Consider the following 72,089-nt stretch of genomic DNA (forward strand, 5'->3'; position numbering starts at 1 on the left):
GATATGATGTGTGGCTAGGCCTAGCTCCTCTTGGATAAGGGTGGTGATAAGGCGGTCGTGGAGCATACGCCATTGGCATACTAGGAGGCGTAGGAGCTACATGGGCATGAGTAGCAATAGGTACATAAGGCCGATAGGCACTACCATGCACTGTTGTAGGTACTGTTCCACTTGGTAGTGGTGTCGTACTAACTACAGTGGTAACAGGTGCACTTTCTGTCATGCTCATCATTGGGGTAGGCATTGCGGATTCCCTAATGGAAAGTTGAGCCAAGGTTGGAAAGCTAAAGTTACTACTCGTGGGCTCAACCTGCATTGAGACTCCAGGCGAAACAACATATGAAGGGTCTATGGGACTCACGGAGGGAGTCTCCAATTGTGATAGGGTTGGTTGTTTGGCCTTGCCCGTATCCAAAAATCTCATAGGGCCAGTGGAAACTAAGTTCACTCCCCTATTTTGCCTCTCAATTTGGATAATTCTATGAATCACCTCACATATCATGTGTTGTTGCTCCTCTAGATTAGTGGCGCTAGATGTAGATCGTAGGACTTCTAACCAACCTACATGATATGTGTAACCCGTGTATAGGTCCGTTAGAGTCTCTGTGTGTAGATCATATTCCCAATTTTCATTGAGAAATATCCCATCCAGACTTGGTGTGCCAAACGGTTCTCTTGAAGTGGACGCAATGTCACTTCTTATGGATTGGCTCCTAGGGACCTCTACTTTAGGAGGAGCATCGGAATGTGGTAGCTCAGTAGGGCCCTCATTAAACGAAGTGGGTAGAATATCCACATGGACACTCTTTGGGAGGGTAGGGTCTACATAAGATGTGAATGGCAAATCTACTACCCCTCCTTCCTCATTTACTTCGCTTGTCGCATGTTCAGAGCGTGTAGCTCTACTAAAGGTCTCTATTAGACGACTAAACATGCTAGATCCGGGTTGTGGGGCCCACACTGGCATGTTTTGGCTTGTCTCCTCAGGGTTCTTGGTAGGGTGTCCTTCCATGGCTTCTGAGTCAGAGGATGAGTCACTATCCACTATTCGTGGATCTTGGGTTGCACTCCCTTGGGTTCCAGCCGAAGGCCAAGATGCCAACGTGGAGGGATGGTGTGAGCCTGCGTAGACTGAAACGCTTTCTAGTGGTTCAGGCTCTAGCACCCGACCAGAGCGTAGATGCATGTGACATGGGTACCCTACGTGCGTTGGTAACTACCCTTGAAACTCACACAAGTGGTTTCTTAGGTGTTTCGCACCCCGTTTTTACTTGTTTTTGTGTTGTTTTTAACCCGTTTTTGACCCCCTTACCTTCGGTCGAACTTGGACTAGGGCGTGTGATAGCTCGAAACGAGCGTATCGTTTAAAGGGTCCTAGTGTGCTTTACAGCACCGTGTTTGCCTATCCAGAGCTCTTGTAGTCCTCAAAACAGTCCGTTTCCTTTGGGGGAAAGGGGCAAAAGCCTATTTGCTTGTGGAGGAAAGGGTGAGGGCTTTATCCCACATGCTCACTTTACTCCTTGGGGAGTGGGCTACATATAGGGCACGACTTCCCATAAGCTCTCACTTGAGAGAAAGCTATGGAGGCTCACTCTCCTATATATATATATCAAAAGACCGAGACCGAGGCCGGGGCCGGGGCCGGGGTCGTGGGTCGTGGGTCGATTGGGGTTCTTTCTTTTCAAAATTTTTTTCTCCAATTAGAAAAGCTTTCCTCTCCACACGTTTGGTTCTTTCTTTGAAAATAAAATTTAATTTTTTCTTTTTTCTTTTTTTATAATTTTCTTATTTCTTATTTTCTGTTTTTTTTGTGGGATAAGTTTTCTAGGGTTTCCTTACGGTTCAACCTTGGCCGCGGCGCAGTTCGCACACACAGCACAGATCTGGGGATTCAGAAATCCCTCTCACACGCAGAAACCAGATAACAGAACGTACGCCCACACGCGGAGCGAAAATATAACAAAAGAAACAGGAATACAGAAGACAAATTGCAGAAACAGAGATTGAAAACCACAGAAACACCTCAACAGCAACACAGACGCCTTTCCTACAGTGTAGATTAAACTTCACGCAGTAGCCGAGCTGCAAACTGGAGCTTGGTGCAGGGCAACTCCCCGGCAGCGGCGCCAAAAATGTGCGCTTTTGCCGCACAGGTCGTAGCTGGGGACTTGCCGGACACCGTATGCGAGCCACGAATGGCTGCAAGCATACAACCAGGAAGGCAAGCTCAAAACAGAATGCAAAAGGTGTGTCACTCACCGCTTAACTGCCGCCTTGAAGGATTCCCGCGTCGCAGCCGTGAAGGAGGAGCCGCCGTCGCCGCTCTACCGCCTCTCCGCCGCCGCCGTGCCGCTACACAGTGCTCGATCGCTCTCTCACTCACTCTCTCTCTCTCTCTCTCACAAACGCAGGAGAAGGAAACCAAAGAGATAAGGCAAGAGCACTCTTGTATTCACAACACATGAGAATGAGGATTTTAGGGTTACATTTGACTCATATAGGTGACTTGGCCGTTCACACTTGGGCGCCCATACATGGCCGGCCGACCCTAACCCTTATCCTACTGATATCCAAGGTGCGCCTCTCATCGGCGATCACCCAATCCCTTCATCCTTAACATATGGTGCCGACAAGCCCGGCCCATGACTCAGAATATTTAAATTAATGACGTAAAATATAGTATGTCGCAATGTCCGCCATGGGTTAACATGGAGTACAACCACAAACTAATGAAGAGAGTTTTTAGCCATGTTAGAGTACAACCACGTATATAGATATGCGACTCCATAATTGCGAGTCAACCTGCCAGGTTCACTCTAGTGTTGTTTGTGGAAGAGAAGAGAAGAGATTCACATGTATGTTAAAATTTTCAATCGTTAGGCCCACAACATTTGATAACATCTTTTTTAAAGCCTATCAAAGAATACATGATCCACCATTTATAGCAACATGTAATTCATGAAGTTGATTTGTGGTACTTCTTGATCAAAGAAAATAAGAGGAGTGAAGAATTACGACCCATAAGTTTTATACTTTGACATGAACATTGGACCAATTGAAGAGGCAATGATGACTAATGTCATCATCTTCAGTGCTTACCTAGCTACATGCATATTACATTTTAATACATGGTAGATACATATTTCAAGAATCCACATCTATATTTTAGGTGCACCTTAAGAAAGCTACAATCTCAGAGAATCACTACTACAACATAAGCTGGGTGACAGGGCACTTAGGCCTTAATAGGTTCCAAGCATTAAACTTGTAGTAGGTAGAGGAAGATGTTAACCCCGATTGAGGATTAACAAAGCGCTCTCCCACCGCTTAGAGAGTTAGTAATAGGTGTCATGAAAAGGCACTATAAACATTGAAATCTTTACGATAAAATCTAGCCACGTCCATGCTACCTACTAGTTAGCTACATAAATTTTGGATAGCCAAGTGTGAATACCACTTGTATTAAGTCATTTTCTCATAATGCAAATACACACAATCCCCCTTTGTATATATAAGTTACTTTCTCATAATAGAAAGACACATATTTATGAGAGAGGGGAGAGTTGAGACCATTGAGAGGATTATCTTGTTATTCTTAGTACATATGCATCCCTATGCTATGTGAGAGAGAGTGTAAATAGTGAGAGAGGTGTGTCCTTACAAGGTAGTGTAGTAGCTTCTTAGGGTGACAACAAGAGGTGAGAGGCTGGGGTGAGTGGACTGGTGGAGCTCGGAGACTATGGAGATCCCGATCTTGGGGCAAGGTAAGTATCCCCATGATGGTTATAGCCTATTTTCCTCCGCTAAGTGAATGACTAAGAGTTATTTAGAGGGAAAAAATGGTTCATAACACATCACCGCAAAAAAATCAACACTCCTCTCGCTTAACCATGTTGATTTCCCCCCTCCACTGTCAGAGATGAAGACCACCTCCCAAGCCCCAAGCCCTCAACCTCAAAAACTCCTTAGCAAAGTGGATACACAAGAGTACTCTGGCTAACCAAGGAATATTCTATGATGCCCAAGCAAAAAGACCTAGCAACCAATTGTATATAATAGGAAGCCTTTCCATGAGTAGAAGTATGGCTTAAGCAATAGAGTTCTATGATGCCCAAGTAAAAAGACCTAGCAACCAATTGTATATAACAGGAAGCCTTTCCATGAGTAGAAGTATGGCTTAAGCAATAGAGTTCTATCACCCCCTTGAATCTTAAAAGCTCAAGGCTTCTATGATAAAGGGAAACCTTCTATTTAAGTCCCAAAAACCTCACCCTTTCCACCATAATCTCTTAAGCCAAAGTTAAGCAGTGGCCCCAAACCTCTGTTCAATCCCAATGGATCCCCGTGAAAGCTTAAGGATTCTACAAAGGGAGCCCTTACATTTAGGCCAAAATCAAAGACACCTAAGCCAAGTACTTCATGTATAGACTTTCTTTAGGGTAGACTATGTTGTCATATACTATTTTTAAGTCTAAGAGTGAACACTAGCCACTTGTATATAAGACATTTTTTGACATTAAGCAATACAGAATCATTTCCCTAGCAATTGAAATCATGTGAGTTCTCTTCTCTCTCCTCTCTACTCTCTTGCATGATTGTTCCATTATTGTTTGATGATGGATGCATGCTTGGTTGGGAATAACAATAGGCTCTTACTTGAGTTTCACCTCTTTATCTACCACCTTCTAGGAGTTAGATCCAACAAAGTATAGTATCCTTCATCAAGGAGGATCAAGCACTTCCTCCACACCTCAATGGCTATGGAGCTCTCCGGTAGTATGAATGAAAAGTTAGCACACCCACATGGGAAGAAATGTTTGTAGCTCTTTGCCAAAGTTCCCAATGACACACATGATTTGGCAAGGTTGGTAAACCACTAAACAAAATGCCACACCCTCATGACCACTTCATCCAATGAGGATAAGGAAATAGATTCACATTTAAATTCATGGAGCTTTTCACTATTCTCTACACTAGTCAACAAAATTGAGGAACAAGGAAGAGCCTCACACCACCCGTGTGAGCATATATAAAAATGCTAGACCATGATGACCATCATGGTCTAGCACCATGATGACACTTCACCAGATGAGGAAAAAGGAATAGACCACCCGTGTGAGCATATATAAAAATGCTAGACCATGATGACCATCATGATGACACTTCACCCAGATGAGGAAAAAGGAATAGACCCACCAAATGGTGTTGATCTTGAGAGGTATGATACACTTAACCAAAAGAAGACTACAAGAATTTTGTGAGCTTATGGAGACATACCAAATATTAGGTTTGAGGTACTAGAGGCATGAATGGTCGCAAGATCCATACACAATTTTGTCTCTGATTAGCATTGCCAACATCTAAAGAGAAAACTAGGGCTGGGTATCATAGGCTTAATAGAACAATACAACTTCCCACCACAAAAGAGCATTACAACTTGTAACCTAGATTGAGGAAACAACACTTAAAAGAATACAAAAATTGGTTGGTGAATTGTCATGCTCCATGATACATGAGAATATATGCTCATTCCAAGGATATGGAGTTGGAAGGAATTCAACATCTATGCTCATTCCAAGGATATGTCCAGTTGGAAGGAATTCAATGTGAGCTAAGAGAGAAGAACCCAAATGTCGTCTCTTCAACTTCCCATACTTTTTGAAGCTACAAGAAACAAAAGAACACACAATGCTAGAGTGGATGTCAAAGTTCATCAACAACTATAAGCTTGTCCCATATCTAGTAGTATAAGAAATTATTATGTTCAAGTTTATTTTAACCTTGCCAAGACCTTGGACACATTGGCAAGGACACTAGCACCTATAGGTCCTATCTTATTTATATAAGCTTAATTTTTCCAAGATTTGAAGACATGTTCAAAACACACTTTTGGATATCCATTATTTATTTCAAATGAGAACCTCATAATCTCCTCATCCTCTTTACATCATTGCATGATCTTTTGATTCTAAGTTAGGAAGGGGGTATGGTTAACATGACCTAATTATAAGGTGTTACAACCTTATTTTTTGTACAATCATATATTTTTCCACACTAATAAGTACTTAATTTTTAAAACATAATGGGTAGCCACCATGATTGAAAGCATACATCTATAGCCCATAACCACCTCAAAGTAGTAGTTTTGGACCAGACACATAGTCTTGGGTGGATACGTTAACAAATATGGTCATATATTATACACATTAAAAAAGGTGGTCATATATTATCCACCCAGACACATAGTCTTGGGTGGATACGTTAACAAATATGGTCATATATTATACACATTAAAAAAGGTGGTCATATGTTTAATGTATTAAATACATTAAATACATTGAAAAAAGGTGGTCATGTATTCAATGTATTAAATACATTGAAAAAAGGTGGTCATGTATTTAATGTATTAAATACATTAAAAAGGTGGTCATGTATTAAACATACTTTTGCTAATAAGAAAGGGACTTTCCCATTATCCAAGCTAGAGTGTATTCTTCTTGCTCTGTTGTGTGTGTGATTCTCTCATTACTCTCTTATTATGTTCTCTTTACACTCTTATTATATGTGCTAAGTGTGGTTGACTGAGAATGGTATTTGTTACATGCTTATTTGATAGCTTGCTTCTTCTACTCCTTTTTTTTCATCATGAGAGTGTGTGAGACTATAATGGTGTTGTGCAAATGGTAGGGTCTACATAACCTACCATCCAAACATTGCACCTTGCCCAATGGATTGAGGACCACAATGGCATGACAACGGAGTGTTAGATGCACAAGAATGAGTAGATTCCACCATCAAGTGGTTCAGGTTCAATGTTGCCCCTTACCCACTGGATTGAGGCAACATTTCTTCTTACCCAATGGATTGAGGACCACAATGGTGTGATGATAAAGACGAGATGCAAGCATGAGTAGGTTTTCTACCATCAAAAGGTTCTCAAAAGGTTGAGTAATCCAAATTGATGTAAGTCCCCTAATAACCCTTTCTCTAAAAAGGCTTAATAAATGGTATTGGTTAGGTCTATTTTGTAATGCCCCTTAAGAGAAAATGATTTCTTAGTTTTCCACAAGGGAGGGTCCATATGTAGCCAAATGGTTTCCATGAGGGAGGGTCCATATGTAGCTAAATGGTTAAGAGATAACTTAGATAAGCTTAACATCACACCAAATAGGAGACCATGCTAAGGGTAGATAAGGATTTTCTTGAGACACATTGTCAAATAGGTGCCCACATAGCCTTCTATGGTTTTGGAAGCTATACTAAATTCTAGAATCTTATGTTTAGTCTAATATTACCATATTCTTGTGATGTGTTTGGTTGGGTCTAGTTGGACCCAATAGAGAGTGTTTGGACTTTAGCTAACCTATCATGAACAGCCTTGGGTACTGTATATAGACATGTTTGGTAGCTCTCTATCATATTTAGATCATCAATTTAAGATATACTTTGGTTCATAGTGCATACATCCTAGTTCATCAATTTGAGAAGATCTACTTTGATTCATAGTTCATACATCCTTGTTCATCAAATTGAGATCTACTTCGGTTCATAGTGCATACTTCCTGCATCTTAGTATATTGCTAGATTTCCTCTCCATACCACTATGGAACCGAGTAAGGAAGAGAAACTTGGGTGGGAGAATCTTTTTTTTTGCCAATCCAACATGGCTATATATGCAGGTATTGGTAGCTATATGAGTTTAGCTAACATGGAGAGTCCATTCTTGGGCAGTGCAACCACTGATGAAACCTTAATCTACACAATGAGGCACCCCACCACAACCACCAACAATACCTTGATATAATGGTGAGCTATACACAACAAAGTATCCACAATCATGTGATTGAACCACAGGCCCTCCTAACTTATGTAATTAAACAACCAAGGTTTTCAATATGATGAGGCTCCCATGAATAGTGTAGTGTGCCTTTTATAGTAAGTGATGTCAATAAACTAGGAGGCAAACTAGGATGAAATAGTAGGACTAAAATAATAGCACTGTTATAAATATCAAATAATCTTCCATCATCATTTGACTGTGAAAAGGTTCAAAGATTCAAAGGTTTAATCAAGATTCTCACCCTAAGTAAAATTCAAAATAAAGTTACCTTTTTCCTCAATTAAAGGAGAGAATTTGGGAGTGATTGTGGGTTAATCTCTATGCTTAATTCACCATGCTTAACCATAACTTCTTTCCACCATGCTTAACCATAACTTCTTTCCACCCTAATTCTAACATGCTATTAGAGCAAATACCAAATCTCTTAGGCCATTAGCATCACTAATCCCGATTCCTCCCCTTTATCTTTGTAGCTAAAATATCCTCTCCCCAATCCATAAGCATCACTAATCCTCCCATTTCCCTTTCTAGCTAAAATATCCTCTTCTACTAATCTCCTTAATGCTCTCTATTTAGAGCTTCTCTTTGAAAACCAAGCATAGGGCCTTCAAGACAACTCATAAGGCTTCCTCCACATCAAAGGGTGCCACCAAATTCAAAGAAAAACATAGCCAAAAAACCTTATCTTCCAACACAAAAATGTAATAGTAGCAATCACAAAATTCGATGGCCCTCTATAGATGGAGTTATTCTAAGTTACTCTTGGCTATACAAGGAGTCTGTAGCCTAAATCTTGAAGTAAATTAGTAAACTAATTGACAAAATCATTGTCATTAGTAAGTGTTTAGCTAATCACTTTGAGTTTTTTGGAGGTTCGATGCTTCAAATCACATGTCTATGAGTTACTCTAACTCATATCATAATATCGTGACACTTTGCTGCTCCGTCAACTCTCCTTAGTCTGGCGTAAACCATCCTTATGTAAGGAAAAGTGAACGATTCCTCTAGGTGTTTTTCCTTCATAATTCTCACAAGAAGGTCACATTAAGTGGCTCCTCAAGGCTCAACAAGATGTCCTAACTCCTAGATTATGAAGGCAATTCCTCTATGCTTGTTCATGACTATTGGTTTAGACTACTCATCCCAAGTTTCCCATTCTAAAGTATAATTTGGTATATTTTGAAAAGTCCTATGAACTCGGGTTTACCCTACCACCCACTTTCCAATATTTAATCATTTCTACTTAGACTAGATCCATAGACTTAGCCTAGCCCCATGCACTCCCATTGATCTAGCCTTCTACCCAACCATTAGACCTATGGAGCCACTTTGAACTCATGCACCCATAATTGAAATTGCCATTTTACTCACACACACCACTTAAAGAAGTTTACACATGCACTCCTTTGAAAATATTGCTTTCACAAAAACATAACATTATACAATTCTTTTCATATCATGCATAATTCCATATATCCCCAATCACATAACACCACATAACACATTAGTGTTACATCCACATATACCTCCCCGCACCATTGAGATCTAGACAGGATGGTACATATCATTGATTTTTATCACTCCTAGACCATTATGCTATGACCAGAGGAGCCCACGTATGTCACATCCACCTCAATACATGTGCCACTGTCCTAAGAGCCGCTTTTACCAAGCGTCACCTATCCCAGAAGCACACACACTCTAGGTACTAATCAAGATCCACGTATATGACCAATATCATATCTACCTGTTTCATTCTGGAGCTTCTTTCTTATTGATCACACCAATCGTGCTGCCAAGAGCACATCCACATTTGATGTTGAGGGGTCAAGGTCTTAGATGAATGCCTTTATGTGATGCACCACATCCACATAGTAATACATAAACCTAGGTGGTATCTTCATAGGCTTCCACAAACAAACAAACACACATACGACACATGAATACAGTGTCAAAACAATAATTTTAAGACATGGATTGAAGTAGCATGCATCATATTTAAATTTGAAGAAGTGTAAACAATTCTAATGCAAGCTTGACGAGACACCAAAGCTCTCTAGTCAAAACTCTGAGCAAGCCAAATTGCCCCAGCCACATATATCCTAGTAGCAAGGTCTTCTCAAGATTTTTTTCTTTAAGATTATTCTAGATTTCCTTTAGGATAGAGTCTTCCACATATAATGAAGGTTTTCTAAGGTCAACTTATTTTCTTTTATCTAGATTTCATCATCTTAATGTCGAGATCTCTAAGAGTTCTTATGCTCATTCTTTAGTGTAGTTCTATGCACATAAAGTTAGGAATCTTCTTTTACTTAGAAATTTCCAAAATATCTTAACCAATTCAAATTTAATTTTTTCTTTTGATTGGATCTCATCCCATCTTATCTATAACTTGACAATCCTATTATATGCTTAAGGATTCTCTCTTTAAACACATGTATTTTCTTTTATTTTACTAGAAATCTAAGGTAAAAAAGGAAGATAATGTAAGGTATTGTAAGTAGGAGAAAAATATGGATCTCTACATTATTACTATAGACTTTATAGAATTTCTAAGAAAATATATCCCAAAAAAAAGTTTAAAAAAAGGATTAAAAATGACTCGAAATCTAAGTGAAAGTGGAAGTAGGATAAAAATATGGATCTCACTCACTACTATGTAAAATAAAAAGGAGGACAAGAAAGCTATCTTATTATATTTAGTTTAATTACTTCTTGAGTGGATCCTTGGATAGGAATCGGAGAATGAAGACAGCCTCCCTTACCAACTTCTTAGAGCCTCCCTACATTGTTGCTCATATATTAAACTAAAAAAAAGAATCTTTAACAAGATAACATTATCTAATTTATTCACATTACATTGACTTTTTAGAGTCATTAATAATATGCATGACCTTGTTAGTGTTTTGAGAAGAAATTTGCAAGAAAAAAAGAGTGTCATTATTAGGAAAGCTTCCTGTATTGAAGTGGTCATTGATATGTTCCTCGATGATGTAATTGATGCATTATTTGAAGTTAAAGTGGAAGTTGATCCTTGAATCCAAGAGCCTTTATGATTGATGAAGTAGCAAAGTTCATAACTAAAAAGGAGGATTGTTTTGAGGTTAAAGTGGCATTTGAGTCCCCAAATCCAAGAGCTTTTATCATTTGATAAAGTAGCAAAGCTGATAACTAAGAAGGAGGATTTTTTTGGGAATAAAGGAGGAGGCCTTTATGGTCAACCATAAGTTGAAAACCCAATTGCTTAATTCTAAAAGAGAAAAAAGGATCAATTAAACATGATAAGGGAGAGATGCAAAGCTTAATAATGTGCACTAAATGTAATGAGGCATCCCTCTAGCCCCAAAAGGCACATCCAAAGTAAGCCCTCAAGCCTAGCCTTCTTGAGAAAAGAACTCCTTATCGTCTTCACTTGTACATGTCCACAAAGAAGATTGCACTAATTTGAATGTATTAATAAAAAACAAATTCATGAATAAATTTTTAAATTTCTTGAATTATAATTAAATTTAAATTTTTACCCAAATTCTTTTGTGAAAAAATAATTTTGTATAAAAAACATTATGGCAAAAAAATTCACATAAACTAAATTTTTACAAGCATAAAAAAAGATCTTGTATTAGTTTTTAATATTCAAATCAATATTTTTTGTTTAAAATTATGATTTTTTTATTTTAAAATATAAGTTCATTCTTTGTGTATATTTTATATAAATATTTAATAATATTATATATATATATATAAATTTTATAATTATTTAAAAATTTATACTAAAAATATTAAAAGCAAAATATTGGAGTGAAGAGAGTGTGTACATATGCTTGGGAAGGAAACATTCTAAGGAGGAAAAAAGTACCATAGTCCATTATTAGCCTACGCCCACACATCACTACCATATAAATGGCTACAAATCCTCCCTATAGTGATGTGAATATGTACAAGAATCATGTGGCAAATCAATCCCAAAATGGCAATAAGCCAAAGCTTTGCCACAAAAAGCTTCAAACTTCTCTCTTGTGAGAGTCTTTGTGAATATATTTGCCACATTCTCGTGTGTATGATGAGAGAAAAAGTGCCCCAAGAGAAGCAAAACACTCAAAGTAGATCGATGAGAATGAATGAAGTACAAGTGAAGTGACTTGATAAGGTCACTTACACATTCACTCATAAGAGTGTGTATACACACTTGGAGGGGGGAGGGGGGGGACTCCTAAGGGGAGAAGTATCACAATCCATTATTAGCCTATTCCCACACACATCACTAGCATATAAATGGCTACAAATCCTCCCTATAGTGATGACGTGAACATATAAAAGGATCATGTGGCTAATCAATCCCCAAATGGCAATAAGCCCAAAACTTTATAAAAAGCTTCAAACTTCTCTTGTGTGAGAGAGCCATCATGAACATATCTACCACACTGTCATGTGTGTAAAGACATAAGCTAGGCTAATCTCTCCTATAATGAGCCTCAATGTGCTTTATGTAAGCATTATTTATTGGGTTCCTCGCAAACAGCCAATGCACCCTTCCTCTTAGTGAATATAGAGGTAGGGAACTACCAATATTTGCTAAAAGACACCTGAGACATACACAAAGCTCCACACTTCTATAAAAGCTACCCTTTACTCAGCTTCATAGATTAAAGTAGCCATCGTCATGGGCTGTTGCTTCTTGTTGAGCCATGATGTACATGAATCACCAAGATGAAAAACTGTAAGATTCCTCCCTCTAGCTTTTGAGATGTAAAGGTGTAAGAACCTCCTCTTCTATTCTTGTAATTATTCCCCTCTCTGAAATAAAAGAAAGATCTTGTTTTACCCTATTTTGGCCTAGAGAGAGAAAATCCAAAATTAAGATATCTTTGGATATAAAAATCCTCCTAGTGTCTAAAATGGATTCCCTTGAAACAGAAATTCAAAATCAATTTTCCAAGGTGCATTTGGAATTAATTGAAAATGTGTATAAAGGACCTTAGCTTAAGGGTCTACATTTCCAGAAATTTTTGGATTATGGTCCAATTAAGGTCCAATGAGCCAATTGGATTTAGCCAAGTGTTGAGATGAGATAAATCCAAAAGAATAAAAGAAAATACCCAAAAATGAGTAAATGCTCACATAAGATGAAGAGTTGATTGAGTACAAAGTTTATTAGTTAAAAACTATGAGATATTACTAATAATTTAGATATTTTAGAATAATGATACTTTTTTGACACCTTGGTAAGGAGAGGGGGACTCTTGAGGTAGGCGCCTATTTCACACATGTGGAAGGGTTTTTAATTCAAAAAAATTGTGATATTTTTATCTCTCCTCTCTCCTGGATCAAACCAAATCTTCAAAAAGAGGGCCAAACTGGTCCAAATCTTGTCGAAATTGAGTCAAATTGAACTTGGAGAATTCTAGAACCCAATTGGACTTGGTTAGTGCCCTCCCTCACCTATAAATAGATCCTTAGTCTTTTGTAAAAAAATCTGTGAACTATACGGTGCCAGTATTACATTAAAATAATGATATTTTTTATTATCCCTTAAAAATTCTCTACTTTTGGAGAGCTTGGAGCTTCTCTCTCTCTTCAAAAACTCTTGGAGCTTTCTTCTCGACTTACTAAACCAATTGATTGGTTGGGGTCTTCACTTTTAGATATAGAAGCAAGCCAAACCTAGAAGTAAGAAGGAATTTCATGGTTTTTGTTAATATTCTAAAATGATTTCACTTCTCAACCCCTCTCAAGCTTGAGAAGTTTCTAATTCGTTATTTTTAATGCAAATCAAGCTTTCTCTAAGAACTTTATTGATTAATCACAAAAAAGTTAATCTTTATGCTTATTTTGAATTCTTTTTATGTATATCTCTCTCACTCAAAAGAATAGTCATTCCTATGGCTAATTCTTTAGAAAAAGAATGCTTCTCATTGACAAATTCTTAATTCAAAACCATACTCTAAGCTTGTTAAGCTAGAGGTTAAGAAAATAGTATTTTTATGCTTTTATGTTAATAAAATTATGGTAAATTTATGATTTAATTCCATAATTTGGATTTAAGTTTAAGGATAGTTCTTCTATCATAATTGTATTACAAATTATTATTCTTTTCTAGAAAAATTAAAAATTATCTGTAATAGCAGCGAGCTATGCAAAACTTTTAGAAATTAATACATATCTTATTTTTATGCATAATGCTAAAAGAGGACTTCCTACCATATTCTGGGATTGGACATCCTATGTAAAAAGAATGATTTTCATCATATTCATGAGGAATAATTTTTTTATAATTATGCTTAAGTAATTGATTAAGAGAAAAGAGTAATTTTTGGTAAATTCATTTTTATGCAAAAAGAGGAATTCCCATGATATTTGAGAATCAAGTAATTAAATGGAAAAAGAAGAATTTTTGGTAGATTTATTTTATGCAAAAGAGGAATTTCCATGATAATTAAGATCCAGGAAATTAAATGGTAAAAGAGAAATTTTTGGCATAATTCAAATTATGGGTATTTATCAAAAGTGGAATTTTGAGCATTATTAAATTTAATTGAAAAATATGGATAGAATTGATTTTTGTAAATGCCATGAATCTTTTACTCAAAAAAAGAATATTGAATATATTTCACTTGAGAAATTTGAGAAAGAATATGAAAATATCCATCGAGAAAAAGTACCTTTAACTAGGCCAAGCAATTGACAGAAACATAGAAAAGTCCCATCGGTATCAAAAGTAGAAAACCGTACTAAAAGTGATGTGATAGATGTGAATGTGATGTGAGGAGATGTAAATGGATGTGGATGTGAATGTGATGTGAGGATATGTGAGTGGATGTGATGAGATGTGGATAAGATGTGATCTATGATTTTAGAATTCTAGTTGAGAATTGATGAGTTGATTTGCATTCTGATTGAAAGATGATGATTCCTCAATTCTGGTTGAAGGAAGATAAGTTGAACAAAGCCACAATGAGGATAAATGGAACGAATCCCAGTGATAATGTTAGTAACTGAAATGACGATTATGACTTCAACAAATCACTATGAGATTAGTGGATTGTGCTGACAGATTGTTGCTGCTAACCTTTGACCCAGTGGATCTAATTAAGGGATGACAAAATGAGAACTTGTATAACTGAATATCTCGCGGAGGAATGTTCAGATGAAATTTTCAGGTATGATGGACCATTATTGTGTTAAGGATATGAATGATATGTTCTGAATGAATTATTCTCTGATAATGAGTTCTGTGTGTTCTTCTTATTGAAGGGATCTTTATCCCAAGATTTTGCGTGGGTTGACCAGACTATAAGGAATCTTAGAATTCAGTTGGATCTAAAGTCAGAATTGAATTATAAATAAAGTGATCTTTTCACCTGAGCGTCTTGGTTAATTTGGGAAAAAGGGACTTAACAAGAATTTTCGTATTGATAGGATCATGGATCGAGGTCGTCGTGGTAGGAATGTTCATCCCCAACTCGATGAAGAAGAGCTCGACACGGCTGTTTGTAAATCTCTTCATAGATTGCACCCTGGATCTTTCAAGGGTGAAGGGGAAAACTTGGGCGAGGCTGTGGAGAAGTGGATCAAAGCAATGGAAGAATACTTCGATGTCACCGGGTACAACGAGAAAAGTAAAATGGCTCTTGCAAGGCTGCTGAGGATAGTAGAAACAGCCAGAGTGGCATGGAGAAACCACTGTAAGACAAACGGTCTGGATCGGAACACTAAGACCTGGAATGATCTCAAGATTTACCTAAGACCTGGAATGATCTCAAGAGATTCTGTCCTCTCGGCTTTTTGGAAACCAAGATGAATGAATTCTTCGAGTTAACCCAGTAGGGGAGCAGAGCTATTGAAATGTATCACCAAGCGTTTGCTCTCCTCCTCAAGTACTCGCCACCGCTGGATGAAGAACAGCTGATTGCCAGGTTCATTCGGGGACTGAACGAACCTTTGAATGCCCTAGTGAGGAATGCCAAGCTAGTTTCCATGCCTGAAGCAGTGCGGATGGCGAAAGATTTCGCCAAGGCCTTTGATGTCAAGGTCCCACCAAAGCTAACACCATCATCTTTTAAAAGATTTCTAGCTCCGGAAGGTGATTCCAACTTCTCACACCGACTAAGAGACAACAAGGTCAATCTCAGAATATGGGAAGTTCAAGAAGAACAGAAGAATTGTCCTTTTCTCGGAACTCAATCCCGTGGAATTCAACTTCAGAAGTTCCACCCTTGAACAAAGAAGTGAAATGCTATAACTGTCAAGGATTTGGACATCACAGTATGGATTGCCCAACTCCTTTTGGATCAAGGTTTGCAGGGCAGTGAAGTCAGGGAGGACCAAGATTCCAGACTCCAGCTTCTTCCTTCCAGAATGATCAGGTTTCTTTCCGTCTCTGAATCAGGGAAATCCCAGAGGTAGACCCTCTAGCCAACCCTCAATTTTAATCCAAAATAATGCAAGACCTCCGTCTCACGATAGGGGAAGACAAAGAGAGATGTTCCCAAATCAGCCGTCCACTTTCAAGGCAGTAACACTGGAAGCGGTTGAAGAAGAAGAAGATGAAAGAGATTATACTCCACTTACGAGATGTGGACATCTCGCATTTTTTAAGTGGAGTAGGATGTAAGATTCCTCCCTCTAGCTTTTGAGGTATAAAGGTGTAAGAACCTCCTCTTTTGTTCTTGTAATTATTTCCCCCCTCTGAAATAAAAGAAAGATCTTGTTTTACCCTGTTTTGGCCTAGAGAGAGAAAATATATAGAGAGAGATAATCCAAAATTAAGATATCTTTGGATATAAAAAGCCTCCAAGTATCTAAAATGGATTCTCCTGAAACAAAAATTCAAAATGAATTTTCCAAGGTGCATTTGGAATTAATTGAAAATGTGTATAAAGGACCTTAGCCTAAGGGTCTACATTTTCAGAAATTTTTGGATTAGGGTTCAATTAAGGTTCCAATGGGCCAATTGGATTAATCCAAGTGTTGGGATGAGATAAATCCAAAAGAATAAAAGAAAATACCCAAAAATGAGTAAATGCTCACATAAGATGAAGAGTTGACTGAGTACAAGGTTTATTAGTTAAAAACTATGAGATATTACTAAAAAAATGAGATATTTTGAAATAATGATGCATTTTTGACACCTTGGTAAGGAGAGGGGGGGGGACTCTTGAGGTAGGCTCCTAGAAGGGTTTTTAATTCAAAAAAATTATAATATTTTTATCTCTCCTCTCTCCTGGATCTGGATCAAACTAAATCAAAAAGGGAGCCAAACTAGTCCAAATCTTGTCCAAATTGAGTCAAACTAAACTTGGAAAATTTTAGAACCCAGTTGGACTCGGTTAGTGGCCTCCCTCACCTATAAATAGATCCTTAGGCTTTTGTAAAAATAAATAGAACCTGGAAAATTTTAGAACCCAGTTGGACTCGGTTAGTGGCCTCCCTCACCTATAAATAGATCCTTAGGCTTTTGTAAAAATAATCTGTGAACTGAACCGTGCCAGTATTACATTAAAATAATGATATTTTCTATTATCCCTTAAAAATCCTCTACTTTTGGAGAGCTTGGAGCTTCTCTCTCTCTTCAACAACTCTTGGAGCTTTCTTCTCAACTTACTAAACCAATTTATTGCTTGGGGGCTTCACTTCTAGATAAAGAAGCAAGCCAAACCTAGAGGTAAGAAGGAATTTCATGGTTTTTGTTAATATTCTAAAATGATTTCACTTCTCAACCCCTCTCAAGCTTGAGAAGTTTTTAATTAGTTGTTTTTAATGCAAATCAAGCTTTCTCTACGAACTTTAATGATTAATCACAAAAAAGTTAATCTTTATGCTTATTTTGAATGCTTTTTATGTATATCTCTCTCTCCCAAAAGAATAGTCATTCCTATGGCTAATTCTTTAGAAAAAGAATGCTTCTCATTGATAAATTCTTAATTCAAAACCATACTCTAAGCTTGTTAAGCTAGAGGTTAAGAAGATAGTATTTTTATGCTTTTATGTTAATAAAATTATGGTAAATTTATGATTTAATTCCATAATTTGGATTTAAGTTTAAGGATAGTTCTTCTATCATAATTGTATTACAAATTATTATTCTTTTCTAGAAAAATTAAAAATTATCTGTAATAGCAGCGAGCTATGCAAAACTTTTAGAAATTAATACATATCTTATTTTTATGCATAATGCTAAAAGAGGACTTCCTACCATATTCTGGGATTGGACATCCTATGCAAAAAGAATGATTTTCATCATATTCATGAGGAATAATTTTTTTATAATTATGCTTAAGTAATTGATTAAGAGAAAAGAGTAATTTTTGGTAAATTTATTTTTATGCAAAAAGAGGAATTTCCATGATATTTGAGAATCAAGTAATTAAATGAAAAAAGAGGAGTTTTTGGTAGATTTATTTTATGCAAAAAGAGGAATTCCCATGATAAATGAGATCCAAGAAATTAAATGGTAAAAAAGAAATTTTTGGCATAATTCAAATTATGAGTATTTATCAAAAGTGAAATTTTGAGCATTATTAAATTTAATTGGAAAATATGGGTAGAATTGATTTTTGTAAATCCCATGAATCTTTTACTAAAAAAAAGAATATTGAATATATTTCACTTAAGAAATTTGAGAAAGAATATGAAAATATCCATTGAGAAAAAGTACCTTTAGCTAGGCCAAGCAATTGACAGAAACTTAGAAAGTCTCATCGGTATAGAAAACCGTACTAAAAGTGATGTGATAGATGTGAATGTGATGTGAGGAGATGTAAATGGATGTGGATGTGAATGTGATGTGAGAATATGTGAGTGGATGTGATGAGATGTGGATAAATTATGATGCGATGTAAATAGATGTGGATGTGAATATATTGCGATGAGATGTGAATGGATGTGAATGTGATGTGATGATATCTGAATGGATGTGATGTGAATCGGGGTAGATGTGAGTGGACGAGATCCAATGTGAATGGAGGTGATGTGGATCGGGGTAGATGTGAATGGGCAAGATGTGATGTGAATGGATGTGATGTAGATCGAGGTAGATTTGAATGGATGAGATGTGATGTGAATGGATGTGATGTGACGTGATGTGGATCGGGGTAGATGTGAATGGACGAGATGTGATGTGATGTGATGTGGATCGGGGTAGATGTGAATGGATGTGATGTGATGTGATGTGGATCGGGGTAGATGTGAATGGATGAGATGTGATGTGATGTGATGTGGATCGGGGTAGATGTGAATGGATGAGATATGATGTGAATGGATGTGATGTGATGTGATGTGGATTGGGGTAGATGTGAATGGATGAGATATGATGTGAATGGATGTGATGTGGTTGGGGTAGATGTGAATGGATAAGATGTGATGTGATGTGATGTGGATATGGGTAGATGTGAATGGATGAGATGTGATGAAGATGGATGTGACGTGATGTGATGAGGATCTGAATACATGTAATTGGATGTGACGTGATGTGATGAGGATCTGAATACATGTAATTGGATGTGATGAGATGTGATGTGGAGGATGAATGTGATGTGATGGATAGATGTAATGAGATGTGATGTGGATGAATGTGATGTGATGTGGATAGATGTGATGAGATGTAATATGGGATGATTGGATGAGACTGGATGAAGGATGATGGGAATAGGTATGACTAGATATGGAATAAGCAAAGTGAATTGATGTGAAACAATGTGGAAAGATGAGAGTTTGTTAGAAACTATATTTATGACCTATTTTTAAATGATTGTTTTATGTTAAGAATGTTGAAAAAGTTTTTTGACCATCTTGTGAATGAGGTCGTGAAGCCCTAAGTGATATAGTTGTAACAGCTAACGGGAGAGTCAACAGAGGACGTTTCGCGTAGCAAGGTCGACCGAGGTCTTGACCAGCCTCGGTTCGATTTAAATAGTGAGCTTCTGGTATGGTGGATGAGGGACAAAGGAAGCAGCCTATGAGTGAAATGCTAGGTGACCTGTGAAGAAGCCTAGAGGGTGCTGACCATACGATGCTCGGGCTCTGGGTCGCCGCCATCGAAGATACCCATGCGTGTGTCGAGGAAGAAAATGGAACAAGGTGTTAGAGTTATTTTCTGAACTCGGGCATGGATCTCGTTGATTGTCCTTGCTGGTCTCCCCAATGGATGAGTCTATGGCTCTTTTATATGGATCTGTTGGTTGATCTTACTGATCTTAAATGGAGAGTCCATCTGGATTTTCTTATGTGACTATATTACCGGGTACTATGAGCTAGGAACTATTGAAAAGGGCCCTGACTTGAGTGAACAGGTGGTGAGCGTTCTGGTTGCCAATGATGCCATAGGTATACCGATTAAGGAATGACTGGAAATTAGAATAATTCAGAGGATTATGATCACTGATACTGTGGTTTCATTAAAAGATTGTTTTAAAGACAACTAAATTGTGAAACAGGCAATTTCATATTGGGTGTGTAAGTGGCGTGACTATCTTGAAGTTTGCTTGAAGCGCCAGCTAGGGGGCATGGGAACTCTTTTCCCTGGTACCTGGGGCAAAACATAACCAAATTTTTAAATGGATCCTATCACTACAGTGGTTGGGTGGTTGGCTAACCCCCCACACGGGACTGGACGGGGCTAGGCTGGACTGATGGATCCCTAAAATGAGACTCAATTCTGTTAAGTTATGATAGTTGAAGTAAATCCCGGATAACCCTTGTTCTATGGAAAAGAATCAATGGCTGTGCCTCTTGATGAGGAAAAAAGCGTTGGACTCTATGATCCAAGTGCAAGTCTTTCCCTTGATCTGACCATGAGACTTACGGGTTCAGTCGGATCAGTTTGGTTAGTGACGACCTTGACTACGTTAGAATAAAATAATCCTGGAGGAATCGCCTATGTCTGCTGAGGAAGGAAAGTTTTCCCGGTTTCAGTTTTGGAAGAACCGAGGGATTAGTCTCTTGTCCGGATATCTGTGGGGGAGGCCCCAAGTGAGAGGCTCTTCCTATGCAAAAAGAATGATTTTCATCATATTCATGAGAAATATTTTTTTAATAATTATGCTTAATTAATTGATTAAGAGAAAAGAGTAAATTTAGGTAAATTTATTTTTATGCAAAAAGAAGAATTCTCATGATATTTGAGAATTAAGTAATTAAATGGAAAAAGAAGAATTTTTGGTAGATTTATTTTATGCAAAAAGGGAATTCCCATGATAATTGAGATCCAAGAAATTAAATGGTAAAAAAGAAATTTTTGACATAATTCAAATTATGAGTATTTATCAAAATTTAAATTTTAAGCATTATTAAATTTAATTGAAAAATATGGATAGAATTGATTTTTGTAAATCCCATGAATCTTTTACTCAAAAAAAGAATATTGAATATATTTCACTTGAGAAATTTGAGAAATAATATGAAAACATCCATTGAGAAAAAGTACCTTTAACTAGGCCAAGCAATTGACAGAAACTTAGAAAAGTCCCATCGGTATCGAAAGTAGAAAATTGTACTAAAAGTGATGTGATAGATGTGAGGAGATGTAAATGGATGTGGATGTGAATGTGATGTGAGGATATGTGAGTGGATGTGATGAGATGTGGATAAGATGTGATGCGATGTAAATAGATGTGGATGTGAATATAATGTGATGAGATGTGGATAGATGTGATGCGATGTAAATAGATGTGGATGTGAATATAATGCGATGAGATGTGAATGGATGTGAATGTGATGTGATGATATTTGAATGGATGTGATGTGATGTGAATCGGGGAAGATGTGAATGGACAAGATGTGATGTGAATGGAGGTGATGTGATGTGATGTGGATCGGGGTAGATGTGAATGGACGAGATGTGATGTGAATGGATGTGATGTGATGTGATGTGGATCGGGGTAGATGTGAATGGACGAGATGTGATGTGAATGGATGTGATGTGATGTGATGTGGATCGAGATAGATGTGAATGGACGAGATGTGATGTGAATGGAAGTGATGAGATGTGATGTGGATCGGGGTAGATGTGAATGGATGTGATGTGCTGTGGATCGGGGTAGATGTGAATGGATGAGATGTGATGTGGATTGGGATACATGTGAATGGATGAGATGTGATATGAATGGATGTGATGTGGATCAGGGTAGATGTGAATGGATGGGATGTGATGTGATGTGATGTGGATCAGGGTAGATGTGAATGGATGAGATGTGATGTGATGTGGATCAGGGTAGATGTGAATGGATGAGATGTGATGTGATGCGATGTGATGTGGATATGGGTAGATGTGAATGGACGAGATGTGATGAAGATGGAAGTGACCTGATGTGATATGGATCTGAATAGATGTAATTGGATGTGATGAGATGTGAAGTGGATCGGGGTAGATGTGAATGGATGAGATGTGATGAAGATGGATGTGACCTGATGTGATATGGATATGAACAGATGTAATTGGATGTGATGAGATGTGATGTGGATGAATGGGATGTGATGTGGATAGATGTAATGAGATGTGATGTGGATGAATGGGATGTGATGTGGATAGATGTAATGAGATGTGATGTGGATGAATGTGATGTGATGTGGATAGATGTGATGAGATGTAATATCGTATGATTGGATGTAATTGGATGTGATGTGATGTGGATAGATGTAATGAGATGTGATGTGGATGAATGGGATGTGATGTGGATAGATGTAATGAGATGTGATGTGGATGAATGTGATGTGATGTGGATAGATGTGATGAGATGTAATATGGTATGATTGGATGAGAATGGATGAAGGATGATGGGAATAGATGTGACTAGATGTGGAATAAGCAAAGTGAATTGATGTGGAACAATGTGGAAAGATGAGAGTTCGTTAGAAACTATATTTATGACCTGTTTTTAAATGACTGTTTTATGTCAAGAATGCTGGAAAAGAATTTTGACCATCTTGTGAATGAGGTCGTGAAGACCTAAGTGATAAAGTTGCAACAGCTGACGGAGGACGTCTCGTGTAGCAAGGTCAGCCGAGGTCTTGACTAGCCTCGATTTAAATGGTGAGCTTCCGGTACGGTGGATGAGGGACCAAGGAAGTGGCCTATGAGTGAAACGCTAGGTGACCTGCGAAGGAGCCTAGAGGGTGCTGACCATACGGTGCTCGGGCTCTAGGTCGCTGTCGAAGATACCCACGCGTACGTCGAGGAAGAAAATTTAACAAGGTGTTAGAGTTATTTTCTGAACTCGAGCATGGATCTAGTTGATTGTCCTTGCAGGTCCTCAATGGATGAGTCCATGGCTCTTTTATATGGATATGTTGGTTGATCTTTCTGATCTTAAATGGAGAGTCCATCTGGATCTCACTGTCGGGTACTATGAGCTAGGAACTATTGAAAAGGACCCTGAGTGAACAGGTGGTGAGCGTTCTGGTTTGCCAATGATGCCATAGGTACACCGATGAAGGAATGATTGGAAATTAGAATTCAACCACATATTTTGGAGGATTATGTGATCAGTGATACTATTGTTTCATTAAAAGATTGTTTTAAAGATAGCTAAATCTCTAAAACAGAAAATTTCATATTGGGTGTGTAAGTGGTGTGACTATCTTGAGGCTTACTTGAAGCGCCGGCTAGGGGGCCTGGGAACTCTTTTCCCTGGTACCCAGGGCAAAACATAACCAAATTCCTAAATGGATCCTATCACTACAGTGGTTGGGTGGTTGGCTAACCCTTGGGACTAGATGGGGTTAGGCTGGACTGATGGATCTCTAAAATGAGACTCAATTCTGTTAAGTTACGATAGTTGAAGTAAATCCGAGATAACCCTTTTTCTATGGAAAAGAATCAACGACTGTGCCTCTTGATGAGGAAAAAAACGTTGGACTATATGTTTCAAGTGCAAGTCTTTTCCTCGATCTGACCATGAGACTTACGGGTTTAGTCAAATCAGTTTGGTTAGGGATGACCTTGACTATGTTAGAATAAAATAATCCTAGAGGAATCCCCTATGTCTGCTGGGCAAGGGAAGTTTTTCCGGGTTCAGTTTTGGAAGAACCGAGGGATTAGTCTCTTGTCTGGATATTTATGGGCGAGGCCCCGAGTGAGAGGCCCTGCCTTGTGCAAGATGTGCTACTTCCGCTGCTAGCACCCCCGAAATTTGTTGCGCGGAGGGGGAGCAAATTGGCTAAAGTGGATCAACCGAGAAGCAAGAAATGTCAAAAATTTATAAAGAACCGCAATTGTATGGAATCCTTGACTTGCTTAAGGCCTAGATATGATGGTATTTACCTTATAACTCTAAAGACCGTGACTACTCGTATATACCGTGAGTATAACTGCAGCTCTTTACTCGCAATATATACGAGTAAATCTAAGACCTTAAAGTTATAAGCAAAAATGCTATCCAGAGGATGAATTCGAATGCTGGTTGATATGATTTTAGAATTTTAGTTGAGAATTGATAAGTTGATTTGGATTCTGATTGAAAGATGATGATTCTTGAATTCTGGTTGAAGGAAGATAAGTTGAACAAAGCCACGATGAGGATGAATGGGACGAATCCCAGTGATAATGTTAGTAACTAGAATGATAACTAGTAACTTGAATTCTGGTTGAAGGAAGATAAGTTGAACAAAGCCACAATGAGGATGAATGGGACGAATCCCAGTGATAATGTTAGTAACTAGAATGACAATTATGACTTCAACAAATCATTATGAGATTAGTGGATTTTGCTGACAAATTGCTGCTGCTAACCTTTGACCCAGTGGATCTAATTAAGGGATGACAAACTGAGAACCTGCATAACTGAAATTCTCGTGAAGGAATGTTCAGATGAAATTTTCGATATGATGGACACTTATTGTGTTAAGTATATGAATGATATGTTCTGAATGAATTGTTCTCTGATAATGAGTTCTGTGTGTTCTTCTTATAGAAGGGATCTTTATCCCAGGATTCTGTTGGGTTGACCAGACTGTAAGGAAACCCAGAATTCAGTTGGATCGAAAGTCGAAATTGAACTATAAATAAAGTGATCTTTTCACCTGAGCGTCTTAGTTAATTTGGGAAAAAGGGACTTAACAAGAATTTTCGTATTGATAGGATCATGGATCGAGGTCGTCGTGGTAGGAATGTTAATCCCCAACTCGATGAAGAAGAGCTCGACCCGGATGTTCGTAAATCTCTTCATAGATCGTAGCCTGGATCTTTCAAGGGTGAAGGGAAAAACTTGGGTGAGGTTGTGGAGAAGTGGATCGAAGCAATAGAAGAATACTTCGATGTCACCGGGTACAACGAGAAAAGTAAAATGGCTCTTGCAAGGCTGAAGATAGTAGAAACAGCTAGAGTGGCATGGAGAAACCACTGTAAGACAAACAGTCTGGATCGGAACACCCAGACTTGGAATGATCTCAAGATTTACCTAAGGAAGAGATTCTGTCCCGGCTTTTTGGAAACCAAGATGAATGAATTCTTTGAGTTAACCCAAGGGAGCAGAGCTATTAAAATGTATCACGAAGCGTTCGCTCTCCTTCTCAAGTACTCGCCACTGCTACATGAAGAACAACTGATGGCCAGGTCCATTCGGGGACTGAACGAACCTTTGAATGTCCTAGTGAAGAATTCCAAGCCAATCTCTATGATTCAGTTTCCATGACACCTTGGTAAGGAGAGGGGGGACCCTTAAGGTACGCGCCTGTTTCACACATGTGGAAGGGTATTTAATTCAAAATAATTTTGATATTTTTATCTCACCTCTCTCTTGGATCAAACCAAATAAAAAAGGGAGCCAAACTGGTCCAAATCTTGTCCAAGTTGAGTCAAACTGAACCTAGAAAATGCAAGAACCCAGTTGGACTTGGTTAGTGGCCTCCCTCACCTATAAATAGATCCTTAGTCTTTTGTTAAAAAAATCTGTGAACTATACCGTGCCAGTATTACATTAAAATAATGATATTTTCTATTATCCCTTAAAAATCCTCTACTTTTGGAGAGCTTGGAGCTTCTCTCTCTCTTCAACAACTCTTGGAGCTTTCTTCTCAACTTACTAAACCAATTTATTGCTTGGGGGCTTCACTTCTAGATAAAGAAGCAAGCCAAACCTAAATATAAGAAGGAATTTCATGGTTTTTGTTAATATTCTAAAATGATTTCACTTCTCAACCCCTCTCAAGCTTGAGAAGTTTCTAATTAGTTATTTTTAATGCAAATCAAGCTTTCTCTAAAAACTTTAATGATTAATCACAAAAAAGTTAATCTTTATACTTATTTTGAATGCTTTTTATGTATATCTCTCTCTCCCAAAAGAATAGTCATTCCTATGGCTTATTCTTTAGAAAAGAATGCTTCTCATTGATAAATTCTTAATTCAAAACCAAACTCTAAGCTTGTTAAGCTACAGGTTAAGAAAATAGTATTTTTATACTTTTATGTCAATAAAATTATGATAAATTTATGATTTAATTCCATAATTTGGATTTAAGTTTAAGGATAGTTCTTCTATCATAATTGTATTACAAAGTCTTATTCTTTTCTAGAAAAATAAAAAATTATCTGTAATAACAGCGAAGCTATGGCAAAACTTTTAGAAATTAACACATATCTTATATTTATGCATAATGCTAAAAGAGGACTTCCTACCATATTCTAGGATTAGACATCCTATGCAAAAAGAATGATTTTCATCATATTCATGAGAAATAATTTTTTTATAATTATGCTTAATTAATTGATTAAGAGGAAAGAGTAATTTTTGATAAATTTATTTTTATGCAAAAAGAGGAATTCCCATGATATTTGAGAATCAAGTAATTAAATGGAAAAAGAAGAATTTTGGATAGATTTATTTTATGCAAAAAGAGGAATTCCCATGATAATTGAGATCCAAGAAATTAAATGGTAAAAGAGAAATTTTTGGCATAATTCAAATTATGAGTATTTATCAAAAGTGAAATTTTGAGCATTATTAAATTTAATTGAAAAATATGGGTAGAACTGATTTTTGTAAATCCCATGAATCTTTTACTAAAAAAAATATTGAATATATTTCACTTGAGAAATTTGAGAAAGAGTATGAAAATATCCATGGAGAAAAAGTACCTTTAACTAGGCCAAGCAATCAGCAGAAACTTAGAAAAGTCCCATCGGTATCGAAAGTAGAAAACCGTACTAAAAGTGATGTGATAGATGTGAATGTTATGTGAGGAGATGTAAATGGATGTGGATGTGGATGTGGATGTAAATGTGATGTGAGGATATGTGAGTGGATGTGATGAGATATGGATAAGATGTGATGCGATGTAAATAGATGTGGATGTGAATATAATGCGATGAGATGTGAATGGATGTGGATGGATGTGAATGTGATGTGATGATATCTGATGTGATGTGATGTGATGTGCTGTAATGTGATGTGGATCAGGGTAGATGTGAATGGATGTGATGTGATGTGAATGGATGTGATGTGATGTAATGTGGATCAGGGTAGATGTGAATGGACGAGATGTGATGTGATGTGATGTGGATCGGGGTAGATGTGAATAGACGAGATGTGATGTGAATGGATGTGAAGTGATGTGATGTGGATCGGGGTAGATGTGAATGGACAAGATGTGATGTGAATGGATGTGATGAGATGTGATGTGGATCGGGGTAGATGTGAATGGAGAGATGTGATGTGAATGGATGTGATGTGGATCAGGGTAGATGTGAATGGATGAGATGTGATGTGATGTGGATTAGGGTAGATGTGAATGGATGAGATGTGATATGGATATGGGTAGATGTGAATGAATGAGATGTGATGAAGATGGATGTGACCTGATGTGATATGGATCTGAATAGATGTAATTAGATGTGCTGAGATGTGATGTGGATGAATGTGATGTGATGTGGATAGATATAATGAGATGTGATGTGGATGAATGTGGTGTGATGTGGATAGATGTGATGTGGATGAATGTGATGTGATGTGGATAGATGTGATGAGATGTAATATGGAATGATTGGATGAGAATGGATGAAGGATGATGGGAATAGATGTGATTGGATGTGGAATAAGCAAAGTGAATTGATGTGGAACAATGTGGAAAGATGAGAGTTCGTTAGAAACTGTATTTATGACCTATTTTTAAATGACTCTTTTATGTCAAGAATGCTGGAAAAGAAATTTGACCATCTTGTGAATGAGGTCGTGAAGACCTAAGTGATAAAGTTGCAACAGCTGATGGAGAGTCAATGGTGGAGGACATCTCGCGTAGCACCGGCCGAGGTCTTGACCAGCCTTGATTTGATTTAAATGGTGAGCTTCCGCCGGTACGGTGGATGAGGGATCAAGGAAGTGGCCTATGAGTGAAACACTAGGTGACCTGCGACGAAGGAGCCTAGAGGGTGCTGACCATACGGTGCTCGGGCTCTGGGTCGCCCCGCCGAAGATACCCATGCGTGCATCGAGGAAGAAAATGGAACAAGGTGCTAGAGTTATTACCTGAACTCGGGCATGGATCTAGTTGATTGTCCTTACTGTCCATGGCTCTTTTATATGGATCTGTTGGTTGATCTTGCTAATCTTAAACAGAGAGTCCATCTGGATTTTCTTATGTGATTATATTACCGGGTACTATGAGCTAGGAACTATTGAAAAGGGCCCTGAGTGAACAGGTGGTGAGCGTTCTGGTTGCCAATGATGCCATAGGTACACCGATGAAGGAATGATTGGAAATTAGAATTCAACCAGATATTTTGGAGGATTACGATTAGTGATACTATGGTTTCATTAATTTAAAGACATCTAAATCTGTGAAACAAGCAATTTCATATTGGGTGTGTAAGTGGTGTGACTATCTTGAAGTTTGCTTGAAGCGCCGCCTTTGGGGGACCTTGGAACTCTTTTCCCTAGTACCCGGGGCAAAACATAGCCAAATTCCTAAATGAATCCTATCACTACAGTGGTTGGGTGGTTGGATAACCCACGGGACTGGATGGCTGGACTGATGGATCCCTAAAATGAGACTCAATTCTGTTAAGTTACGATAGTTGAAGTAAATCCCGGATAACCCTTGTTCTATGGAAAAGAATCAATGGTTGTGCCTCTTAATGAGGAAAAAAGCATTGGATTCTATGATCCAAGTGCAAGTCTTTGCCTTGATTTGACCATGAGACTTACAGGTTTAGTCGGATCAGCTTGGTTAGTGATGACCTTGACTACGTTAGAATAAAATAATCCTGGAGGAATCTCCTATGTCTACTGGGCAAGGGAAGTGTTTTCGGGTTCAGTTTTGGAAGAACCGAGAGATTAGTCTCTTGTCCAGATATCTATGGAGACGAGGCCTCGAGTGAGAGGCTCTACCCTGTGCAAGATGTGCTACTTCCACTGCTAGCACCCCCGGAATTCGTTGCACGGAGGGGGCAAGGATCTTTGAGCTCGTATTAAAGCAAATCGGCTAAAGTGGATCAACCGAGAAGCAAGCAATGTCAAAAATTTTTGAAGTATCGAAATTGTATGGAATCCTTGACTTGCTTGAGGCCTAGATATGATGGTATTTACCTTATAACTCCAAGCACCGTGACTACCCGTATATACCATGAGTATAACTGCAGCTCTTTACTGACAATATATCCGAGTAAATCTAAGACCTTAAAGTTATAAGCAAAAATGCTATCCAGAGGATGGTTGATATAATTTTAGAATTCTGGTTGAGAATTGATGAGTTGATTTGGATTCTGATTGAAAGATGATGATTCCTGAATTTTGGTTGAAGGAAGATAAGTTGTACAAAGCCACAATGAGGATGAATGGGACGAATCCCAGTGATAATGTTAGTAACTGGAATGATAATTATGACTTTAGCAAATCACTATGAGATTAGTGGATTGTGCTGACAAATTGCTGCTGCTAACCTTTGACCCAGTGGATCTAATTAAGGGATGACAAATTGAGAACCTGCATAACTGAAATTCTCATGGAGGAATGTTTAGATGAAATTTTCGGTATGATGGACAATTATTGTGTTAAGGATATGAATGATATGTTCTGAATATTCTCTGATAATGAGTTCTGTGTGTTCTTCTTATAGAAGGGATCTTTATCCAGGATTCTGCGTGGGTTGACCAGACTGTAAGGAATCCCAGAATTCAGTTGGATCTAAAGTCGAAATTGAATTATAAATAAAGTGATCTTTTCACTTGAGCGTCTTAGTTAATTTGGGAAAAAGGGACTTGACAAGAATTTTCGTATTGATAGGATCATGGATCGAGGTCATCATGGTAGGAATGTTAATCCCCAACTCAATGAAGAAGAGCTCGACCCGGATGTTCATAAATCTGTTCATAGATCGCAGCATGGATCTTTCAAGGGTGAAGGGAAAAACTTGGGCGAGGCTGTGGAGAAGTGGATCGAAGCAATGGAAGAATACTTCGATGTCACCGGGTACAACGAGAAAAGTAAAATGGCTCTTGCAAGGCTGAAGATAGTAGAAACAGCCAGAGTGGCATGGAGAAACCACCGTAAGAAGACAAACGGTCTGGATCGGAACACCCAGACTTAGAATGATCTCAAGATTTACCTAAGGAAGAGATTCTATCCTGGATTTTTGGAAACCAAGATGAATGAATTCTTCGAGTTAACCCAAGGGAGCAGAGCTATTGAAATGTATCACCAAGCGTTCGCTCTCCTCCTCAAGTACTCGCGCCACTGCTGGATGAAGAACAACTGATGGCGAGGTTCATTCAGGGACTGAACGAACCTTTGAATGTCCTAGTGAAGAATGCCAAGCCAGTTTCCATGGCGAAGCACAGACTCAATTTTGTTAAGTTACGATAGTTGAACTAATTCCCGGATAACCCTTGTTCTATGGCAACGACTGTGCCTCTTGATGAGGAAAAAAGCGTTGGACTCTATGATCCAAGTGCAAGTCTTTTCCTTGATTTGACCATGAGACTTACGGGTTTAGTCGGATCAGCTTGGTTAGTGTGATGACCTTAACTACATTAGAATAAAATAATCCTCGAGGAATCGCCTATGTCTCTTGGGCAAGGGAAGTTTTTTTGGGTTCAGTTTTGGAAGAACAAAGAGATAAGTCTCTTGTCTGGATATCTGTGGGGGTGGGCGAGGCCCCAAGTGAGAGGCTCTGCACTATGCAAGATGTGCTACTTCTGCTGCTAGCACCCCCGGAATTCGTTGCGCAGAGGTGGCAATGATCTTTGAGCTGGTATTAGAGCAAATCGACTAAATTGGATCAACCGAGAAGCAAGAAATGTCAAAACATTTATGAAGTACCGCAATTGTATGGAATCCTTGACTTGCTTGAGGCCTAGATACGATGGTATTTACCTTATAACTCCAAAGACCGTGACTACTCGTATATACCATGAGTATAACTGCAGCTCTTTACTCGTAATATATACGAGTAAATCTAAGACCTTGAAGTTATAAGCAAAAATACTATCCAAAGGATGAATTCGAATGCTGGTTGATATGATTTTAGAATTCTGGTTGAGAATTGATGAGTTGATTTGGATTCTGATTGAAAGATGATGATTCTTGAATTCTGGTTGAAGGAAGACAAGTTGAACAAAGCCACAATGAGGATGAATGGGACGAATCCCAGTGATAATGTTAGTAACTGGAATGACAATTATGACTTCAGCAAATCACTATGAGATTAGTGGATTGTGCTGACAAATTGCTGCTGCTAACCTTTGACCCAGTGGATCTAATTAAGGGATGACAAGTTGAGAGCCTGCATAACTGAAATTCTCATGGAGGAATGTTCAGATGAAATTTTCGATATGATGGACACTTATTGTGTTAAGTATATGAATGATATGTTCTGAATGAATCGTTCTCTGATAATGAGTTCTGTGTGTTCTTCTTATAGAAGGGATCTTTATCCCAGGATTCTGCATGGGTTGACCAGACTGTAAGGAAACCTAGAATTCAATTGGATCTAAAGTCGTAATTGAACTATAAATAAAGTGATGTTTTCACTTGAGCTTCTTGGTTAATTTGGAAAAAAGGGACTTAACAAGAATTTTCGTATTGATAGGATCATGGATCGAGGTCGTCGCGGTGGGAATGTTAATCCCAACTCGATGAAGAAGAGCTCGACTCGGATGTTCGTAAATCTCTTCATAGATCGCAGCCTGGATCTTTCAAGGGTGAAGGGGAAAACTTGGGCGAGGCTGTGGAGAAGTGGATCAAAGCAATGGAAGAATACTTCGATGTCACCTGGTACAATGAGAAAAGTAAAATGGCTCTTGCAAGGCTGAAGATAGTAGAAACATCCAGAGTGGTATGGAGAAACCAATGTAGGACAAACGGTCTGGATCGGAACACACAGACTTGGAATGATCTCAAGATTTACCTAAGGAAGAGATTCTGTCCTGGCTTTTTGAAAACCAAGATGAATGATTTCTTTGAGTTAACCCAAGGGAGCAGAGCTATTGAAATGTATCACGAAGCGTTCGCTCTCCTCCTCAAGTACTCGCCACTGCTGGATGAAGAACAACTGATGGCCAGGTTCATTCGGGGACTGAACGAACCTTTGAATGTCCTAGTGAAGAATGCCAAGCCAGTTTCCTAGTGAAGAATGCCAAGCCACTTTAATGATTAATCACAAACAGTTAATCTTTATGCTTATTTTGAATGCTTTTTATGTATATCTCTCTCTCCTAAAAGAATAGTCATTCCTATGGCTAATTCTTTAGAAAAAGAATGCTTCTCATTGATAAATTCTTAATTCAAAACCAAACTCTAAGCTTGTTAAGCTAGAGGTTAAGAAAATAGTATTTTTATGCTTTCATGTTAATAAAATTATGGTAAATTTGTGATTTAATTCCATAATTTGAGTTTTAGCTTAAGGATAGTTCTTCTATCATAATTGTATTACAAAGTCTTATTCTTTTCTAGAAAAATTAAAAATTATCTGTAATAGCAGAGCGAAGCTATGGCAAAACTTTTAGAAATTAACACATATCTTATTTTTATGCATAATGCTAAAAGAAAACTTCTTACCATATTCTAGGATTGGACATCCTATGCAAAAAGAATGATTTTCATTATATTCATGAGAAATAAATTTTTTTATAATCATGCTTAATTAATTGATTAAGAGAAAAGAGTAAATTTTGGTAAATTTATTTTTATGCAAAAAGAGGAATTCCCATGATATTTGAGAATCAAGTAATTAAATGGAAAAAGAAGAATTTTTGGTAGATTTATTTTATGCAAAAAGAGGATTTTCCATGATAATTGAGATCCAAGAAATTAAATGGTAAAAGAGAAAATTTTGGCATAATTCAAATTATGAGTATTTATCAAAAGTGAAATTTCGAGCAATATTAAATTTAATTAAAAAATATGGGTAGAATTGATTTTTGTAAATCCCATGAATCTTTTACTATAAAAAAAGTATATTGAATATATTTCACTTGAGAAATTTGAGAAAGAATATGAAAATATCCATTCAGAAAAAGTACCTTTAACTAGGCTAAGCAATTGACAGAAACTTAGAAAAGTCCCATCGGTATATCGAAAGTAGAAAACCGTACTAAAAGTGATGTGATAGATGTGAATGTGATGTGAGGAGATGTAAATGGATGTGGATGTGAATGTGATGTGAGGATATGTGAGTGGATATGATGAGATATGGATAAGATGTGATGCGATGTAAATAGATGTGGATGTGAATATAATGCGATGAGATGTGAATGGATGTGAATGTGATGTGATGATATCTGAACGGATGTGATGTGATGTGATGTAAATCAAGGTAGATGTGAATGGACAAGATGTGATGTGAATGGAGGTGATGTGGATCGGGGTAGATGTGAATGGACAAGATGTGATGTGAATGGATGTGATGTGATGTGATGTGGATCGGGGTAGATGTGAATGGACGAGATGTGATGTGGATCGGGGTAGATGTGAATGGATGTAATGAGATGTGATGTGAATGGATGTGATGAGATGTGATGTGGATCGGGGTAGATGTGAATGGATGTGATGTGATGTCGATCGGGGTAGATGTGAATGGATGAGATGTGATGTGGATCGGGGTAGATGTGAATGGATGAGATGTGATGTGGATCATGGTAGATGTGAATGGATGAGATGTGATGTGATGTGATGTGGATATGGGTAGATGTGAATGGATGAGATGTGATGAAGATGGATGTGACCTGATGTGATATGGATCTGAATAGATGTAATTGGATGTGATGAGATGTGATGTGCATGTAATTGGATGTGGATAAATGTGATGTGATGTGGATAGATGTAATTGGATGTGATGAGATGTGATGTGGATGTGGATAGATGTAATTGGATGTGATGAGATGTGATGTGGATGTGGATAGATGTAATTGGATGTGGATGAATGTGATGTGATGTGGATAGATGTGATGAGATGTAATATGGTATGATTGGATGAGAATGGATGAAGGGATGATGGGAATAGATCTGACTGGATGTGGAATAAGCAAAGTTAATTGATGTGGATCAATGTGGAAAGATGAGAGTTCGTTAGAAACTATATTTATGACTTGTTTTTAAAGGATTATTTTATGTCAAGAATGCTAGAAAAGTTTAACCATCTTGTGAATGAGGTCGTGAAGACCTAAGCGATAAAGTTGCAACAACTGACGGAGAGTCAACGGAGGACATCTCGCATAGCAAGGTCGGCCGAGGTCTTGACCACTCGGTTCGATTTAAATGGTGAGCTTCCAATACGGTGGATGAGGGACCAAGGAAGCAGCCTATGAGTGAAACGCTAGGTGACCTTGGAAGGAGCCTAGAGGGTGTGCTGACCATACGGTGCTCGGGCTCTGGGTCGTTGTCGCCGAAGATACCCACGCGTGCATCGAGAAAGAAAATGGAACAAGGTGTTAGAGTTATTTTCTGAACTCGGGCATGGATCTGGTTGATTGTCCTTGCTGGTCCTCAACGGATAAGTCCATGGCTCTTTTATATGGATTTGTTGGTTGATCTTGCTGATCTTAAACAGAGAGTCCATCTGGATTTTCTTATGTGATTATATTGCCGGGTACTATGAGCTAGGAACTATTGAAAAGGGCCCGTTCTGGTTGGCCAATGATGCCATTAGTACAGGTTCGATGAAGGAATGATTGGAAATTAGAATTCAACCAGATATTTTGGAGGATTATAATCACTAATACTATGGTTTCATTAAAAGATTGTTTCAAAGACAGCTAAATCTGTGAAACAGGCAATTTCATATTGGGTGTGTAAGTGGTGTGACTATCTCTTGAAGTTTGCTTGAAGCTCCAGCTAGGGAGCCTGAGAACTCTTTTTCCTAGTTCCCGAGGCAAAACATAACCAAATTCCTAAATGGATCCTATCACTATAGTGGTTGGGTGGTTGGCTAACCCACGGGACTAGATGGGGTTAGGTTGCTGAACTAATGGATCCCTAAAATGAGACTCAATTTTGTTAAGTTACAATAGTTAAAGTAAATCCCAGATAACCCTTGTTCTATGGAAAAGAATCAATGGTTGTGCCTCTTGATGGACCATTATTGTGTTGAGGATATGAATGAATTGTTCTCTGATAATGAGTTCTGTGTGTTCTTCTTATAGAAGGGATCTTTATTTTAGGATTTTGCGTGGGTTGACCAGACTATAAGGAACCCAGAATTCAATTGGATCTAAAGTCGGAATTGAATAAAAGAAAATACCCAAAAATGAGGAAATGCTCACATAAGATGAAGAGTTGACTGAGTACAAGGTTTCTTAGTTAAAAACTATGAGATATTACTAAAAAAATGAGATATTTTGGAATAATGATGCATTTTTGAATGGATGAGATGTGATGTGCATATGGGTAGATGTGAATGAATGAGATGTGAAGATGGATGTGACGTGATGTTACGAGGATCTGAAAAGATGTAATTGGATGTGATGAGATGTGATGTGGATGAATGTGATGTGATGTGATGTGGATAGATGTAATGAGATGTGATAAGGATGAATGGATGAGATGAGATGTGATGTGATGTGGATATGGGTAGATGTGAATGAATGAGATGTGATGAAGATGGATGTGACGTGATGTGATGAGGATCTGAAAAGATGTAATTGGATGTGATGAGATGTGATGTGGATGAATGTGATGTGATGTGGATAGATGTAATGAGATATGATAAGGATGAATGTGATGTGATGTGATGTGGTTAGATGTGATGAGATGTAATATGGTATGATTGGACGAGAATGGATGAAGGATGATGGGAATAGATGTGACTGGATGTGGAATAAGCAAAGTGAATTGATGTGAAACAATGTGGAAAGATGAGAGTTCGTTAAAAACTATATTTATGACCTATTTTTAAATGACTGTTTTATTTCCAGAATGGTAGAAAAGAATTTTGACCATCTTGTGAATGAGGTCGTGAAGACCTAAGTGATAAAGTTGCAACAGCTGACGGAGAGTCAACAGAGGGCGTCTCGCATAGCAAGGTCGGCTGAGGTCTTGACCAGCCTCAGTTCGATTTAAATGGTGAGCTTCTGGTACAGTGGATGAGGGACCAAGGATATGGCCTATGAGTTAAACGCTAGGTGACCTGCGAAGGAGCCTAGAGGGTGCTGACCATACAGTGCTCGGGCTCTGGGTCACCGTTGAAGATACCCGCGCGTGCGTCGAGGATGAAAATTTAACAAGGTGTTAGAGTTATTTTCTGAACTCGAGCATGGATCTTGTTGATTGTCCTTTGCTAGTCCTCAAACGGATGAGTCCATGGCTCTTTTATATGGATATGTTGGTTGATCTTGTTGATCTTAAACGGAGAGTCCATCTGCATTTTCTTATGTGATTATATTGCCGGGTACTATGAGCTAGGAACTATTGAAAAGGGCCCTGAGTGAACAGGTGGTGAGCGTTCTGGTTGGCCAATGATGCCATTAGTACACCGATGAAGGAATGATTGGAAATTAGAATTCAAACACATATTTTGGAGGATTATGATTAGTGATACTATGGCTTTATTAAAATATTATTTTAAAGACAGCTAAATCTCTAAAATAGGCAATTTCATATTGGTGTAAGTGGTGTCACTATCTTGAAGTTTGCTTGAAGTGCCGGCTAGGGGGCGTGGGAACTCTTTTCCCTGGTACCCGGGACAAAACATAACCAAATTCCTAAATGGATCCTAGCACACTATAGTGGTTGGGTGCTTGGCTAACCCAGAGGACTGGATGCGGTTAGGCTAGACTGATGGATCCCTAAAATGAGACTCAATTCTCTTAAGTTACGATAGTTAAAGTAAATCCCAGATAACCCTTGTTCTATGGAAAAGAATCAACGACTGTGCCTCTTGATGAGGAAAAAAGCGTTGGACTCTATGATCCAAGTGCAAGTCTTTTCCTTGATTTGACCATGAGACTTATGGGTTTAGTCGGATCAGTTTGGTTTGTGATGACCTTGACTACGTTAGAATAAAACAATCATCGAGGAATCGCCTATGTCTGCTGGGCAAGGGAAGTTTTTTCGGGTTTAGTTTTGGAAGAACCAAGGGATTAGTCTCTTGTTCGGATATCTGTGGGCAAGGCCCTTAGTGAGAGGCTCTGCCCTATGCAAGATGTGCTACTTCTGCTGCTGCTAGCACCCCCGGAATTTCTGACAAATTACTGCTAACCTTTGACTCAGTGGATCTAATTAAGGGATGACAAATTGAGAACCTGCATAACTGAAATTCTCGTGGAGGAATGTTCAGATGAAATTTTCGGTATGATGGACCATTATTGTGTTAAGGATATGAATGATATGTTCTGAATGAATTATTCTTTGATAATGAGTTCTGTGTGTTCTTCTTATAGAAGGGATCTTTATCCCAGGATTCTGCGTGGGTTGACCAGACTATAAGGAAACCCAGAATTCAATTGGATCTAAAGTCGGAATTGAATTATAAATAAAGTGATCTTTTCACCTGAGCATCTTGGTTAATTTGGGAAAAAGGGACTTAACAAGAATTTTCGTATTGATAGGATCATGGATCGAGGTCGTCGTGTGGTAGGAATGTTAATCCCCAACTCGATGAAGAAGTGCTCGACCTGGATGTTCGTAAATCTCTTCAATGAGAAAAGTGAAATGGCTCTTGCAAGGCTGAAGATAGTAGAAACAACCAGAGTGGCATGGAGAAACCACTGTAAGACAAACAGTCTAGATCGGAACACCCAGACTTGGAATGATCTCAAGATTTACCTAAGGAAGAGATTTTGTCCTCCCGGCTTTTTGGAAACCAAGATGAATGAATTCTTCAAGTTAACCCAAGGGAGCAGAGCTATTAAAATGTATCACCAAGCATTCGCTCTCCTCCTCAAGTACTCGCCACCACTGGATGAAGAACAGTGGCCAGTTTCATTCGGGTACTGAACAGACCTTTGAATGTCCTAGTGAAGAATGCCAAGCCAGTTTCTATGGCCGTGCAGATGGCGAAGGATTTCGCCAAGGCCTTTGATGTCAAGGTCCCACCAAAGCCAGCACCATCACTTTCAAAAGATTTCTAGCTCCGGAAGGTGATTCCAACTTCCCACCGACTAACAAGGTCAATCTCAGGGTATGGGAAGTTTCAGAATGGAAGAAAGGTCCTTTTCCCGAAACTCAATCCCATGGAATTCAACTTCAGAAGTTCCACCCTTGAACAAAGAAGTGAAATGCTATAACTGTCAAGGATTTGGACATCACAGTATGGATTGCCCAACTCCTTTTGGACCAAGGTTTGTGGAGCAGGGAAGTCAGGGAGACCAAGATTCCAGACTCCAGCTCCTTCCTTCCAGAATGATCAGGTTCCTTTATGTCTCAATCAGGTTCCTTTCTGTCTAAATCAGGGAGATCCCAAAGGTAGACCCTCTAACCAACCCTCAGTTTCAATCCAAAATAATGCAAGACCTTAGCCTCTCACGATAGGGGAAGTCAAAGAGAGATGTTCCCAAATCAGCCGTCCACTTCCAAGGCAATAACGCTCGAAGTGGTTGAAGAAGAAGAAGAAGATGAAAGAGATTATACTGATGAAAGAGATTATACTCCACTTGCGAGATGTGGACATCTCGCGTTCTTTAAGTGGGGTAGGATGTAAGATTCCTCCCTCTAGCTTTTGAGATGTAAAGGTGTAAGAACCTCCTCTTCTGTTCTTGTAATTATTCCCCCCTCTGAAATAAAAGAAAGATCTTGTTTTACCCTGTTTTGGCCTAGAGAGAGAAAATATATAGAGAGTATCCAAAATTAAGATATCTTTGGATATAAAAATCCTCCTAGTATCTAAAACGGATTCAAAATGAATTTTCCAAGGTGCATTTGAAATTAATTAAAAATGTGTATAAAGGACCTTAGCCTAAGATTAAGTTTCCAATGGGCCAATTGGATTAATCCAAGTCTTGGGATGAGATAAATCTAAAAGAATAAAAGAAAATACCCAAAAATGAGTAAATGCTCACATAAGATGAAGAGTTGGCTGAGTACAAGGTTTATTAGTTAAAAACTATGAGATATTACTAAAAAAATGAGATATTTTGGAATAATGATGCATTTTTTACACCTTGGTAGGAGAGGGGGGGACTCTTGAGGTAGGCGCCTATTTCACACATGTGGAAGGGTTTTTAATTCAAAAAAATTGTGATATTTTTATCTCTCCTCTCTCTTGGATCAAACCAAATAAAAAAGGGAGCTAAACTGGTCTAAATCTTGTCCAAATTGAGTCAAACTGAACCTGAAAAATTCTAGAACCTAGTTGGACTTGGTTAGTGGCCTCCCTCACCTATAAATATATCCTTTTAGTCTTTTGTTAAAAAATTTGTGAACTATACCATGCCAGTATTACATTAAAATAATGATATTTTCTATTATCCCTTAAAAATCCTCTACTTTTGGAGAGTTTGGAGCTTCTCTCTCTCTTCAACAACTCTTGGAGCTTTCTTCTCAACTTACTAAACCAATTTATTGGTTGGGGGCTTCAGTTCTAGATAAAGAAGCAAGCCAAACCTAGACGTAAGAAGGATTTCATGGTTTTTGTTAATATTCTTAACTGATTTCACTTCTCAACCCCTCTCAAGAATGAGAAGTTTCTAATTAGTTATTTTTAATGCAAATCAAGCTTTCTCTAAGAACTTTAATGATTCATCACAAAAAAGTTAATCTTTATGCATTTATGTTAATAAAATTATGGTAAATTTATGATTTTATTCCATAATTTGGATTTAAGTTTAAGGATACTTCTTCTATCATAATTGTACTACAAAGTCTTATTCTTTTCTAGAAAAATTAAAAATTATCTGTAATAGCAGAGCGAAGCTATGGCAAAACTTTTAGAAATTAACACATATCTTATTTTTATGCATAATGCTAAAAGAGGACTTCTTACCATAACATAGGATTGGACATCCTATGTTAAAAGAATGATTTTCATCATATTGATGCGAAATAAATTTTTTAATAATTATGCTTAATTAATTGATTAAGAGAAAAGAGTAAATTTTGGTAAATTTATTTTTATGCAAAAAGAGGAATTCCCATGATATTTGAGAATCAAGTAATTAAATGGAAAAAGAAGAATTTTTGGTAGATTTATTTTATGCAAAAAGAGGAATTCCCATGATAATTGAGATCTAAGAAATTAAATGGTAAAAGAGAAATTTTTGGCATAATTCAAATTATGAGTATTTATCAAAAGTAAAATTTTGAGCATTATTAAATTTAATTAAAAAATATGGGTAGAATTGATTTTTGTAAATCCCATGAATCTTTTACTAAAAAAAAGAATATTGAATATATTTCACTTGAGAAATTTGAGAAAGAATATGAAAATATCCATTGAGAAAAAGTACCTTTAACTAGGCCAAGCATTTGACAGAAACTTAGAAAAGTCCCATCGGTATTGAAAGTAGAAAACCGTACTAAAAGTGATGTGATAGATGTGAATGTGATGTGAGGAGATGTAAATGAATGTGGATGTAAATGTGATGTGAGGATATGTGAGTGGATGTGATGAGATGTGGATAAGATGTGTTGCGATGTAAATAGATGTGGATGTGAATATAATGCGATGAGATGTGAATGGATGTGATGATATTTGAACGGATGTGATGTGATGTGATGTGAATCGGGGTAGATGTGAATGGACAAGATGTGATGTGAATGGAGGTGATGTGGATGGAGGTGATGTGGATTGGGGTAGATGTGAATGGACGAGATGTGATGTGAATGGAGGTGATATGGATTGGGGTAGATGTGAATGGACGAGATGTGATGTGAATGGATGTGATGTGATGTGATGTGGATCGGGGTGGATGTGAATGGATGAGATGTGATGTGAATTGATGTGATGAGATGTGATTTGGATCAAGGTAGATGTGAATGGATGTGATGTGATGTGATGTGGATCAGGGTAGATGTGAATGGATGAGATGTGATGTGATGTGATGTGGATCGGGGTAGATGTGTGAATGGATGAGATGTGATGTGAATGGATCTGATGTGGATCAGGGTAGATGTGAATGGATGAGATGTGATGTGATGTGATGTGATGTGATGTGATGTGGATATGAGTAGATGTGAATGGATGAGATGTGATGAAGATGCATGTGACCTGATATGATATGGATCTGAATAGATGTAATTGGATGTGATGAGATGTGATGTGATATGGATCTGAATAGATGTAATTGGATGTGATGAGATGTGATGTGGATAGATGTAATGAGATGTGATGTGATGTGATGTGATGTGATAAGATGTAATATGGTATGATTGGATGAGAATGGATGAAGGATGATGGGAATAGATCTGACTAGATGTGGAATAAGCAAAGTGAATTGATGTGGAACAATGTGGAAAGATCAGAGTTCGTTAGAAACTGTATTTATGACCTGTTTTTAAATGACTGTTTTATGTAAAGAATGCTGGAAAAGAATTTTAACCATCTTGTGAATGAGGTCATGAAGACCTAAGTGGGTAAAGACCTAAGCGATAAAGTTGCAACAATTGACGGAGAGTCAACGGAGGACATCTCGCATAGCAAGGTTGGCCGAGGTCTTGACCACTCGGTTCGATTTAAATGGTGAGCTTCCAATACGGTGGATGAGGGACCAAGGAAGTGGCCTATGAGTGAAACGCTAGGTGACCTGCGAAGGAGCCTAGAGGGTGCTGACCATACGGTGCTCAGGGTTGCCGTCGAAGATACCCATGCATGCATCGAGAAAGAAAATGGAACAAGGTGTTAGAGTTATTTTCTGAACTCGGGCATGGATCTGGTTGATTGTCCTTACTGGTCCTCAACGGATGAGTCCATGGCTCTTTTATATGGATCTGTTGGTTGATCTTGCTGATCTTAAACGGAGAGTCCATTTGGATTTTCTTATGCGATTATATTGCCGGGTACTATGAGCTAGGAACTATTGAAAAGGGCCCTCAGTGAATAGGTGGTGAGCGTTCTGGTTGCCAATGATACCATTAGTACACCGATGAAGGAATGATTGGAAATTAGAACTATTGAAAAGGGCCCTGAGTGAACAGGTGGTGAGTGTTCTGGTTGCCAATGATGCCATTGGTACACCGATGAAGGAATGAAAATTAGAATTCAACCAGATATTTTGGTACACCGATGAAGAAAAGATTGGAAATTAGAATTCAACCAGATATTTTGGAGGATTATGATCAGTGATACTATGGTTTCATTAAAAGATTGTTTTAAAGATAACTAAATCTCTGAAATAGGCAATTTCATATTGGGTGTGAGTGGTGCGACTATCTTGAAGTTTGCTTAAAGCGCCGGCTAGGGGACCTGGGAACTCTTTTCCCTGGTACTCGGGGCAAAACATAACCAAATTCCTAAATGGATCCTATCACTACAGTGGTTGGGTGGTTGGCTAACCCGGGACCTGATGGGGTAGGCTGTTGGACTGATGGATCCCTAAAATGAGACTCAATTCTGTTAAGTTACGATAGTTAAAGTAAATCCAGGATAACCCTTGTTCTATGGAAAAGAATCAACGGCTGTGCCTCTTGATGGACCATTATTTTGCTTAGGATATGAATGATATGTTCTAAATGAATTGTTCTTTGATAGTGAGTTATGTGTGTTCTTCTTATAGAAGGGATTTTTATCCCAGGATTCTGCGTGGGTTGACCAAACTATAAGGAACCCAGAATTCAGTTGGATCTAAACTCAAAATTGAATTATAAATAAAGTGATTTTTTCACCTGAGCGTCTTGGTTAATTTGGGAAAATAGGACTTAACAAGAATTTTTGTATTGATAGGATTATGGATCAAGGATCATGGATCAAGGTTGTCCTGATAGGAATGTTTTCCCCCAACTCGATGAAGAAGAGCTCGACCCGGACATTCGTAAATCTCTTTATAGATCGTAACCTGGATCTTTCAAGGGTGAAGGGGAAAACTTGAGTGAGGCTATGGAGAAGTGGATCAAAGCAATGGAAGAATACTTCGATGTCATCGGGTACAACGAGAAAAGTAAAATGGCTCTTGCAAGGCTGAAGATAGTAGAAACAACTAGAGTGGCATGGAGAAACCACTGTGAGACAAACGGTCCTGATTGGAACACCCAGACTTGGAATGATCTCAAGATTTATCTAAGGAAGAGCCTCTGTCCTCTCAATTTTTGGAAACCAAGATGAATGAATTCTTCGAGTTAACCCAAGGGAGAAGAGCTATTGAAATGTATCACCAAGCGTTCACTCTCCTCCTCAAGTACTCGCCACTTCTGGATGAAGAACATCTGATAGTGGCCAGGTTCATTCGGGGACTGAACGAACCTTTGAATGTCCTAGTGAAGAATGCCAAGCCAGTTTCTATGGCCAAAGCAGTGCGGATTGGCGAAGGATTTTGCCAAGGCCTTTGATGTCAAGGTCCCGCCAAAGCCAGCACCATCATCTTTCAAAAGATTTCTAGCTTCAAAAGGTGATTCCAACTTCCCACCAACTAAGCGACAACAAGGTCAATCTCAGGATATGGGAAGTTCCAGAATGGAAGAAAGGTCCTTTTCCCAAAACTCAATCCTCTGGAATTCAACTTCAGAAGTTCCACCCTTGAACAAAGAAGTGAAATGCTATAACTGTCAAGGATTTGGACATCGCAGTAGTATGGATTGCCCAACTCCTTTTGGATCAAGGTTTGCAGGGCAGGGAAGTGAAGGACCAAGATTCCAGACTCTAGCTCCTTCCTTCCAAAATGATCAGGTTCCTTTCCATCTCAATCAGGGAAATCCCAGAGGTAGACCCTCTAACCAACCCTCAATTTCAATCCAAAATAATGCAAGACCTTCGCCTCACGATAGGGGAAGTCAAAGAGAGATGTTCCCAAATTAGCTATCCACTTCCAAGGCAGTAACGCTAGAGAAGCGGTTGAAGAAGAAGAAGATGAAAGAGATTATACTCCACTTATGAGATGCGGACATCTCGCATTTTTTAAGTGGAGTAGGATGTAAGATTCCTCCCTCTAGCTTTTGAGGTATAAAGGTGTAAGAACCTCCTCTTTTGTTCTTGTAATTATTCTCCCCCTCTGAAATAAAAGAAAGATCTTGTTTTACCCTGTTTTGGCCTAGAGAGAGAAAATATATAGAGAGAGATAATCCAAAATTAAGATATCTTTGGATATAAAAATCCTCCAAGTATCTAAAATGGATTCCCCTGAAACAAAAATTCAAAATGAATTTTCCAAGGTGCATTTGGAATTAATTGAAAATGTGTATAAAGGACCTTAGCCTAAGTGTCTACATTTTCAGAAATTTTTGGATTATGGTCCAATTAAGGTTCCAATGGGCCAATTGGATTAATCCAAATGTTGGGATGAGATAAATCTAAAAGAATAAAAGAAAATACCCAAAAATCAGTAAATGCTCACATAAGATGAAGAGTTCACTGAGTACAAGGTCTATTAGTTAAAAACTATGAGATATTACTAAAAAAATGAGATATTTTGGAATAATGATGTATTTTTTACACCTTGGCAGGAGAGGGGGGGGACTCTTGAGGTAGGCACCTATTTCACACATGTGGAAGGGTTTTTAATTCAAAAAAATTGTGATATTTTTATCTCTCCTCTCTCCTGGATCAAACCAAAAAGAGAGCCAAACTGGTCCAAATCTTATCCAAATTGAGTCAAACTGAACCTGAAAAATTCTAGAACCTAGTTGGACTTGGTAAGTGGCCTCCTTCACCTATAAATATATCCTTTTAGTCTTTTGTTAAAAAATCTGTGAACTATACCGTGCCAGTATTACATTAAAATAATGATATTTTCTATTATCCCTTAAAAATCCTCTACTTTTGGAGAGTTTGGAGCTTCTCTCTCTCTTCAACAACTCTTGGATCTTTCTTCTCAACTTACTAAACCAATTTATTGGTTGGGGGCTTCACTTCTAGATAAAGAAGCAAGCCAAACCTAGACGTAAGAAGGAATTTCATGGTTTTTGTTAATATTTTTAAACTTTTTGCACTTCTCAACCCCTCTCAAGAATGAGAAGTTTCTAATTAGTTGTTTTTAATGCAAATCAAGCTTTCTCTAAGAACTTTAATGATTAATCACAAAAAAGTTAATCTTTATGCTTATTTTGAATGCTTTTTATGTATATTTCTCTCTCCCAAAAGAATGCTTTTTATGTATATCTCTCTCTCCCAAAAGAATAGTCATTCCTATGGCTAATTCTTTAGAAAAAGAATGCTTCTCATTGATAAATTCTTAATGCAAAACCAAACTCTAAGCTTGTTAAGCTAGAGGTTAAGAAAATTATATTTTTATGCTTTTATGTTAATAAAATTATGATAAATTTATGATTTTATTCCATAATTTGGATTTAAGTTTAAGGATAGTTCTTCTATCATAATTGTATTACAAAGTCTTATTCTTTTCTAGAAAAATTAAAAATTATCTGTAATAACAGCGAAGCTATGGCAAAACTTTTAGAAATTAACACGTATCTTATATTTATGCATAATGCTAAAAGAGGACTTCATAAAGACAAAGCTCTAATACCACTGCAAAGAACCAGGGTTGGCCACTCAAAGCATGGAGTGACAACATGGTTGTAGGAGCACCATCCATGAGGTCAAGATTGCCATGAAAGCTGATTAGCTTGTAAATTTTTGATTAATATGAGTTAATTGTGATTAGCTATTCACATTGGCCTATATACCATGGGCCCCATTTCACACACACTTACTAGTGTCCACCCCCACTTGGCCTTTGGCCCATAAGTGCAACGAAAATCTTATTCTAGGAGAGATTGTGGAAGAGTAGAGAATTCACAAGAATTGATTCAACCATAAAAACCAATGCCTTGAAAGCTTCAACTAAATCAAATTAATTGAAATTCAAACACTTAACAAAATTAAAATACTTAGCTCAATAGACCATGCTGGGTGCAATCTTCCCCCCTCTTGTGCGTGGCCTTCCCCCACACAAGGGTATTTAATTAGCTTTTCAAAAATAGGCCATAGCCCCCAAAATATACAAAATGTGCTTTTAGAGAGCACGGCACTCTTCTTTTACAAAAATAGAGTGTCTAATATTGGGACTAGGGTAAAGCCATAGGCTTTAATAAATTCCACATTATAAATGTATCTTCCTATCAATTTACTAAATAAAGAAGCAAGCCAAACCTAGACATAAGAAGGAATTTCATGGTTTTTGTTAATATTCTAAAATGATTTCACTTAACCCCTCTCAAGCTTGAGAAGTTTCTAATTAGTTATTTTTAATGCAAATCAAGCTTTCTCTAAGAACTTTAATGATTAATCACAAAAAAGTTAATCTTTATGCTTATTTTGAATGCTTTTTATGTATATCTCTCTCTCCCAAAAGAATAGTCATTCCTATGGCTAATTCTTTAGAAAAAGAATACTTCTCATTGATAAATTCTTAATTCAAAACCAAACTCTAAGCTTGTTAAGCTAGAGGTTAAGAAAATAGTATTTTTATGCTTTTATGTTAATAAATTTATGGTAAATTTATGATTTAATTCCATAATTTGGATTTAAGTTTAAGGATAGTTCTTCTATCATAATTGTATTACAAAGTCTTATTCTTTTCTAGAAAAATTAAAAATTATCTGTAATAGCACCAAAGCTATGGCAAAACTTTTAGAAATTAACACATCTTATTTTTATGCATAATGCTAAAAGAGGGCTTCCTACCATATTCTAGGATTGGACATCCTATGCAAAAAGCTGACGGAGAGTCAACAAAGGACGTCTCGGGTAGCAAGGTCAGCCGAGGTCTTGACCAGCCTCGGTTCGATTTAAATGGTGAGCTTCTGGTACGGTGGATGAGGGACTAAGGAAGTGGCCTATGAGTGAAATGCTAAGTGACCTGCGAAGGAGCCTAGAGGGTGCTGACCATATGGTGCTCGGGCTATGGGTCACCGCCGAAGATACTCAAGTGTGCATCGAGGAAGAAAATGGAACAAGGTGTTAGACTTATTTTCTGAACTTGGGCATGGATCTAGTTGATTATCCTTGCTGGTCCTCAACGGATGAGTCCATGGTTCTTTTATATGGATATGTTGGTTGATCTTGTTGATCTTAAACGGAGAGTCCATCTGGAATTTTTTATGTGATTATATTGCCGGGTACTATGAGCTAGGAATAATTGAAAAGGGCCCTGAGTGAACACGTGGTGAGCATTTTGGTTGCCAATGATGCCATAGGTACACCGATGAAGGAATGATTGGAAATTAGAATTCAACTAGATTATGATCAGTGATACTATGGTTTCATTAAAAGATTGTTTTAAAGACAGCTAAATCTTTAAAACATGCAATTTCATATTGGGTGTGTAAGTGGTGTGACTATCTTGAAGTTTGCATGAAGCGCCAGCTAGGGGGCCTGGGAACTCTTTTCCCTCATACCCGGGGAAAACATAACCAAATTTCTAAATGGATCCTATCACTACAGTGGTTGGGTGGTTGGCTAACCCACGGGACTGGATGGGGTTAGGCTAGACTGATGGATCCCTAAAATGAGACTCAATTCTGTTAAGTTACGATAGTTGAAGTAAATCCCGGATAACCCTTGTTGTATGGAAAAGAATCAACGGCTGTGCCTCTTGATGGATCCTTAAAATGAGACTCAATTCTGATAAGTTACGATAGTTGAAGTAAATCCCGGATAACCCTTGTTGTATGGAAAAGAATCAACGGCTGTGCCTCTTGATGGACCATTATTGTGTGAAGGATACGAATGATATGTTCTGAATGATATGTTCTCTGATAATGAGTTCTGTGTGTTCTCCTTATAGAAGGGATCTTTATCCCAGGATTCTGCATGGGTTGACTAGACTATAAGGAACCCCAGAATTCAGTTGGATCTAAAGTCAGAATTGAATTATAAATAAAGTGATCTTTTCATCTGAGCGTCTTGGTTAATTTGGGAAAAAGGGACTTAACAAGAATTTTTATATTGATGGGATCATGGATCGAGGTCGTCATGGTAGAAATGTTAATCCCCAACTCGATGAAGAAGAGCTTGACCCGGATGCTCGTAAATCTCTTCATAGATCGCAGCCTGGATCTTTCAAGGGTGAAGGGGAAAACTTGTGCGAGGCTATGGAGAAGTGGATCGAAGCAATGGAAGAATACTTCGATGTCACCGGGTACAACGAGAAAAGAAAAAAATGGCTCTTGCAAGGCTGAAGACAGTAGAAACAGCCAGAGTGGCATGGAGAAACCACTGGTCGACAAACAGTCTGGATCGAAACACCCAGACCTGGAATGGTGGATGTGATATGGATCGAGGTAGATGTGAATGGACGAGATGTGATATGAATGGATGTGATGTGATGTGGATTGAGGTAGATGTGAATGGACGAGATGTGATGTGATGTGATGTGGATCAGGGTAAATGTGAATGGATGAGATGTGATGTGAATGAATGTGATGAGATGTGATGTGGATCGAGGTAGATGTGAATGGATGAGATGTGATGTGATGTGATGTGGATCGGGGTAGATGTGAATGGATGAGATATGATGTGATGTGATGTGGATCACGATAGATGTGAATGGATGAGATGTGATGTAAATGGATGTGATGAGATGTGATGTGGATCGGGGTAGATGTGAATGGATGAGATGTGATGTAAATGGATATGATGAGATGTGGGGTATATGTGAATGGATGAGATGTGATGTGATGTGATGTGGATATGGGTAGATGTGAATGGATGAGATGTGATGTGATGAGGATCTGAATAGATGTAATTGGATGTGATGAGATGTGATGTGGATGAATGTGATGTGATGTGGATAGATCTGATGAGATGTAATATGGTATGATTGCATGAGAATGGATGAAGGATGATGGAAATAGATATGGCTAGATGTGGAATAAGCAAAGTAAATTGATGTGGAACAATGTGGAAAGATGAGAGTTTGTTATAGAAACTGTATTTTATGACCTGTTTTTAAATGATTGTTTTATGTCAAGAATGGTGGAAAAGCATTTTGACCATCTTGTGAATGAGGTCGTGAAGACCTAAGTGATAAAGTTGCAACGGAGAGTCAACCGCATAGCAAGGTCGACCGAGGTCTTGACCAGCCTCGGTTCGTTTTAGATGGTGAGCTTCTAGTACGGTGGATGAGGGACCAAGAAAGCAGCCTATGAGTGAAGCACTAGGTGACCTGCGATGCGAAGGAGCCGAGGGTGCTGACCATAGGGTGCTTAGGCTCTAGGTCACCGCAGAAGATACCTACGCTTGCATCGAGGAAGAAAATGAAACAAGGTGTTAGAGTTATTTTTTGAACTCGGGCATGGATCTGGTTGATTGTCCTTGCTGGTCCTCAACGGATAAAATCATGGCTCTTTTATATGGATCTATTGGTTGATCTTGCTGATCTTCAATGGAGAGTCCATCTGGATTTTCTTATGTGATTATATTGCCGAGTACTATGAGCTAGGAACTATTGAAAAGGGCCCTGAGTGAACAAGTGGTGAGCGTTCTGGTTGCCAATGATGCCATTGGTACACCGATGAAGGAATGATTGTGGAAATTAGAATTCAACCAGATATTTTGGAGGCTTATGATCAGTGATACTATGGTTTCATTAAAAGATTGTTTTAAAGATAGCTAAATCTGTGAAACAGGCAATTTCATATTGGATGTGTAAGTGGTGTGACTATCTTGAAGTTTGCTTGAAGCGCCGACTAGGGAGCCTGGGAACTCTTTTCCCTGGTACCCTGGGCAAAACATAACCAAATTCCTAAATGGATCCTATCACTACAGTGGTTGGGTGTTTGGCTAACCCACGGGACTGGATGGGGCTAGGCTGGACTAATGGATCCCTAAAATGAGACTCAATTCTGTTAAGTTACGATAGTTGAAGTAAATCCCGGATAACTCTTGTTCTATGGAAAAGAATCAATGGCTGTGCCTCTTGATGCGAAAAAAGAATTGGACTCTATGATCCAAGTGCAAGTCTTTTCCTTGGTCTGACCATGAGACTTACAAGTTCAGTCAGATCAGTTTGGCTAGTGATGACCTTGACTACGTTAGAATAAAATTATCTTGGAGGAATTGCCTATGTTTGTTGGGCGAGGGAAGTTTTTCCGGGTTTGGTTTTGGAAGAAGCGAGGGATTAGTCTCTTGTCCGGATATCCATGGGCGAGGCCCCGAGTGAGAGGCCAGATCTGCCCTGCGCAAGAAGTGCTACTTCCACTGCTAGAACCCCTGGAATTCGTTGTGCGGAGGGGAAGGGGTCTTTCAAAAATAAAATGCACTAGTGAACACTTGTCGCATGTCATAACATTTAGCACAATCAGAATCATTGAAAGCATGTAGCTAAATGTCACCCCCCTTGGCATAGAATAACCCAAGGAATTGAGTATCCTTAAGTACCGGAATCACTGAAAGCATGCCATTGAATATCACCCCCCTTAGCATAGAATAGCCCAAGGGATTGAGTGCCCTACAAGTATTAGAATACTTACTTGGCAGCATTCCAATACTTACTTCCAAGTCTATGCATAAACATGCTCAACTTGGAGATCCTAAACAAAATGGCTAGCTTTGTATTGCATACTTAGATGAGGAACCCAATATCCTATTGATAAAGTGATATATCAAATGGTTCACTTGCATCATGGAGATTGGAGCCTACCACCTATCTCTATTAATGTAGTAATAGGCTAATAGTCTTGTAGATCAAATCATGTAAGTAGTCTTTGTATGTACTTTGACTGTAACCTCACAATACTAACATCACATTGCATAAACTTTATGCCCAAAAAATAACACAATGATCATTATCATGTCATCAATCTATATCAACATATAAAATGATGATCCAAAAATAATTTTTACTCCTCTTTACATAGAGGGTACTCTCAATTGGACTATTGCAAAAACCAGACTTCTCTTTACATAGACGGTACTCCCAGTTAGATTATTACAAAAACCATTTGCAACCAAGTATGCATTTATCTTCTCATACCATTCTTCGATAGAGATTTCTCCGATTAGACTACTTAAGTCTAAACCTACATACTTTAGATTCATGTCCCTTCTGAACAAAACCACTAGGCTAGGATATATATAAATCTCCTTATGTAAATCACCATTTAGGAAGGCTATCTTGATATCCAACTGATGTACATTCAATCCATGATGTGTTGCCAATGTAATAATACATTAGATTGTAGTCATATAAGATGTGGGAGCAAAGGTCTCATCATAATCTATGTCCTTATCTCTTAAGCATAACCCTTTGTAACAATTCTTACATTGTAGCGGTCAACATTACCATTAGCTTTACGCGTAAGCTTATAAACCCACTTTGTACCAATGACCTTTTTACCAAAAGGAAACTTTGCCAAATTGCAAGTGTCATTTTTAAGGATTGAGTCATACTCATCCTGCATGGCATCTCCATCCAATGATCATTTTCATGTGCATCCTCAAAGGAAACAGGTTTCTCTTCATTGCATATACTAGCAATGACAACGCGATCCACAAAAGAATAAGATGCATGATGAGAACTTGCAAGTGTCGTGCTAAACAAAGGAGTAAATAATTTAGTCCCATAATGTGTTCACCAAACATTTTGGCATATCCTTAGATGCCTAAAAGGCTTCCCTTTCCTCATCCACTGTATCATCCATAATTGCCTCAATATCAATAGGTTGATCTATGGGTTGAAATTTGAGTTAATTTTGAGCTAATATGGGCTGGTTTGCAACATCTTGTTAATTATTCATTTACTCCACACATGGTTATCCACATTTTACAAAGATAGGAGTGTATCAAAGATGTCATGTGAGTGTGAGCATACATTTTACTATTTTTACATAAAGCATGGGATGAACTAAGTTCTCAACAACTAACCAAAAGCCACCTTGTTGCCAAATGGCATAGTCTATACCCTTTACTTTCTGAGCTATATCCTACAAAAAAGCATTTTATTACCTTATTATCTAGCTTATTATGTTTTTTCTCGTGCATAAGAAAGATATTAACCAAAAACATGCAAATGAGCCATAGAAGGTTTCCTACCATTCTAAGCTTCATAAGGGATAAGTGTCTGTGCAAGGCCTTGTGGGGTATCTTTTTAGACATAAGTGACACACATAACTATCTCTAACCAAAAAACATAAAGCAAATCATGGCATTTTTAATGATGCAAGCATACATCTCCATGAGAGATTTTTCTTCCTCTCAACCATAGCATTTTGCTAAGGTGTGTATGGCACCGTACATTGATGTATTATACCTCTTTCAGCTATATATGCATGAGACTATTTTGACATATACTCCCCCCTCTATCTATACAAGAGTGCCAACTTTACATATAGATACATTTTCTGACATAGAAACAAAGTGTCCAAGGCATATAAAAACCTTTGACTTTTCCTTCAATAGATACAATGCTAACTTCTTTGTTATGTAAGAAAGAGGCTGCAAAGAGAGGAGAAAGAGCGAGAATTGCACATGAGAGAGAGAGAGAGAGAGAGAGAGAGAGAGAGAGAGAGAGAGAGATAAAGCATCTAATTTATGCATGCACACACACACACACACACACACACAAAAATCCTTGAAGAATAACTTCACAACAACCTCCTAAATTAAAGAGGTAACTTTTCTTGACACTTGGTTTACTTTTAACGAACCACTTTTTTAAATGTTAAATGTTAAAAAGACCATGTCATAAGATGAAACAATACATGCTCAAATAACCCTAATTCAATTAAAATTCAACACAATCAATGAAATGATAATGAAGGGCCACCTCTTCTACATGCTAAGGTGCTTCTCCTGAGCCCTACCTCCCACCACAGCTCGCACCATCTTCAACTTACCCACATCTTTATGTAGTTGCCCATGTTTCCCACCTTAAATGTGTGGGTGTAGACAAGGATAAATTATTGGTGTGTGTATTGTTGATGATCTAGCCATGTCCCTAGTCAAAGTTACATCTGTTTTACCATATGAATTGATCACAATAATGGTTACCCATCTGATGGGAACACTAAGGGGTTGTTGAGGATGAGCTGTGGATCCATGATATTGGTGGTGCCTACATTGTGCTATCAGGTTACAAGCCAAAATGTTATATGCACTTTGTGTTCTACCCATAAGTGATATACAACAAGGATGGTAGGACCACCCATTTAATAGGAGATTCCATGCATCCATTGGGGATCCATAATGAAGTGTGTTGACCTCGCCACACCAAGATATACAACAAGGATGGTAGGACCACCCATTTAATAAGAGATTCCATGCATCCATTAGGGATCCATAATGAAGTGTGTTGACCTCGCCACACCAAGATCTCCTAGTAATCTATGTAGGCGATACAAATATGTCAACATTTCCTTGTTGGCCTGGATACTACATTTATGGTTTTACCTTAAAAAATTGATGTTTTTTTAAAGAACCCAAAATCCTTATGCAACTCCTCGTCCTCATCCTCGTCTTTCCTTGGATTTTCTCCCTCACTCACTTTTTCTCCATCCTTCACCTAATCGCAGCATGACCTCCTCCTCTCTTGCCCCATCCCAAAATTCTACCTATTAGAGACACATAGAGAGCAATCCAAGCTAACAGGGAAAAGAGCCTTGTCTTCCTTACATGTGGCATATCAAAACCAACACACAAAGGGAAACATGAGTTAGTGTCAATGAGGTTTTGCAACACAATAATGAAAACTAAGAGATAGGTTTTCGAACATACAAAGGAGCATCAAACCAATTTTTGAAATTAAAATTTTATTAAAGGCCATGCAATTTTCTCCCTAAAAGAGGCCACGTCAATGAAATTTTCTACCTAAAAGAGGCCACATCAATGCTGCCTCCTTTCATGAGAGATCTTTCCCATCATAAGGTTTGCCGCTATCATGTGCCTTCCAACTAGCCATGATGTCTACCAAGTCACACATGGGGATATGCCTAGCAGCTATGTCAACAAAGAAGAAATCTGGGAAGGGGTCATGTGGGTGAGTGGTTGAGGGGGATTACCAATCTTAAAGCACTTATAATATAACCATGATCATTGTTTAAGGTATGAAAGATGAGCATCAAGGCATCATTAGCACAATGATGGGCATCAAATGCATTACTAGCATAATGGGCATCAAATTCATGAAGGGGACGAAGGGCATGCACACCAAGGCATGATGGAATTAAGGCATGTATATGAAGATAAGGAGGAGCAAAAATTTGATCACATTGTAATACTATATGAAAAAGTTATTAACACTTAAATTTTTTATCAAATGGCTTGAAAAGAGGCCTTAAAAGGCACTTTGGATTTTTTTTCTTTTCTTTTTTAAAAGGGCGCAGGGGGGAGAGAGAGAGAGAGAGAGAGAGAGAGAGAGAGAGAGAGAGAGAGAGAGAGAGAGTCGGGGACAAGAGGCCATCACCTAGCCACCACACATGCTTTGGTGCCCCCACTAAGGACTAGAAAGCTCTTGCTTAGGAATTTGATCAGCAAGTTGAAAACCACTTACAGATCAACTCAAGACCTATGGCTAATTTTGCATATGATGTTTTTGGAGCTGAGAGAGGGGAAGCTGTCACTCAGCTCCTGAGAAGGGTTGAGTTGACAACATTGAGAAACAAATGGGATGATGATACGTATAAAGCCTGAATGATAGGATTACTTCTGGAGGGAGTGGCCAGGGAATGGTATGAAGATGTGTTGATAGAGGAGGAGAGAGGTAATTGGGAGTACTTGAGAAATGCATTAAGAAGAAAGTACGAGAAGATTGAAAGTCCAAAGGACCTTTGGAAGGAGCTTAGTAGACTGTACCAAGGGGAGGAACAAGATATTGTTTCTTTTGTGAACAGGTTTGAAGGGGTTTGGAGAAGGATTGTGAGGGTATTAGGGGAAAATCAGATACCTCCTGGTTTCTTGAAGAAGGATAGATTTATAGGACTACTGCACGGGGTTATCAAGGATAAGGTTGAGCTGAAAGACCCTAATACCTATGATGAGGCAGTTAGGCTGGTATCAGAACAATGGAAGAAGAAGGTGTGGAAGCAGCAAGAGCTAGCTCGAAAATAAAGGGAGCCAGGTACTTGTGGACATTTGGTTGAGACTTTACATGTTGATGTTCATGTAGAAAGAGATCGTCATGTTGAGATTCCAAGGGCTGTTGAGTCAAACAGAGATCAGGAAGTACACACCAAGAAATTTAGAAGCTGAGTGAGCAGATTGGGAATCCAAATCTTGCCATGCAGGTCATTTATAACTAGGTCCGAAGACCACAAGGAGAGAGACCACAAAGGAATAGGATGGAGCACTTTCAGTGTTACAACTGTGGGGAGAGAGGGCATATAGCTCCACAATGTACTCAGCCAAGGAGGGAGCCAGGAGGCGTATACCCGATTATTCAAAAGCCTGAAGGAAACAGAGTCGAGAACAAGGAAGTGAATAATGGAAACCAAGGGCCGGTACAAGGGAAGATACCACCTCAAGGCCCTTTGGGGAATGTACACATGCTTGAGACCATTGAAGAAGAGGAGGAAGATGAAGTTGACATCTTGGCTAATAAAAGAACCAGGTTGTAGAGGTCAAAGTCAGAAGGTGCTAGTAAGGAAACAAGGGCCAAGAAGAAAAGAGAAAAAGGGAAGACACCCATGGAGAATCTAGAGTCCAGTAAGAAAGGGAGAGCTAGAGCCAAAAGGAGGAAAATTGGTATGGAATATTTTTAGTTGGGTGAGGGGGAATCCCCTTATAGTCTCCTATCATATGTGAAGCATAAGAAGGCAGATATTACATATGGTCAGCTTTTGCAGATGAACTCTAGCATAAAAAGCCAGGTGGCATAAGCTTGCAAGTGTCAAACAAGTCAAGGTTAAAACACCCCAAGCTAATGTGATTTAGTTGAGTAGAGTGTTTGACATTTTACCTATAAGTTAATGTCTAGATTCAAGGCAAGAAAGTAAGCAAGGTGTACATAGATGGAGAAGCAATAGAGGAAGCAGTTCATGATTTGGGTTTAGAAGTGAGATAGGTAAATCTATTTTTTAGTTTCAAGATGGCCAACAATTCAAAAGTTAAGTGTCTTGGAGTGATTGAGGGTATAGAGATTAATGTACTTGGATATAAAAGGTAGTATTTGATGCACATGTCATGCCAATAGGGGTTGGGGCATATCCCATCATGGAGTGATTGAGGGTATAGAGATTAATGTACTTGGATAAAAGGTAGTATTTGATGCACATGTCATGCCAGTAGGGGTTGGGGCATATCCCATCATCTTGGAGTGATTGAGGGTATAGAGATTAATGTACTTGGATAAAAGGTAGTATTTGATGTACATGTCATACCAGTAGGGGTTGGGGCATATCCCATCATCTTGGGAAGACTCTGGCTTATTGCAATGAGGTCTACGCAAGACTGGTACAAAGGATGTGTAGATTTGTTTGTTGACATGCCCAAAGGAAAAAGGATAAGATATGATCTAAAACAGGTAAGATTTTGGAAATTGGAGAGAAGTTGGTGAGGAGCTAATTCGGTTTCTTCTGACAGTTATGATGATTATTCTACTGATTCCTCTGACGGGATTGATGGGGAAATTGGAGAGAAGTTGGAGACAGAGTGAGGAGCTGATTCGGCTTCTTTTGACAGTTATGATGATTATTCTACTATTTCCTCTGACGGGATTGATGGGGAATCAGAGCTTGCTAGAGCCGAAAGTAGATATTTGTAGTGTGCTGATGATTAACCATACAACAGAGTCGATTGGTGCTCAAGCTGTAAAGCCCAATGTTCCAAAGTATGAGCTTATGCAAATGCTTGTAGAAGATTTGACCAATGAGGAAAAATAGCAATATGGAGAATTACTTGAAAGGTATCCCAATCCTTTTGCTAAGGACTATACTCAGATGAGGGGTACCTATAGTGTTGTTCATGAGATCAAGTTGAAGGAGGGAGCTAAGCCAATAGCTCAAAAATTAAGGAGATTAGGGACAATACAGAGGCAGATTTTGGAGACAAAGGTCACTAAGTTGCTACATGCTAGTTTCATATATCCAGTTGATGATGATGAGTGGGTGTCTCCTATAGCTATTGTACCTAAGATTGTACCTAAGAAGGGGAATAAGTGGAGAATCTACGTGGATTACAAACCATTGAATGCTGCTACAAAGAGACATCATTACCCTCTTCCCTTTCAAGATGAAATTTTGGATTAGGTGGCATGGCATGAAAGGTATTCAGTTTGTGATCATTTTAGTGGATATTATCATATTAGAATAGCTCTTGAGGATTAGAAGAAGACCAATTTTATTACTCCATGGGGAGTTTTTTGCTACAGAGTGATGCCTTTTGGATTGCTTAATGCCTATGCTAGTTTTTAGAGTTGGGTGGATAAGATCCTTGCCCCATACCTGGGAACTTTTGTTAGAATATTCATGGATGATTTCTGTGTATACAGTGACAGGTTATTACATATAGAGAGGCTGAACATTGTCTTTACATGTAGAGAGGCAAGACATTGTCTTTAGACATCTTGATGAGGATGGAGCCCAGCTTAACCCAGCAAAGTGTAAGATAGCAAGGGCTAGGGTAGTGCTCTTGGGACATAGGTGAGTGAGAATGGCATAGCCCCAGACCTTCAAAGGTAGGGAGTTTACTGCAAATGCAAAGCCCCAAGACAACCAAAGAGTTAATGAGCTTTGTTCAAAAGCTAAGGTATATATCTAGGTCTTTCTGTATGTTGGCTGAGTATGTTTACCCTTTTCAAAAAGCTAGTCAACAAGATCCATTTAAGTGGAGTCAGGTAGAAGAGGATGCTTTTGAGAGTCTCAAAGATAAGTTGTCTACCCTACCAGCAATGATGCCCCCAGATTAGAGCCAGCCCTTTTATCTGTGCCTCAGTGTTGGGAAACATGGAATGGGAGCAATGTTGATGCAGAAAGGAACCAAGCAATCATATATGAGACCTGTTTTTTATATCATTAAGGCAAAGGGTGAGATTGAAAAGGCTTGGCATGAGGTGGAGCTATTAGTTTGGACAATTGTATATGCCACAAAAAGGTTGAAGTCTTATTTGATTTATAAACCTTTTGTTGTTCTCACCTCCTATAATCTTCTACCTCATGTGATGAAGTATCCTAGTGACAACCCAAAGGTAGAGAAGTGGATCATGACATTGCAGGAGTTTGACATGAGCTTTATCAAGGAAGATACTGTGAAGGCCCACATGGAAGACATGCTAACCTATAAAGAGGTACAGGTGAAACCCAAGCCCATTAAGGATATTGAAAAGCAGGTGGTTCTTGATCACAAGTTGCATGAAGAATTGTAGGATATAGATGGGACTCTATTCTTTGATGGGGCTTTTAAAAGGAGTCTTGTTAAAGGGGGTGCTTGGTTTTTTTTTTGTAAGCAAACAAGGTCAAGAGCTATGGTCTGGCAGAGCTAGAAAATATAGGTTAAAAGCAACAATAAGGCTAAGTATTGTAGCCTTGGTTTGGGTCTTGATGAGTGTAGAAAGAGGAAGGTGAAAAGACTGGTTATAAAGGGTGATTCTTTGCTTCTTATAAGGTAGGTGCAAGGTACTTGGAAAGTTAATAAAGATGAGATGAAACCTGGTTCTTTAGGGTGAGGAAGCTCCTTAATTTTTTCTAGGCCTTCTAGCATGTATCTAGGGAGGACAACATGAGAGGACATGAGTTAGCAAAGCAGGGTTTCTCCAAGGATTTACATGCTGTGACAATCCAAAGACCATTTTATCAAGGCAGAGAATCCCTTTATGAGGAGGAGCAGGTCCTTCTTGTTGAAATATACAAGTGAATAGGGTGTGTGCGGGAACAAGCCCTTGGCAAGAGGCTATAAAAGAGAATCTGTAAATGTGAGAAAACCTGTGAAAAGGTGAGAAGTATCTACTGGGAGAGAATAAAGGGTAGCATGAGGAGATTTAGGAGGTGTGGAGATATTTTGGGAGAGGTGGAGAGAATCAAGGAGAGGTGGAGAGAATCAAGGAGAAAGAGGTGTGGAGATATTTTGGGAGAGGTGGAGAGAATCAAGGAGAAAGAGGTGGAGAGAATCAAGGAGAAATCAGTGGGATTGGATGCTTGGATGTAAACCCTATAAATTGAGGCATTGGCCTAATGAGAATTTGCTGGTTTTATATTATCCATGCCTACATTAAGCTATCAGTTAATTTCTCACTAATCATATCTTAATTATCATCTAATCTCTTTGTTAATGATGTTGATTCTAGCATTTGATCCACCATAGCTCATCACATTGCTGTAATTTTAACATGGTATCAAACCCTAGCCTAGAATCTATCAATTTGTGAAACCATTATCTTACTAATCACATGGCTAATTAGGATTAGTATATAATTAATATTTTTACCTCTTTTCAACTAGCCCACTGTACCCCCAGCCAGTGGAGGGGCTCTATCTCCCTCTAGGAGAAACATTAGCTCAAGCCCTTGTAGCCATACATAGCTATCTCACTTGTGCTCCAGCCAAGCGAATCCGCACAGCAAACCGCCAAGAAAAGCTCACGTTTTCGCTAATCTGTAGGTGCCATTTTTTCAGAGGAAAAATGATATCTCTTCTTCTCCAGTTGCAATGGGTCTAATTCCTCTTGGCCCTAGGAGGTTTTCAAGGGTGCTCTACAAGCTGGTGAAGACAGAATTTGATTTGATCAAGTCTACAGTGAGATCCAAGCTCTTCATCAAATATGGACTTTGGTAAAACAGAGATTAAGCATTCAATGTTTGGTCAAATCTTGTGTTTCTTGGCTTAATCCTCTACTAGGCTAATTGATATTGATGGCCTTGAAAGGATTTGAGCTCATTTGAACTCTAAGGCCTCATATCTGGACTCCCCGCATACTCTGTTTTTTGCACACAAAATAGAGGATTAATTTGCTAATCAATGATTAATCAATGCTAATCACTATATTTTGGTGTAATTGAGGGTTCAAATTAACCATTAGGTATATGATACAGATCCCTATAACTTCATATTGCAATTCGGAGACGGTTTGATACTCCAACCATTCCGTACAAATTGGTTACCCTTGATTTAATGTAATTTCTAGTAAAATTATGCTGATAAATTTGTGGTAATCATCATTTTGCATTTACCCCTTGGTTAATGCCTGCAAATCACACTCAAATTCAAGTTATTCACAGCCGGAGTTGCATTTGGGAATGTGCATAAGAATGAATGCTATATGCATTATGTATTGGACACATTACATCATTGTAAAAATGGGATCAGACACTACCCTTGTCCAGAATAAGGCAAGAGGCAAGACATCGCGCATAGATTTGGGTTTGCATTACATAATGACACAAGATAAACATCAAAAGCCCAAAAGAACTGTTAACAATATATTAAAACATGTTGCTCACATGGAGCAAGAACTGACGGACAAGCTCATGGCCCCAACCCCATGAAAGAAGAAGAACATCTCTTTCCAAGAGGAGGATCCACACCGAGAAGAAGAGCTAGACGAAGCATTAAAGGAAGACATGGACGTGTGAAGAGAAGCTGCCACGACAAGAAGACTAAAGAGACAAGAGAAGATGTGAGGCTCCAAGAAGTGAGGATCCATGTGAAAATCTCAGAGAGAGAGAGAGAGAGAGAGAGAGAGAGAGAGAGAGAAACCCCACAACCCAATGTAACCTGCCCCAACAAAGTAAAACCACCTCTAAGCCATTGATGATGTAGGCCATGTATGTGTGAGCACTTTAGTCAAGGTCAGGGCACTTGTAGTAGCCTTGGACACATAGAGAGAGAGAGTGTCGAGGACTATGAGTTTAGGGACTTGAGACACTGGTCGCAGAGACTATCAAGTAAGAGGGAAACTTGGTATAGGGTCCAGAAGTGCTAGGAGTATTCACTTGAGGGGAGGTGTTGAAATATACAAGTGAATAGGGTGTGTGCGAGAACAAGCCCTTGGTAAGAGGCTGTAAAAGAGAACCTGTAAATGTGAGAGAACCTATGAAAAGGTGAGAAGTATCTACTGGGAGAGAATAAAGGGTAGCATGAGGAGATTTAGGAGGTGTGGAGATATTCTGGGAGAGGTGGAGAGAATCAAGCAAAAGAGGTGGAGTGAATCAAGGAGAAATCAGTGGGATTGGATTCTTGGATGTAAACCCTATAAATTGAGGCATTGGCCTAATGAGAATTTGCTAGTTTTTTATTATCCATGCCTACATTAAGCTATCAATTAATTGCTCACTAATCACATCTTAATTATTATCCAATCTCTTTGTTAATGATGTTGATTCTAGCATTTGATCCACCATAGCTCATTACATTGCTGTAATTTTAACACTTCTGACAAGTTTTGCAAGAAGAGGATTGGATGCTTTAAAAAGGAGTGCTATTGATTAGACAGGGAGACAGGGAATCCATGACAGAGATGGATAGTACCCCTGGAAGGTAGAGAAGGTTGGTACAGGTGTGTCGACTATATGGTATGCTGTGCTATGATGCGAGTTCTCTTTTGAGAGACAGCTTGGGAGTCTGTGTTGTGATGCAAGAAGCACTCGATGTGTCAGGGTGTGATGATGTTCATAGTGTGAGAGGCTATGGATGGTTGTGGCAGCCCTGATCATAGGAGAAAGCTACTGTATGCAGACTCGATGTGAGAGTCTTTCGATGTGAACAATGGCTGGACTTGTTTGTGGATGCCGAGTGGATATGAAGCCATGATGCAGGGTATTTGCAGGCTTCAGGAGTTCTACTGTGATGGCTGAGTTCCCAGCCTTATTGTAATCAAAGCTCTTATAATCAATTAAAGAAATACCACAAGGGGCGCCACTGCATTTTGGGGCCAATCAGTGTCCGTGTACTGTTTGCAGGAGCACTCTAGCTCCCCCTGTTTGTTTTCCTTTTCTAGGTCCTCAATGGCGTTGAAGTGTTTTATGTGCAAGTGTTTGTTTCACCGCCCGTCAGGCCGGTTTCATTGATGATAAATTGTGTTATGGAGCTTGGGTTGAGTTATTTTGATTAATTTTGTTAAGATAGAACAACTATGAATGTATGTTTGATGTTCTAGAAGATATTCAGACTCGTTGCCAAGCTGGAAACTGTCAGAGTTCTAATTGCAGTGGCAACATCAAAAGATTGGTTCTTACATGAAATGGATGTAAAGAATGCATTATTGCATGGTGAGTTACAAGAAGAAGTGTATTTGGACCAACCACCTTGTTATGAGGATTTGAGTCACCTAGATTATGTGTACAGGCTGTGTGAACCCTTTTATGGTCTCAAATAGGTGTTAAGAGCATGGAATAACAAAATCATAGAGTATGTTATCACTAGTGGCTTTTATATGGTAGATGTAGATTATTCACTCTGTATGCAAAAGAGTGATAAGGGGATTGTCGTCATTACCATTTATGTGGCTAACTTGATTGTTGTGGGTGAGAATGAGCAAGAAGTTGACCATATGAAGGGTCCCTTAAAGAAGAAGTTTGACATGAAGGATTTGAGGAGCTTAGATACTTTCTTGGCATTGAGGTCATCAAGATGCCTGAGGACATATGGCTGTGACAAAGACAATATGCTTTGGACATATTGTCCAAATATGGCATGGCTAGCTATAAGCCCATTTCTGTACCATTGGATTAGAATGGCAAGTTGAGTGTGAATACAAGTGAGATGTTGGAGAATCCCACTATGTATAGGAAGATAAAGGGTAGCTTGATTTAAATGACGATCATCACGCCAGCCTTGAACTACACAGTTAGGCTAGAGAGCCAGTCTATACAAGTTCCTCGAAAATTGCATTTAGATGGTGTGAGGTGCACACTACCCTACATGAGGTCCACAGTGGATTATGGTCTCTTCTATGAGACTAGTATAGAGTTGTATGTGTATGGAGATGTAGATTGGGCTAGTACATATTAGACATGTTAGATTTAGGGGGGGAGAGTGAATGAGCCATTCATGAGATGAAAGAGAGTTGATAACATTCATATCATTGATCCCATTCAAATGAACAACTACATGAGGCATAAATAGCCTTGAGAGATACATCCCATATGACTGGATACATGAGTGGATTGACATCATTGCTTATGTCATTGGGATCTACACACAACCTTAAGCTTTTACATATCCTATGCCCCTTTTGATAGATGGCTAAGGGACAATGTTGGGCTTATATTTCAACACCCTCTTTAAGCCAAACATGGACAACTGACACTCAAAAATAGGTTTTGCCTAACAACATCCCTCCTTGAAACAATGAGATAGAGGCCCCCCTTTATAACATAAGGGTGTGTGCTCTCTTCTCTACAACATCAAGGTGTGAAAAAATGGGTGTACACAACAATGATTGGACCACATTTGTGACAAGGTCCATCATACAACAAGTGTCCCCATAACAATAAAAAGGCTTTAACCAAAACAAGAGTGAACAACATTTTACAATGCATAGGATTCATCTTCCTTACAAAAACTCTTCACTTCTATAAAGTGGCTTTCTTCAACAACAAGGTTGGCCTTGTCTTTGTAGTAGCACTTGTGAGGTGGATGGTTGTTCTTTCCACAATGCACACAAGGGTTGTTGGTGAAGCAATCTTTGGTGTGATGATTGTCTTTCCCACATGTAGCACATTTCTTCTTGTTGAAGGTTACTGCATAGGCACCTCCTCGAAGCATAGGCACCTCCTCGAAGCTTGATGGTGTACTTCTTCTCTCCTTCCTCCCAAAAAAGGCTCATGAGAGCACTTGCAAATGTTGACGAAGTTGAAGTGTTGATGTAGCCCTTCAAGTGTTGAGATGAAGCTTTTGAAAGATTGATGGAGTGCTTCAAGTGCTGATGTAGAAGAGCTTCCTCGGAGAAAATAATCTTTCTTGAAGAAATAGGGCCAAGCAAGTGATTAATTAACACTTGATTAGTGTTAAAAAACACTAAAGTGAAGTTTTGGAATGAGCTTTCATGGAAAGATTCATATCCCACCTGGTTTTTTTTATGAGCAACCGTGTTGTAGCTCCTTTTGGGATAAGGACTGAGGTGAAGGGCCTTCAAGTATAGGGCTTCAAAAGCCCTAAGGCAATGGCAGCAGAGGGAGCCTCTATAGAGCGCATTTGTGGTACGACCAGCAAGCTAGGGAAAACAATGCGTCGGCCTGCTATTCTGCTAATGCCATGGCTAATGTTCTCGTACGCCAGGCATTGATTGTATGAAATGGTGTGCCTAGACCTAATGAGCAACTCTCTAGTTGAAATCACACCCTAAAACGGCCTCGATTCGCTGGGAGTCCTCCACTGGCAGGGGGTTGGTGAAAAAAGGTGAGATCCACTATTCAAGGGGGAGAATATCACCCTATTTTTCCTAGGATTTTACTCTTGATACCATGTTAGATTTAGGGGGGGGAGAGTGAATGAACCGTTCATGAGATGAAAGAGAGTTGATAACATTCATATCATTGATCATGTTCAAATGAACAACTACATGAGGCATAAATAGCCTTGAGAGATACATCCCATATGACTGGATACATGAGTGGACTGACATCATTGCTTGGGAGCTACACACAACCTTAGGCTTGTACATATCCTATGCCCCTTTTGATATATGGCTAAGGGACAATGTTGGGCTTATATTTTAACAAGACATAACATCTACTACCAAATTTACGGTTTCCTATAGGAGTGGTGATGTTCCTTGGAGCAGCAAGAAGTAGTTAAGAGTTTCCTTGTTGAGTATAGAGGTAGAGTACATGGGTGCTGATGGTAGCATGTGAGGTGGCTTGGTTACACAAGCTACTTGGAGATTTGGAGCGACATGTGGATAGGCATGTTTTTATTTATTTTCTTAGCAAGAGATATTGATCTCGTATATGTCAAAATAGAGGAGCAAGTTGTTGACATTTTCACTAAGGCCTTGGGAGCTGAGAAGCTTCGTAGATTCCACAACATGCTTGGAGTCTTGGAGATGGAGTTGAGCTTGAGGAGGACTATTAAGACGTCAAGCTCAACCAGAGATAATATTCACGATGTACCTAAGTGATCGTTCCACATTTACATCACTAGCATGTTTGGTATAGCTGACATGACGGATCTTCGCCAGTGATTCTATAGCTGGACTACACCTACATAGTCCACCTGTTGAGTTATGGCATACTTATCTTGCTAGCTCACCTACTTATCATGTTCACATTATGGACAGCTTGTGCATATTACTCTAGTACTTATTTTGGTTTTCACTTATCTTTTGTAGACCTCTTTTGAGTAGAGAGAAGAAAAGATTTCAGGCTTCCATCGTGGTGTGTGTGTTATACATTGTTGTGTGAGTGTGTGTAAGTGTGCTTGCAAGAGCTCAAGCTCTCTATCCTCCCCCAATATTTTTATAAATTCATAGATCTCATTGCATTTGCATAAGGTAAGATCCCTTATGTGAATGCATAAAGGTCATAGCATTTACATAAGACTCTCTATGAGCTCATAGCATTTACATAGGACTCTCTATGAGCTCAAGAGTTTATAGCATTTACATAGGACTCTATGAGATCATAGCATTTATATAGGACTCTCTACGATTTCTAGAGCTTATAGCATTTGCATAAGGTAAGAGCCCTTATGTAAATGCATAGAGCTCATAGCATTTGCATAAGATAAGAGCCCTTATGTAAATGCATAGAGCTCATAAAAAGTCCTCCTATGAAAAGGTATAGAGCTCACGTATAGAGCCCAATGCATTTGCATAAGGTAAGAGCCCTTAAATACATAGAGCACAATGCATTTGCATAAGGTGAGAGACCTTATGTAAATTCATAAAGCTCCTCTTATGCAAAGGCATAGAGCTCATAGAGAGTCATCCTATGCAAAGGCATAGAGCTCAATGCATTTGCATAAGGTAAGAGCCTTTATATAAATGCATAGAGTTCATAGAGAGTCCTATGCATTCATACAGCTCAATGCACTTCTCAATGCACTTTTCTCAATGCACTTGTATAAGGTAAGAGCCCCTATACAAATAGAGATCATAGAGATCCCTATGGATGCATAGAGCCTTTACATAAATAGAGCTCATAGAGAGCTATGTGCATGCATAGAGACCTCATTTGCATAAGTTAAAGAGCTCTCATACATTTTGTAGAACGCTCTATGCATTTGCATAAGGGCTCTACCTTATATATAAAGCTTATAGAGAGCTCTATCCATAAGATAAAGCTCTCTACGCATGCATAGAGCTCATCTATCCATAAGTTAGATCTCTCTATGCATGCATAGAGCTCATAGAGAGCCCTATGCATGCGTAGATCTCATAGATGTCTCTCATGCATACAGAAAAAAAGTACTCCCATAGCACTTGGGGGTATAGCACTTGGGGGTATATCATTAAAAAAAAAAGAGTATTAGGTTTGGAGCTTACTATAAAAGAGAATGGAGAGGGAGAAAAGAGCCCACCCAAGATAGATGGAAGACCTACACATCAAAGAAACATGAGCTTTATGAAAATAAATATGCATATATAATTTAGATCACTCTATGTGTGCATAGAGCTCATAGATAACCCTATGCATACATAGAGAGCTATTATGCATAAGGTAAGAGCCCTTAAGCAAATGCATAGATCTCTCATGCATTTGGTAAGGGATATATGCATAAGGTAAGATACCTTATGCAAATGCATAAGGTAAGATACCTTATGCAAATGCAAATGCATAAGATAAGATCCCTTATGCAAATGCATAAGATAAGATCCCTTATGCAAATGCATAAAATCGGAGCCTTTATGCAAATGCATAGAGCTCCCATACATGCACAAAGCTCATAGAGAGCTCTTGTGCATGTGAAAAAGAAAATTACTCACATAGCACCCAGGGGTGCGGCATTTAAAAAAAATAGTTTTATGCTTTAGAGATTACTATAAGAGAATGGAGAGAAAAAATAGAGGTCGTGCAATAGATGGAAGACCTACACATCAAAGAAACATGAATTATATGAAAATAACTATATATGCATTTGCATAAGGCTCTATCTTATGCATAGAGCTCTCGTAAATTTGGTAAGAGCCCTCTCTGCATTTTCATAAGGGCTCTGCCTTATGCATAGAGCTCAAAGATAGATCTATGCGCATAAGGTAAGAGCCCCAAAGCATAGAGCTCTCATGCACTTGGTGGAGCCCTCTATGCATTTACATAAGAGCTCTACCTAATGAATAGAGCTCAAAAAGAGCTCTATGCATAAGGTAAGAGCCCTTTTGCAAATTTTTAGGGCTCCAAATGCATCGATCTCTCATGCATTTGGTAAGAGCTCCCTATGCACAAGGGCTCTACATTATGCATAGAGCTCAAAAAAAATCTCTATGCATAAGGTAAGATCCCTTATAAAAATGCATAGCACTCTCATGCATTTGATAGAGCTCTATGCATTTGCATAAGGGCTCTATCTTATGTATAGAGGTTAAACAACGATTTATGCATAAGGTACGAGCCCTTATAAAAATGCATAGCACTCTCATGCATTTGATAGAGCTCTATGCATTTGCATAAGGGCTCTATCTTATGTATAGAGGTTAAACAGCGATTTATGCATAAGGTACGAGCCCTTATGGAAATGTATTAAGCTCTCATGCATTTGTTAGGGACCTCTATTCATGCATAGAACTCATAGAGAGACCTCTACAAATGCGTAGACCTCATAGAAATCCCTATAAATATATAGATAGCTCTATCCATAAGGTTGAGTTCTCTATGCATGCATATATAGATAACTCTATATATGCATAGATCATCATTCTATGCATGCATAGAGAACTCTATCAATAAGGTAGAGCCCTCTATGCATGCATGGTATGGAGCTCGTAGAGAGCTTTATATATGCAGGCATAGAGCACACTCTATCCATACACAAAACTCATAGAGAGCTCTCATGCATGTGAAAAAAGAGTACTCCATATCACCCGGGGGTGCAGCATTAAAGAAAAGAACATTGGGTTTATTGTAAGAGAATGGAGAGGGAGAATAGAGACCAAACAAGATAGATGGAAGACCTACACATTAAAGAAACATTAGATATATGAAAAAAATTATGCATAGGAGAGCTTATGAGAGCTCATGCATAAGAGAGATTATGAAGAGCTCATGCATAACTCATGAGAGGTTATGCACATAAGAGAGGTTATGAAGAGCTCATGAGAGGTTAGCACATAAAGAGCTCTCTTTATACATAGCTTATGCATAATGCATATAAGAGAGCTCATAAGAACTCTCTTTTTTCCCCCCTGCGACAACTGGCCTTAGTCCCAAGATCCTCTCATAATTACTAGACACACGCTTGTAGACACTTTTTTATCCACTCATAGTAGGCGATGCCACCAAGGAAGCATCACGTGGGGTTTTGAATCCAAGACCTCCTAGTTCCATTCAAACATCTCTACCACTTGAGCTATCACCTCATTGGCCATAAGAGCTCTCTTTATACTTTATGCATAAAAGAGAGCTCTCTTTATACTCTATGCATTCCCAACTAAAGGAAGAGAGAATTATACTCTATGCATAAAAGAGAGCTCTCTTTATACTCTATGCATTCCCAACTAAAGGAAGAGAGAATTACACTCTATGCATAAAAGAGAGCTCTCTTTATACTCTATGCATTCCCAACTAAAGGAAGAGAGAATTATACTCTATGCATAAAAGAGAGCTTTCTTTATACTCTATGCATTCCCAACTAAAGGAAGAGAGAATTATACTCTATGCATAAAAGAGAGCTCTCTTTATACTCTATGCATAAAAGAGAGCTCTCTTTATACTCTATGCATTCCCAATAAAAGTAATAGAGCATTATACTCTATGCATAAAGTATAAAGTAGAGAGTTCATGCACACATTGGGAAAACATGTGTGCATAAACATAGAACAAAAAAAAACATAAAGCCATAAAACAAGAGCATTGGTTTTAGGGTTGGAGCTTACCTCAAGAGCTAGCTAAAGAAAGCATGTCCTAGCCACTTGAAAACTTGGTTTTCAAATAAAAGTAATAGAGCATTCCCAACTTACTTCTAGGCTAGGAAAGTTCCGACTTCCCATAGCTTTGAACTATTGTCCCCACCCCTCTTAACTGAGTAATTACTTAGCTACTACCCCCTCACCTCTTAATCAAGTTACTTTGTCATTTGTTGGGTGTGTGTGAGTTACTTGCTTTTGTGTGGTACTCCTTTTCATCTCATTTACAAAAACAAGAGTAAAGAACACAAGAACCAAAGAACCAAAGAACACGAGAACTTGCTTCAAATTGAAATTTAATCCAAAATAAATAGGTTATAAGTAGTACTTAACCTACCAACCTGTGCACGTGTGGGTGCATTTGTATGGCTGGTAGTATAATGAAATGACAAGGGTCCATTATGAAAATTACTATTTAGCAGCCCACCCTAAAGGAAAATAATATTGTAATAAGAGCAAGGAAGCATTATATTATTAATATTAATTTAATAGTCTATCCCAAGGAAAATAGTATTATCTACGTAATAAGAGTAAGAATATGAGATAATATTACCGTTTACCCTAAGAAGAGCAATAAAAGCACTATGTTCCTAGAAAACATATCAAAACACAAAACTTAGAGGCCTAAAAGTTGATATACATTTTGGACAAACAAGTAAGTATTCTCATTGGTTTTGGTTGATGGGCTTCTTTGTGGGTACAATGGTTTATCTTATCCCTTGGTCCTACGAGGGCTACCCATATATTTTGCAACTTTATATCTATTGTCTAGACATTTCTACCCAAACTAAGCCAAATATATATATATATATATATATATATATATATATATATATATATATATATATTGGCTAGTTTCATACCATTGGGATGTCCATAACAAGCAACCGGCCCTTATAGTGGGAAAGGTTTTCTCGAGTAACTTAAAAGGGTCATTATGCCAATAAGGGGTGTGGTGGGTGCGAACATGGAAGCCGAATCAAGGTTCGAGAAAAAATAGGTTTGACTTAGCCTAGAACTTGTTCAAAGTTTGTGGAGAGCTTGCTCAAATTTGTATAAAAAGGAGAAAAATCCTCTTGAAAATTTTTAAGTTTTAATTATATTTTGTAAAATTTATAGAGAAATGCTAGAAGGTTTTCAGTTCGGTTCAATAAAATGTATTTCCCGAACACTGGTAAGAACTCTACTCACCACAAAGTTGGCTGGCTGAAATGTACCAATCTTTGGGAAAAAAAAAAGCGACATGGAATGGATGCCCAACTAATGATCAGTTTGCCTTTTAGATGTGGATTTCCAAGGACGAATACGACGAGACCGGACCTTCCATTGTGCATAGGAAATGTTTCTAAGGTTTAGCATTTCATACTGAATGTCCACACACCACTAATTAGAGGACGTACCTTATACATGATTTGCCCTTATTTTGGTGCTTTTTTCAATTCAGTTATATCGTAATTCAGTTGTAAACTAGTCCTCTGATATTCTATCTAAAATTAATTTTTCTACCTTAGCCCAGATCTCGAGCAAGATTAATCGGATGGTATTTTATTTGTGGACCAAAATGTTGACATGTATTTGAAATATCTGAAATTGATAATTTTAGTCGACACACTCGTGTAAAATTGATCATGGTATCTGTTTTTTTGAAAAATATAATGTCTTTAAAATGAGTATAGTATGTTTTTTTCTTCACACACATATATATAGTAAGGTCTTACTTTATGCTTTAGAGATTACTATTTAAAAAAATAGTTTTATGCTTTAGAGATTACTATAAGAGAATGGAGAGAAAAAATAGAGGTCGTGCAATAGATGGAAGACCTACACATCAAAGAAACATGAATTATATGAAAATAACTATACATAAGAGAGCTCTATCCCCATAATGTAGATCCCTCTCTGCATGCATAGAGGGTGAGGGCTCTATCCATAATGTAGATCCCTCTCTGCATGCATAGAGGGTGAGGGCTCTATCCATAATGTAGAGCACTCTTATATGCATGTAGAGAGCTCATAGAGAGCCTTCTATGCATGCATAGAGCTCATAGAGAGCCCTATGCATGTAGCTCTATGCATAAGCTAAGATCACTCTTCTATGCATGTAGAGACATCGTTAGAGAGCCTTATATGCATGTATAGAGCTCATAGAGAGCCCTATACATGCAACTCTTTGCATGAGTTAAGGTCACTCATGCAAATGCATAGACTTCCATGGATTCTCCCATAGATTTATTAGAGCCCTCTATGTATTTGCGTAAGGGCTCTACCTTATGCATTTATAGAAGGTCGAGCCCTCTATGCATCTGCCTAAGGACTCTACGTTATGCATAGAACTCAAAGATAGATCTATCTCTATATAAATGTATAGAACTCTATGCATTTTTATAAGGGCTCAACCTTATGCATAGAACTCTATGTAGATCCTTTATGCATTTGCATAAGGGCTCAACCTTATGCATAGAACTCAAAAAGGGCTCAACCTTATGCACAGAGCTCTATGCATAAGGTATAAAAGCTCTATGCAAATCCATATAGCTCTCATACATTTGGTAGGAGACCTATATGCATTTGCATAAGGCTCTATCTTATACATAGAGCTCTCGTAAATTTGGTAAGAGCCCTCTCTGCATTTTCGTAAGGGCTCTGCCTTATGCATAGAGCTCAAAGATAGATCTATGCGCATAAGGTAAGGGCCCCAAAGCATAGAGCTCTCATGCACTTGGTGGAGCCCTCTATGCATTTACATAAGAGCTCTACCATGAATAGAGCTCAAAGAGAGCTCTATGCATAAGGTAAGAGCCCTTTTGCAAATTTTTAGGGCTCCAAATGCATCGATCTCTCATGCATTTGGTAAGAGCTCCCTATGCATAAGGGCTCTACATTA

The sequence above is a fragment of the Cibotium barometz genome, chromosome 11, assembly GCF_041138505.1.
Source record: "Cibotium barometz isolate CiBa-2024 chromosome 11, ASM4113850v1, whole genome shotgun sequence".
In the NCBI taxonomy this organism is placed as follows: Eukaryota; Viridiplantae; Streptophyta; class Polypodiopsida; order Cyatheales; family Cibotiaceae; genus Cibotium; species Cibotium barometz.